General features: G+C 34.3%; 5 protein-coding genes across 15 annotated transcripts; 4 read left to right on the forward strand and 1 right to left on the reverse strand.

Moving 5' to 3' along the window:
• The first annotated feature begins 20,123 nt into the window (after window positions 1-20,123).
• On the forward strand, window positions 20,124-28,530 carry LOC131660195 (probable acyl-CoA dehydrogenase IBR3). Of its 11 annotated transcripts, none has more exons than XR_009300755.1 (11): window positions 20,124-21,458; window positions 23,031-23,700; window positions 23,800-23,874; window positions 23,957-24,067; window positions 25,122-25,230; window positions 25,333-25,472; window positions 25,609-25,706; window positions 25,843-25,967; window positions 26,087-26,142; window positions 26,595-27,385; window positions 27,477-28,529. XR_009300755.1 is itself a non-coding variant. In XM_058929372.1 (3 exons), exons 2-3 carry the CDS (start codon window positions 27,188-27,190, stop codon window positions 27,735-27,737), a joined length of 459 nt encoding a protein of 152 aa, XP_058785355.1. In that variant the 5' UTR covers window positions 25,765-26,142; window positions 26,595-27,187; the 3' UTR covers window positions 27,738-28,506. The 11 variants fall into 11 exon arrangements, 2 of the variants coding, with proteins under 2 accessions (XP_058785355.1, XP_058785356.1); XR_009300756.1 differs by having other exon boundaries at window positions 26,092-26,142; XR_009300759.1 differs by having other exon boundaries at window positions 25,843-26,142; window positions 26,595-26,880; window positions 27,233-27,385; window positions 27,477-28,527.
• A 4,253-nt stretch (window positions 28,531-32,783) lies between these two features.
• LOC131654838 (uncharacterized) lies at window positions 32,784-35,612 on the reverse strand. The gene is made up of 3 exons (XM_058924765.1): window positions 35,474-35,612; window positions 33,666-35,202; window positions 32,784-33,587 (listed from the first exon to the last, which is right to left on the reverse strand). The coding sequence occupies exons 2-3, from the start codon at window positions 35,198-35,200 to the stop codon at window positions 32,978-32,980; spliced, it is 2,145 nt and encodes a 714-aa protein (XP_058780748.1). The 5' UTR covers window positions 35,201-35,202; window positions 35,474-35,612; the 3' UTR covers window positions 32,784-32,977.
• A 185-nt stretch (window positions 35,613-35,797) lies between these two features.
• Window positions 35,798-36,844, forward strand: LOC131657471 (F-box protein CPR1-like). The gene is made up of 2 exons (XM_058926865.1): window positions 35,798-35,829; window positions 36,046-36,844. The coding sequence occupies exons 1-2, from the start codon at window positions 35,798-35,800 to the stop codon at window positions 36,842-36,844; spliced, it is 831 nt and encodes a 276-aa protein (XP_058782848.1).
• A 16,700-nt stretch (window positions 36,845-53,544) lies between these two features.
• On the forward strand, window positions 53,545-55,664 carry LOC131660197 (protein mago nashi homolog). Its single transcript, XM_058929374.1, has 3 exons — window positions 53,545-53,925; window positions 54,022-54,198; window positions 55,429-55,664. Exons 1-3 carry the CDS (start codon window positions 53,707-53,709, stop codon window positions 55,486-55,488), a joined length of 456 nt encoding a protein of 151 aa, XP_058785357.1. The 5' UTR covers window positions 53,545-53,706; the 3' UTR covers window positions 55,489-55,664.
• Window positions 55,665-62,020: 6,356 nt separating this feature from the next.
• On the forward strand, window positions 62,021-71,145 carry LOC131657472 (uncharacterized). Its single transcript, XM_058926866.1, has 14 exons — window positions 62,021-62,543; window positions 62,623-63,281; window positions 68,511-68,583; window positions 68,707-68,778; window positions 68,859-68,905; window positions 68,987-68,996; window positions 69,134-69,217; window positions 69,284-69,321; window positions 69,441-69,497; window positions 69,614-69,719; window positions 69,841-70,024; window positions 70,120-70,209; window positions 70,305-70,401; window positions 70,491-71,145. Exons 1-14 carry the CDS (start codon window positions 62,370-62,372, stop codon window positions 70,627-70,629), a joined length of 1,830 nt encoding a protein of 609 aa, XP_058782849.1. The 5' UTR covers window positions 62,021-62,369; the 3' UTR covers window positions 70,630-71,145.
• Window positions 71,146-72,089: the final 944 nt, after the last annotated feature.

Genomic DNA, 72,089 nt, shown 5'->3' on the forward strand with positions numbered 1-72,089 from the left:
AAATCCGCTTGGAAAGAAGATGCATGAACAAACTTCTTGTCACACTGATAACTGTATCAAACAAATGATCCTTTGAGAATAACTGATAAACTAGGCTTGAGTATTGCTGAAGAAGATTGCCCCTGATTGAGTAATTGTTGCAAGTTAACTGATCATGGCTTCAGTTGAACTATGTTGGGGATGAACTGATCACGGATTCAACTCTTGAAATGAATGCTGGGAAGACTTGCCATAGTATACATCTTGAAGAGGATATTCTGATCAACAAATCTTGATTAAACATCTGAACAACAGGATCTTGAAGGAACGTGCCCCTGATAGGATCATTGATCAAGTTTCTCGACTGTTTGAACTTCCCGAAAGATAAGTACTTACTTTCAAATAAAGTGTTCATTCAAGAATGGTAATTTTAATGCAATGCTCAAAATATATTTTTGAAATCAAAGTCACTTTGTAAAGAAAATGGAATCACTGTTCAAAACATAAAGGTTAAAACAATCAACGTGAAAGATAAAGCAAAGATATGGTATCAACACAAATGATTGGTAAATCTCTTGGGAGTCAGCTTACGCAACCTTGTTGTAGTATGCTTTCAAAATAAACCTTGCTTCAATTAGGGCTTTTGAAGGTTGTAACGTGGTCAGGTTCACGGTTTAAAAAAATAAAAGGTATAAGGCTCAAAATTTTTGTAACCCACCCCATCTTCGTGATGATCTTCATTCCTAAACCCAGTTAATTCAAAATATGCATTCAGGTACCAAGAGACTTTTGGAATTTTACCTGTTGTAATGATGATAGTTCACAAGCCAAGAAAACTTGGAGATGCCAGTCACTTCTTCCTTTTGATAGTCACAACATTTTGTGGTTCAAGAATTTATTGACTTATCTCTCCTTTTTTCTTTTGATATCCCTAACTTTTGCCTGAACTGTTGATTTTGAACTTACAGTCAGCGGGATGCCTTAGTTTTTGCCTAAGTCATTTTTTGATTTTGACTTAGCAGGCTTTTCGTCGATTTTATTTTTCGATACTTTTTCCTGAAAGATAGTGACTACTTTGCTTAATGATTATAATGAACCATTATCAGCTTTTGATTGGCATCTCCAGTACTTCTTTGATGTAAGCGGGGGAAAGCTTGTGATTAAAACACTTGTTAAAAGGTGCATTGAATGATTCTCTTAAAATAGAATGCACAAACAAATTAACTGGGAACTACCCTGCCCCGGGTTAAAATATGGGTTATTTCGTACAGAAAGAAACACCAACTTCTAGGCTCAAAGGGGTTGACGAGGGATTAACTTCCTTATTTCTCCAGTGTTTGGAAATTGAAACAATGCCTGTACATCGTCAGCAAAGTTTTATTTGAAAGCATACATTTCAACAACCTGGGTATTTCGTTGTCATCATCCTCCCTCCAATCTTTGCATAAAACACAAGTTTGATAGAGAAAGCAAAATAGAATTTTTTTTTTTTTTTGTAAAAGAAGCATAAACATAGACATAGTAGATGAAAATGAATTCAAACATACGATGCTCATTTCATTAAAATCACCATTCATAAACCAACAAAGTCTAAAAGTAAACAACACAATTAAGGAAATGCAAACAGTAAAGAAACAAGGCCTAGTGACTAATCAGCAATAGGGATGAGCTATCCCGTCTGAAACACTTGTCCATACATGACGATACCCTCCACCTAATTCTTATGTGTACTTAATCCGGGTTAGGATTTGTCCATAAAGTATCTCAAGTGACAGAACCACAAATATATCAAGAATAGCATGAAATAACAAGTATGTACAAAATAACCAAGTATAAGCAAATATTAAAGTGATCTAAAACTCTAAGGTAACCCCTCTTTTAAAAAAAAATTTCAAGTCCCCAGCAGAGTCGCCAGTTCTGTAAACTCGGTTTTTTGAGGCGAACTGACTCCTTGCTCTCTTTCTTTTTTTTTGATTTTTTTTATATTTTTTTTTGCAAGAGTCGCCACCGACTTTTATTTTATCCAAAAAAGGAAAGGCATAAAAGAACAGAAAAAAGACCTTTTGACAGATTTTGGGTTCGGGGGGTTGGTTATACAAAGGGAAGGTTTTAAGCACCCTTTGTATCCATGGTTATCCATGGGCTCTTAGTTTTGCTTAGATCACTTTTGCTCTTGTTTGATTTTTAAAATAAGCTCGACAAGACATTAAGCCTTGTGCCTACATACCTCCTCGGTGCAATGGAGAAGTCAGAGCTAATGTAGTTCCGCTTAAAAGGGAAAACGGTTTTTAAAAAAACGAATAAACACTTTATCATCGTCGGAGAGAAATACTCGTCCATTGATCTTGAGCATGAGAACAAATGAGTTCTTTGCATCGCTAATGAAAGAAGGGCTCCAACTCGGATAAAATCAACGAGTATACCACTAGCTCTCTCACGCAGAAAAGATCTCATTATATCAATCAATTTCAAAATCGTGGGGTATCGCAACTCACTACAACAATTAATCGTGTCTAAACTTTTACAGAAAAAACCACTAAGGGCAAAAGACATTTTTAAGAAAGGTTTTAAAAAGAGGTTTTACAAACATAAGAAGATTTTGGAAAAAAAGGAAGAAGATTTTGAAAATATAAGAAGTGGAGGAGATGAAGAGGCTAACCTAGTGCATAAAATAAAAGTTTAAGGAGAGAATGATCTGACCAAAATAAGAAACCAACAGTTGACCGACGCATTACCACTTGGGGATCCAGATGAACTTATTATCTTTAGCACCACTTTGCATTAAGCACATTAAAATTTTGATGAAAATCGGGCAGAGTAACGGCTGTTTTCGGGTAAAATCCTTATCTCAATGCCTTGGAATTAACCATCAAGGACTTTCAAGGAAATACCTGCATACGCAAACAGACAACAATCCAATGCCAGACAGAACAACCACAGAGTAATAACAGAATAAGGGTCCAGAGGCACTAAGTCCATAAGTCCGAATCTCCAAAATGCTAGGGATAGTAACCAGTAGTCCAAGAGAGAACCTTAAGCGTTTTTTTTTAGTTTTTTTGTTGTTTATTAGTGTTTTAGCATAAAAGTAAAGTATGGTCCAAGTGGACAAAAAGAAAATAGCGGAAACATAAACATAGCGTCCAAATGGACAAAGAGAAAATAGCGGAATATAAACGTCCAAATGGACAAAGAGAAAATAGCGGAAACATAAATAATATGTCCAAGTGGACAAAGAAAAATAGCAGAAATATAAATAATACGTCCAAATGGACAAAGAAAAAATAGCAGAAATATAAATAATATGTCCAAATGGACAAAGAAAAAATAACAGAAACATAAATAATATGTCCAAATGGACAAAGAAAAAATAACAGAAATATAAATAATATGTCCAAATGGACAAAGGAAAAATAGCAGAAATATAAATAATATGTCCAAATGGACAAAGGAAAAATAGCAGAAATATAAATAATATGTCCAAATGGACAAAGAAAAAATAACAGAAACATAAATAATATGTCCAAATGGACAAAGAAAAAATGACAGAAACATAAATAATATGTCCAAATGGACAAAGAGAAAATAACAGAAACATAAATAATATGTCCAAATGGACAAAGAAAAAATGACAGAAACATAAATAATATGTCCAAATGGACAAAGAAAAAATAACAGAAACATAAATAATAAATAATAAAATAAAGCATGAAGCAAGAAATATAAAGAACAATATAATAAAATGCGGAAATTAAAGTTAATTGTTAGATGTTAAAGATAACCATCTTGAAACTTGTCAAGTATGTTATCAAAGTTAGTAATAAAGATTGATGGTGAGTGAAGGATGTTCTTGGATTTAAATTCAATGGAACTTTATCAGAAGCTTGATAAAATCATAGCGACTACACGATAAAATTCCATAAGTCTTAAATCAACCGCATACAATTCTCTTCCATGTTTGATCTTTTTTTATTCCAATTCAAGACAAAGAAAAAGATAAGAAATAATATCAAATAATATACAAAAATAAATATAAAACAAATTAAGCTTAATATTTTTTGTGATTTTCTTGGAATTGATTTTAAGTTAATTAACAAACTAATTAAACAAATAATTATACAAATAATTAAACTTAACAAGAAAAATATTATTTTATATGTCAAAAATTAGATTATAAAAAATATAAACCTAAATCTAAAAGGAAAATATTTTTGGAGTTTTTTTTATTGGTTAAAAATAATTAAAAAAAGCAATATTTACATAATTACTAATTAATTAAGCAATATAAATTAATTATGAAAAGAAATAAAATATTTTTATGTTAAAAATTAAATAAACATTTTATCAACTTAAAACTAAAATTAAAACATTTTTTTTTGAGAAATTGAAAATATGCATAAATATGGAGTTTTTAATTCATGAACTCCTAACACTACTACATATTAAAAATTACATTGTACTTACTCTATGATGTTCCAAGAGTGGAAAAGAGTGATTGAAATTGATTGAAAGTGGCTATTTGAATGAGCCTTGATTTTTACAAGTTTATTGAAACTTTTGGAAAATATAAAACTTATGCTATGGCTTTGGTGTTTGTTGTTGTGCTCTCCTCTTGTTTCTCCCTCTTTTTTTTTCCTCCTTTAATGAAGAAAATGAAGCTTTATTTATAGGCAAAGAGTTTGATCTAGGAGGCCAAGCAAGTGGAAAAAATAATGATTGATTTTGTGGAAAAAGAATGGAATATTCTTTTATGCTAAGTTAAAAAACTTAACCATGGTTTAATCACTCAATTATTATTCTCTCCAATCTTGCAATCTTATCTTTGATGCTTTGAATATATCATTGCTTGTATCACATGAAGCTTCCTTGCATTATCCTTGAATTATCATTGAATTATCCTTGAATTATCTCACTTTAATTAAACTTTAAATGAATAAAATTTAATTAAAATGAAATAAAAATGTTATGGATCATGGATGGGTCGTGGATTCCCCTTAGACATATGGGAATCAAGATTGAATCACAAAATAATTGGCCTTTTTGAAAAAGAATCAAGTTTTGGTCACTACTTGTTTTATGCATTTTCCCAAAAAAGGTGAACTTCATCAAGGCATATCTCCCTCAATTTTGATCCTATGAAAGTGTTCTTGTACTCTTTGGAAAGCCCAAGATGTCCTCTACAAGCCACTTTGGAAGCGTTTTTGCATTTGGAGAAGTTAACTTGATGATATGGGCGTTGACAAAAAAACTGCTTTTTGTTGACTTTGAAAATGACCTGTAATGTTTTGGCTTATATCTCTTAGGCGGAAGCATTTCTTGACCTTGGTCCCAACATCAAAGTTGTAGAGAATTGAATTTCCTTGAGAATGAGCTTTGGTTGGAATTTTTCTGATAAATTATGAGAGAGTTATGGTCGGTCAAAGTTCAGTTGACTTTTAGGTAAAAAACCCTAATTTTGCAATTTTGAGTTTTGTTGATTTCTGAACTTTTCTTGATGAATTATGATCAATCCTCGATCAAATAGTGAATATTACTTCAAATGATTGATGTTGACCAAAAATCTTGATTTTTGACTGTAGTTGACTTTTTCTCGATGAACTGCAGTTTTGCGATCTTTCAATGAATCAAGGTCTTCTCCTCAATTGAATGACATGAATGGACTATAATGTTGATTTGAAGGCCTTTGAATCATATTTTGAGTCTTGGAATCATCTCCTGATTAAAAGTCAATCCTCTGGTGAAATTAGGTCAAAACCCTAATTTGGCGCTTTTGGCGATCTTGAGAGTTGTCTGCCTTAAACTGAGCCATCCTTGGACTTGAATATTGATTGAAGGAACCTTTGAATCTTGAGAGAATTTTGAACCTCTTGTGGGCCTTAAAACCCTTAATTCTTCAGCTTTCTCTTGATCATTCTCCTGTCTTTTTAACACATAAGCAACAAACTTTTTTTCTTTTTATTTTTTTGTTAGTAAATAAAAATATGCATGATGATAAATGATAATGATAAATGATAATGATAATGATCATAATACTTTAGAAAATGATGGGATCTCAGAGGTCAAAAATTGGGGTGCAACAGATGCCCCTATTTAAGTTTCTTCTATCCGGAGACACGATGATTGTAAATCTTCGTTTCGACGTGATTGAAGAGACTTAAATATATATAAAAACACCATTTTTGAACTTGAGATGCAATGTAATGCTTATGATTATGAATGCATATGATTTCCACGAGATGGAAACAGGACACCACAGGGGAGAAGTAAACAGACTCCGCTAAGGAAAAGGTATACGTCATCTAGGAATAGAATCAGACTTCACACAAGAAAGAAACAGTTGACAAAAGCTTTCAAGATAAAACATGATTGAACTTTTGAGAAGAGAATATCTGAGGCATACATGAATGTGGCTACATAAAATGAATATCAAGGTAAAACATGATTGGACAACATCAAATGACAATCAAGGTAAAACATGATTGGGCAACATCGAATGACAATCAAGGTAAAACATGATTGGGTAATCATCAACGGACAATCAAGGTAAAACATGATCACAGGTCCATCAAGGTAAAACATGATTGGATGTCATTAAGGATAATCAAGGTAAAACATGATTGGATAACATCAAATGACAATCAAGGTAAAACATGATTGAAAAATACCAAATGACAATCAAGGTAAAACATGATTAGAGAATACCAAGTGACAATCAAGGTAAAACATGATTAGAGAATACCAAGTGACAATCAAGGTAAAACATGATTAGAGAACACCAAGGTCAATCATGGTAAAACATGATTTGAACTTTAAGAAGAAAATATCAAAAGCGTTTTAAGATAGACCATGAATGCAGCAGCATCAAACGACAATCAAGATAAAACATGATTGAACTCAGAGACATTCAAGAGTGACATTGAATGAGGTAATAACACTTTATTGGGAATTGGGACATCCATAGAAGCTTTGAATAAAAGGTGACAAAGTTCTGAAAAATTGTCAGAACAAACAAGACATATCATGAAGAATATCAGATAGATACAGACAAAACGAATCAAAAGGATAAATTTGTTTGGGTAGGTGCCAAGTAGTTGGACTTTGATCTCAAGGTAAGATGTTGACAACAACAGGACCTTAGAAGAATGTAAATGAGCATGATTTTGTTTTTATGCATGATGTTAAAGTTTTCTATGCATGATGAATGCTCAATGCAATGTAGTTATTCATGACGACTGGGATTGACTCTTTTGTGAGGCAAGATTGGAGCTTTGATTCCTCAACACAGGAACTCTAAAAAAAAATCCGCTTGGAAAGAAGATGCATGAACAAACTTCTTGTCACACTGATAACTGTATCAAACAAATGATCCTTTGAGAATAACTGATAAACTAGGCTTGAGTATTGCTGAAGAAGATTGCCCCTGATTGAGTAATTGTTGCAAGTTAACTGATCATGGCTTCAGTTGAACTATGTTGGGGATGAACTGATCACGGATTCAACTCTTGAAATGAATGCTGGGAAGACTTGCCATAGTATACATCTTGAAGAGGATATTCTGATCAACAAATCTTGATTAAACATCTGAACAACAGGATCTTGAAGGAACGTGCCCCTGATAGGATCATTGATCAAGTTTCTCGACTGTTTGAACTTCCCGAAAGATAAGTACTTACTTTCAAATAAAGTGTTCATTCAAGAATGGTAATTTTAATGCAATGCTCAAAATATATTTTTGAAATCAAAGTCACTTTGTAAAGAAAATGGAATCACTGTTCAAAACATAAAGGTTAAAACAATCAACGTGAAAGATAAAGCAAAGATATGGTATCAACACAAATGATTGGTAAATCTCTTGGGAGTCAGCTTACGCAACCTTGTTGTAGTATGCTTTCAAAATAAACCTTGCTTCAATTAGGGCTTTTGAAGGTTGTAACGTGGTCAGGTTCACGGTTTAAAAAAATAAAAGGTATAAGGCTCAAAATTTTTGTAACCCACCCCATCTTCGTGATGATCTTCATTCCTAAACCCAGTTAATTCAAAATATGCATTCAGGTACCAAGAGACTTTTGGAATTTTACCTGTTGTAATGATGATAGTTCACAAGCCAAGAAAACTTGGAGATGCCAGTCACTTCTTCCTTTTGATAGTCACAACATTTTGTGGTTCAAGAATTTATTGACTTATCTCTCCTTTTTTCTTTTGATATCCCTAACTTTTGCCTGAACTGTTGATTTTGAACTTACAGTCAGCGGGATGCCTTAGTTTTTGCCTAAGTCATTTTTTGATTTTGACTTAGCAGGCTTTTCGTCGATTTTATTTTTCGATACTTTTTCCTGAAAGATAGTGACTACTTTGCTTAATGATTATAATGAACCATTATCAGCTTTTGATTGGCATCTCCAGTACTTCTTTGATGTAAGCGGGGGAAAGCTTGTGATTAAAACACTTGTTAAAAGGTGCATTGAATGATTCTCTTAAAATAGAATGCACAAACAAATTAACTGGGAACTACCCTGCCCCGGGTTAAAATATGGGTTATTTCGTACAGAAAGAAACACCAACTTCTAGGCTCAAAGGGGTTGACGAGGGATTAACTTCCTTATTTCTCCAGTGTTTGGAAATTGAAACAATGCCTGTACATCGTCAGCAAAGTTTTATTTGAAAGCATACATTTCAACAACCTGGGTATTTCGTTGTCATCATCCTCCCTCCAATCTTTGCATAAAACACAAGTTTGATAGAGAAAGCAAAATAGAATTTTTTTTTTTTTTTGTAAAAGAAGCATAAACATAGACATAGTAGATGAAAATGAATTCAAACATACGATGCTCATTTCATTAAAATCACCATTCATAAACCAACAAAGTCTAAAAGTAAACAACACAATTAAGGAAATGCAAACAGTAAAGAAACAAGGCCTAGTGACTAATCAGCAATAGGGATGAGCTATCCCGTCTGAAACACTTGTCCATACATGACGATACCCTCCACCTAATTCTTATGTGTACTTAATCCGGGTTAGGATTTGTCCATAAAGTATCTCAAGTGACAGAACCACAAATATATCAAGAATAGCATGAAATAACAAGTATGTACAAAATAACCAAGTATAAGCAAATATTAAAGTGATCTAAAACTCTAAGGTAACCCCTCTTTTAAAAAAAAATTTCAAGTCCCCAGCAGAGTCGCCAGTTCTGTAAACTCGGTTTTTTGAGGCGAACTGACTCCTTGCTCTCTTTCTTTTTTTTTGATTTTTTTTATATATTTTTTTGCAAGAGTCGCCACCGACTTTTATTTTATCCAAAAAAGGAAAGGCATAAAAGAACAGAAAAAAGACCTTTTGACAGATTTTGGGTTCGGGGGGTTGGTTATACAAAGGGAAGGTTTTAAGCACCCTTTGTATCCATGGTTATCCATGGGCTCTTAGTTTTGCTTAGATCACTTTTGCTCTTGTTTGATTTTTAAAATAAGCTCGACAAGACATTAAGCCTTGTGCCTACATACCTCCTCGGTGCAATGGAGAAGTCAGAGCTAATGTAGTTCCGCTTAAAAGGGAAAACGGTTTTTAAAAAAACGAATAAACACTTTATCATCGTCGGAGAGAAATACTCGTCCATTGATCTTGAGCATGAGAACAAATGAGTTCTTTGCATCGCTAATGAAAGAAGGGCTCCAACTCGGATAAAATCAACGAGTATACCACTAGCTCTCTCACGCAGAAAAGATCTCATTATATCAATCAATTTCAAAATCGTGGGGTATCGCAACTCACTACAACAATTAATCGTGTCTAAACTTTTACAGAAAAAACCACTAAGGGCAAAAGACATTTTTAAGAAAGGTTTTAAAAAGAGGTTTTACAAACATAAGAAGATTTTGGAAAAAAAGGAAGAAGATTTTGAAAATATAAGAAGTGGAGGAGATGAAGAGGCTAACCTAGTGCATAAAATAAAAGTTTAAGGAGAGAATGATCTGACCAAAATAAGAAACCAACAGTTGACCGACGCATTACCACTTGGGGATCCAGATGAACTTATTATCTTTAGCACCACTTTGCATTAAGCACATTAAAATTTTGATGAAAATCGGGCAGAGTAACGGCTGTTTTCGGGTAAAATCCTTATCTCAATGCCTTGGAATTAACCATCAAGGACTTTCAAGGAAATACCTGCATACGCAAACAGACAACAATCCAATGCCAGACAGAACAACCACAGAGTAATAACAGAATAAGGGTCCAGAGGCACTAAGTCCATAAGTCCGAATCTCCAAAATGCTAGGGATAGTAACCAGTAGTCCAAGAGAGAACCTTAAGCGTTTTTTTTTAGTTTTTTTGTTGTTTATTAGTGTTTTAGCATAAAAGTAAAGTATGGTCCAAGTGGACAAAAAGAAAATAGCGGAAACATAAACATAGCGTCCAAATGGACAAAGAGAAAATAGCGGAATATAAACGTCCAAATGGACAAAGAGAAAATAGCGGAAACATAAATAATATGTCCAAGTGGACAAAGAAAAATAGCAGAAATATAAATAATACGTCCAAATGGACAAAGAAAAAATAGCAGAAATATAAATAATATGTCCAAATGGACAAAGAAAAAATAACATAAACATAAATAATATGTCCAAATGGACAAAGAAAAAATAACAGAAATATAAATAATATGTCCAAATGGACAAAGGAAAAATAGCAGAAATATAAATAATATGTCCAAATGGACAAAGGAAAAATAGCAGAAATATAAATAATATGTCCAAATGGACAAAGGAAAAATAACAGAAACATAAATAATATGTCCAAATGGACAAAGAAAAAATGACAGAAACATAAATAATATGTCCAAATGGACAAAGAGAAAATAACAGAAACATAAATAATATGTCCAAATGGACAAAGAAAAAATGACAGAAACATAAATAATATGTCCAAATGGACAAAGAAAAAATAACAGAAACATAAATAATAAATAATAAAATAAAGCATGAAGCAAGAAATATAAAGAACAATATAATAAAATGCGGAAATTAAAGTTAATTGTTAGATGTTAAAGATAACCATCTTGAAACTTGTCAAGTATGTTATCAAAGTTAGTAATAAAGATTGATGGTGAGTGAAGGATGTTCTTGGATTTAAATTCAATGGAACTTTATCAGAAGCTTGATAAAATCATAGCGACTACACGATAAAATTCCATAAGTCTTAAATCAACCGCATACAATTCTCTTCCATGTTTGATCTTTTTTTATTCCAATTCAAGACAAAGAAAAAGATAAGAAATAATATCAAATAATATACAAAAATAAATATAAAACAAATTAAGCTTAATATTTTTTGTGATTTTCTTGGAATTGATTTTAAGTTAATTAACAAACTAATTAAACAAATAATTATACAAATAATTAAACTTAACAAGAAAAATATTATTTTATATGTCAAAAATTAGATTATAAAAAATATAAACCTAAATCTAAAAGGAAAATATTTTTGGAGTTTTTTTTTATTGGTTAAAAATAATTAAAAAAAGAAATATTTACATAATTACTAATTAATTAAGCAATATAAATTAATTATGAAAAGAAATAAAATATTTTTATGTTAAAAATTAAATAAACATTTTATCAACTTAAAACTAAAATTAAAACATTTTTTTTTGAGAAATTGAAAATATGCATAAATATGGAGTTTTTAATTCATGAACTCCTAACACTACTACATATTAAAAATTACATTGTACTTACTCTATGATGTTCCAAGAGTGGAAAAGAGTGATTGAAATTGATTGAAAGTGGCTATTTGAATGAGCCTTGATTTTTACAAGTTTATTGAAACTTTTGGAAAATATAAAACTTATGCTATGGCTTTGGTGTTTGTTGTTGTGCTCTCCTCTTGTTTCTCCCTCTTTTTTTTTCCTCCTTTAATGAAGAAAATGAAGCTTTATTTATAGGCAAAGAGTTTGATCTAGGAGGCCAAGCAAGTGGAAAAAATAATGATTGATTTTGTGGAAAAAGAATGGAATATTCTTTTATGCTAAGTTAAAAAACTTAACCATGGTTTAATCACTCAATTATTATTCTCTCCAATCTTGCAATCTTATCTTTGATGCTTTGAATATATCATTGCTTGTATCACATGAAGCTTCCTTGCATTATCCTTGAATTATCATTGAATTATCCTTGAATTATCTCACTTTAATTAAATTTTAAATGAATAAAATTTAATTAAAATGAAATAAAAATGTTATGGATCATGGATGGGTCGTGGATTCCCCTTAGACATATGGGAATCAAGATTGAATCACAAAATAATTGGCCTTTTTGAAAAAGAATCAAGTTTTGGTCACTACTTGTTTTATGCATTTTCCCAAAAAAGGTGAACTTCATCAAGGCATATCTCCCTCAATTTTGATCCTATGAAAGTGTTCTTGTACTCTTTGGAAAGCCCAAGATGTCCTCTACAAGCCACTTTGGAAGCGTTTTTGCATTTGGAGAAGTTAACTTGATGATATGGGCGTTGACAAAAAACTGCTTTTTGTTGACTTTGAAAATGACCTGTAATGTTTTGGCTTATATCTCTTAGGCGGAAGCATTTCTTGACCTTGGTCCCAACATCAAAGTTGTAGAGAATTGAATTTCCTTGAGAATGAGCTTTGGTTGGAATTTTTCTGATAAATTATGAGAGAGTTATGGTCGGTCAAAGTTCAGTTGACTTTTAGGTAAAAAACCCTAATTTTGCAATTTTGAGTTTTGTTGATTTCTGAACTTTTCTTGATGAATTATGATCAATCCTCGATCAAATAGTGAATATTACTTCAAATTATTGATGTTGATCAAAAATCTTGATTTTTGACTGTAGTTGACTTTTTCTCGATGAACTGCAGTTTTGCGATCTTTCAATGAATCAAGGTCTTCTCCTCAATTGAATGACATGAATGGACTATAATGTTGATTTGAAGGCCTTTGAATCATATTTTGAGTCTTGGAATCATCTCCTGATTAAAAGTCAATCCTCTGGTGAAATTAGGTCAAAACCCTAATTTGGCGCTTTTGGCGATCTTGAGAGTTGTCTGCCTTAAACTGAGCCATCCTTGAACTTGAATATTGATTGAAGGAACCTTTGAATCTTGAGAGAATTTTGAACCTCTTGTGGGCCTCAAAACCCTTAATTCTTCAGCTTTCTCTTGATCATTCTCCTGTCTTTTTAACACATAAGCAACAAACTTTTTTTCTTTTTATTTTTTTGTTAGTAAATAAAAATATGCATGATGATAAATGATAATGATAAATGATAATGATAATGATCATAATACTTTAGAAAATGATGGGATCTCAGAGGTCAAAAATTGGGGTGCAACAATGTGGTTAACCAATTAATCAACAAGGCGAATTTTAAAAACACGATGTTTCACTAAAGCTCTTGATAGGTTCCCAATTTAAATAAAACTTAAGCTTACCAAATAAATTGCTATTACCAAATTTAAACTTAAGCATGCATGTTCTACGAAATTCAAATTCAAGAGTAAGGGATAGAGAGATGACAACAGTATTTATAGGGGTTCGACTATGTTGTCCTCGCGTGAGTCTACGTCCACTTTAATAGTTGTTCCTTTTATTTTAACATATATCTTGAGAGTATATACAACCACCAATCCACAATAATGTTGAAGAAAAAAATAACAAATCAACTCTTCAATTTGTATTTTGACCTGTATATGGCCAAATGCAAAACTCGTATGTGCACTCTTTACTCGATCAACGCTTCCAATATTCAAATATCACCAATTTTACTTCAAGCCTTCGTGTGTAACAATCAAGCCATTGATCCTATTGATTCCTTGAGCAGTGAATTGTCTGAAGATGTAAAAATAACTTTGCCTTATCCGTGGCCTTCCAATGTGTAACGCCCATTTTATTTTAATTAATTATTTTATGGTGTGTATTGTGAATTATTTGATAATTATGGAATTATTTAGTATTATGCCATTTTATTAAGTAATTAGTGTAATAATATAACGAGGTTATTAGCATTGGGCCTAACATAGAGTTAGTAATAACATTTGGAGGATGTAGGATTAAGCCCATTAGTAACATTAGAAGTTAGTGAGAATAACAAAACAAAAGAAAAATGGGAAAAAGGAATTAGAGTTGGCATTTGTGATAGAAGGAAGAATAGAGGAGGAAAGAAAGCTATGGCAAACCCCATTGGGAGCTTAAAGTTTTCTTCAATTCAAACCAGGTAAGGGTGAGATTCTTGCATTATAAGAGTTTGTATGATGATAGGTTATGGTGGGGATTTGATTCTATGCTTTAATATCCTTGTTTGTATAACAATTGCAATTTTGATGTTGTTAATGAATGTTGAAATTGATGAATGATTTGTTGAGCAATTGATGCAATTGATATGCGTATTAGAATATATATATTTGATACTAATGTTAGACCTGAAAAATTATGATTTAAAATGATGTTTTGATATGTGAGAGTGGAGTTTTTGGGGTTTTGGGTGAGGAATCTCGTAGCGGAAAATTTGAGGTTTTTGGGGTTCTGCTACAGGGAACCGATTCTCAGTTTGGAGGAAACGAGTTCCCGGACCCTCTGAAGCGTGAAAATTAGAATTTTGAGGATGGGAACCCGTTTCCAGTTTGGAGGAACCGAGTTCCCAGAACCTCTGTTGCGTAAAAACCTTGTTTTTTTTTGGATGGGAACTGATTCCCAGTTTGGAGGAACTGGGTTCCACTGAGTAAAACTGACATATTTTGTTTGAAACTTCAAAGAACCATAAACTTTGACTCGGGTGTCTATTTGATGCACCGTTTGAACTTCCGAAAAGCTGAAATTAATTCCTATCCAATGAAATTAATTTAGATAATTTTTGGGAACTTTTCTTGAGTCGTATTTTCCCGATATCGTGAAATAGTGTAAAGTTGAATATTATTGTATGTTGGTATATCCTCTTGATGTGATTGAGAGGTTGTGAATTACTATAATAGTAATGACATTGTTGTTGCCGTTGAATATTGGCATCTAAGTTGGAGGTTATTCCTCGTTGATATTAGTTGATGTTGTTGTATATTGCATCATTGAGTCGCATTCATTGCATTATTAAGTTGGTCTGGATTGACAAATATGTTTGTCTGGATTGGCAAATTAAGTTGGCCTGGATTGAAAAACTTTTAAGTTGGAGCTAATGCTCACCACGTTGGCCTGGATTGGCAATTTTTAAGTTGAAGTTCTGCACCGTTTCTAAGTTGTGAGTTCTGCTGCAACGGTACCACATGCATATGCATAATATTGAGTCGCATATTATGCTGCATTTTTGAGTTGTTGTGATGATGAAGTGGTTGTCATACTGTGATGATGAAGTCCAACTGAATCTATAATAGTCATCAACAATCACAAATTTGTAATATTTGCCTCCTAAATTTCTTGTCCTTGAAGGGCCAAATAAGTCTAAATGGAGAAGCTCGAGAGATTTTGATGTCGTAATAAATTTGTTGATTTAAATGACACTCTCATTTGCTTTCCCATTTAGTAAGCATCACACAAATTTTCTTCTAAAAATTTTATTTTAGAAAGACCAATTTCTAGATTCTTGGATGTTATTTTATTTAGTAAGTCAAATTAGTATATAGATGTTATCAATTCTATAACCCTTAAACACAATTTGTCGCATAGTTGGCTAACGCTAAGAAGGTTGTGTTTAAGCCCTTTAACTAAAAGCACACTTTCAATGGTAATTATGGACGAATTTCCCACAATATCTTATCATAGTATGTTACTGATAAATGCTAAAATGTCGATATTTTCTATGGTAATTATGGAAGCATAATTGTTGTTGCGCACACCCTCCATGTCGTGGACTTGTTCCTTAAATCATCCGTTACGCGAGCAATCGAATCTCCATATGTAAAACTTCAAATCGAAAACATGTTGAATGGAACCAAAAAAAAATTCATAATAATTCATATTTAAAAAACGATGAAATAACACTGTGATTTAAGATAATGGTAGATAAGTAAAGAGCATGGTTTGATGAAAAGAGATTTTTGAGTAAGATGAAGAAGAGGAAAAGAATGTTCTATTTCAGATCTAAGGCGATGGACCAAGAATAAGATGAAGAAGTCTGTTTGAATTTTTTCCAAGCTAAACATAAATAAATCATGTGAGGCGATGGACCAAATGGAAGGGTTTATGGGAAGTTGGAGAAGTAATTCAATTCCAAGGTGGATTTTCATATCTCAAAACACTGCACATACAAATTCCTATACCAACCAAATAAATAAGGTGGTTGCATTGTTTGCCACATTATTAGAGAGAGATGAAACGTTTAGTGTATACTGTGCATTATTATATGCATTCAATTCAAAGAAAATCTATTATACATCGGATAAAAAATAAAAAATATAAGAAAAAATAGAGTATTGACAACTCAACAACATCTACTTTAATATATAAAAGTTGATTACCACCAAAATTCCGAAATTACCCTAATCACAGTCAATTTAAGATGGTTTTACATACCCCTGAGAGTAATTACACAACTAATCATAATTAATTCCAACAACTCATTTAATTCAAATCTTTTTTTATTGGAATATGAAAAATATACACTACCTTCTATGCCACTCATTGCATTTGAACATTCATTTTTTTCAACCCTAATCATTATTAATTCTAAATAACTGCATTTAGTTGATTTTATTTAATTATTTAAAAAATTATTTAATTTTCATTGGCTCATGGTTTTCTCCATACAATCTTTCGCTTTTGAATTTGATAACCTAATATTAATTACAAATCCTATTTACAAATCCTATTTTACTATATATTCTTTTTATCAACCGTCATTTACACCAATCACCTCTTTTACCGTCATTTACACAAATCACCTCTTTTACCGTAAAAATATTTATATCCTAAACCTATTAAATTGCAGCAGCCCAATTATTTTAAATATTTTATTGGAGTAATGCAGCAGCCAATATAATTATTTCATTGGAATATGAAAAAAACTTACAACACGCTTTACTCTGCAGAATGCATTTGAACATTGAGTTTTTCAAAACCCTAAACCCTTTCAATTTCCTCCATACATCTATAAAGTTGTACACTAAAAGCAACATTTATTTTCTCTCTTATTTTCTCCACCTTCCTCATACTCTCTCTTTCTCCTCCGAAAAAAATCCCAAATCTCTCATTTTTCCTCCATCATCATTCAACACTGCACCATCCTTCATTCTTTTTAATTTTATTTTTGAAAACACTGTTTCTCTCTACAGTTTTCCTTCATCTTCATCCCTTTCATCTTTGTTGCTTTCATTTTGTTGATGCTTTAATTTATTCGTCTATGTTGTTTTTAACCAGATAATAAGCCAAAATTTTTTCTCCGTTAAGAACATTAACGACACAAAGGAAATGGAGACTGTATCTGCAAGAGAAGAAGAAAATCAATGACCACGAGAAGGGTTCGAAATTGGAACCCTAGAAAACAACCACTAAAACAAAAGAACATCTGGACCCAACGTCGAACAAATTAACCAATTGGGTAAGAACGTATTTGCCATCATTTTTGACCTTGATGTTCTTGATTGCTTCATTTGTTCAGAGCCATTTGGCAATTACTTTTTTCCAAGTCAGTTCCCAATTTTAGCCCTTTTTTTTTCTTAATCTCTGGCCATTTTGTTTGGACTATGAAGTTTTCATTTTTCTTCTTAAGATTGTTATTTGTGTATGAATTTTATGATTTAGATTTAAAAGCTTAAAAATTCAGCTGGGTTTCTGCTTTTTTGAAATTTGGAACCATAAAAAGTGGTTTTTAGCTTAGCAATTTAGGTTAGGTTAGTAATTCTGTTATGAGTTAATGTGTAGGTGAAGAAGTTCCCTTTTGAAAAGGAATTAAGAAATTACACATCCATTGTAACTCATTTGTAAGAAGCTCTACCTGATTTATCAGTCCATAACCCAAACTCATTGCTTTTAAGATTTCAGGGTTAATTGTTATGGCAGGTTCATTGGTGGTGTAATTTTACAGTAAAAAGTTCATTGATGTAGGAAGTTACTTTTAAAATTATATGGGTTGCTTATGAGCTTTGGTGTAAAAATAAAGAAGACAATGAGGAGTATGAAGATTGTGGTAAATGAATTATTTTCCAATATAGGATATAATTTCTATTTCTGTTTGTCACAATTATTTGATGGATCTAATATTTTTCTGTTTTTAATGTGTTTGACATGCTTATAACTTGAAGATGATGAATATTCTCAGAAGATTTATTATGGAAGCAGTAATGTTTAAGAGAATATTAATTTTTGGGATGCTCAACTTTTGCTTTTGCAGGTAATTTGGTAATTCATGATCTACATGTATTAATTGTTAGATTTGTGAATTTAAATTATAATGAAAAATGTTAAATAGTTTTTGTTTTAATTTGGTGCAGATAAAATAAGTGCGATGGAATTAAGCATAAGGAATGTGTCAAAAGAAGCGATGAAGAAAATAGATAGATCAGAAATAAAGTGCGGTTGTAGTAATAGACAGATCAAAATTTCATTAGCAAAAATTTCATCAAGGTTTCCAGCAAAAACATGATTATTTTTCTACCTTTTTTGTAGATCGATTCTTAGTTGTATTAATAATATTTTATTAGATATAACATATGAGTTAAAACGGTTGCCACATTTAACTCATAGGTTGGAGAATGTGAAGAGAAGAGTGCTTTTAATACACTGTTTCATTATTTCCATTTGTAAGAGGAAAACAAAGAATAATTATTTTTTTTCTAAGCTTTTTTTAATATTTGTACTGCATTTAATAGCTAATAGCTAATAGGTTTGAGAATGTGAAAAGGAGCAATTGAGTTAACTACATTATTCTGTTATTTCTTTTGGTTTATAAATTAATTGAATCAGCACTTTTATATCAACAATTTCAATTATATAATAATATTTTAATAGTTTAGTAATTATACTTTCTTATTTTACAAAACGGGATTGCACTCTTTATTTTTATATAATTATCATATTTAACTTTGATCATTAACTTTATCTAATTATATAAATTATATAAGTATATTGATATTATTGACATAAATTTAAACGAATTCTAATATATGTTTGAAAATAACTAATATTAATCTTTGTCATTTAAATAAGTTGAATTATAATTGAAAATGAAATTAAATATTAAAGTAGAAAATGAGATGAAATTTATAATATTCTTTTTTTTTTTTTGTTAAGAGTTTGTTTCCTCTTTTGTATAAATTATTTATTCTAATTTAAGACTTTTTTTTTTTCAAAACTCTTTATAGGTACTTAGAAAAAAAATTGGAAGACTATGAAGAAAATCACATATATAAAGTTAATATACGTATTTAATTGTTTCTCAAATCAAATAATTATAATGTATATTAAGATTCGACATTACGAAGGCTATGAAGAAAATGACATATATAAAGTTATAAGTCATGAGTATATAAATCCAATCCCAAATTTACAACAGAGTCGATAATACAATACAGAAGAATTTAAAAATTATAGGCATGTCCGACGGGCATGTCCAACGATCCGAGCCATTTAAAAATTATAAGCATGCCCGACGATCCGAACCTATTTTTCTGACGGACCGACAAAATATTTACTTAAATTGAATAGATATTAGAGATCATATGTACTTCTGAATCACTATAGCATATAACTTCTAAATTACTATTTAAAGTTAACAAACATAATATTATTCAAATCATTAAATCCAAGCAAATTATTAAACCAATATATTTTTTTGGTGTATAATATGTTTATTTTATAATAATTTTTAATAGAAATTATAAAATTAAAATTATAAACAATTATAAAAATTATAGGCATGTCCGACGAGTCAGTCCTATTTTTCCACCATATATTTGGTTTAATAACAATTACAATTTACAAAACATATGTATATAAATTAATCTTTGTATGAGAATAACATTGAATTTTTTTTGTGTTAATTCGTATAAATTAGTATACATTTTTTAACCATAACTATATAATATTTATTTAATTGTTAAAATATTATGGTGATACCATTTGTTTAAAAAGAAAAAGGTGCCCTCCGAATCAGTTAAAATGAGAGCCATATAAGTGAGGATATACTTGGTGGTTTAGATAGTACTAGATTTTTAATAGATCGATGTATAATATAGATTAGTAGAAAATAAGAACAAACAGTTTTATTTACCGTCATTTCAAGCGCATTGACATTACCGGCTAGTGGCTACTCCATTTGATTTCCGAGAAGAAGAAGAAGCCGCTAGTTCTTCGCGCTTTTAAAAAAAAGACATTACCAGCCGTCACTTCACGTCACGCATTACCTTTACCAGCTCTTCCGTAAAAAAAAAAACCCAAAAATGGATGAGACAGCCGCAACCGCCGTCACCGAAACCCCAACAACTTTGTCACTTCAGACATCGCCATTACCATCTCTCCCGTTTGAACTTGTAGTAGAAATTCTGTGTCGTTTGCCGGTGAAGCTTCTCCTTCAGCTTCGATGTCTATGTAAGTCCTTCAACGCCCTAATTTCTGATCCCAAATTCATTCGGAAACATCTTCGCATCTCAACCGCATGCCATCGCCACCGCCTCCTTTTAATCTCTCTCGTTTACTCCCGTGTACTGTCTTATCCACTTCACTCCAGTTTCATCACTGTCACCGATAACCCCACCCGACACCAATACCCCGTCTCTCTCAAAGATCAAGGGTACTATAATTTCGGCTCTTGCGACGGAATGTTTTGTTTCGAGGTCAACAGCTCTGTTTTTATATGGAATCCTTCCATTCAAAAATTCAAAACATTGCCTTCTTTAGGTTTAGCTGGTTTTCCTGCATATGGTTTTGGATTTGATACTTCAATACATAATTATAAGGTGGTTTGTGTTCTTTGCTATTTGGATAATCAAGGACTTTTTGAATCTACTAACATAATGGTTCATACATTGGGTAGTGATTCTTGGAGAATGATTCCAGGTGAATTTCCTGTCCCAATAAGTAGGTCCCTAACATTAGCTAGCGGCACACTCAACTGGTTTGAATACAATGATTATAGCGTTGTTTCTTTTGATTTGGTGAATGAGTCGTATCGGAAATTTTCGACTCCCAAGTACGGAGGGGAGGATGTGGTGAGGGTTGTCTTGGATGTTTTGAGGGATTGTTTGTGTATCTTAGCTCATAGTCGCACGTTTTGTAGCGTTTGGATGATGAAGGAATTTGGAAATGAAGAGTCGTGGACTCAGTTGTGGACTCAGTTGTTTCACGTATCTTTCTATGATATATGTACCAGGCCAATATGGATTTTTGAGGATGACCAAGTGCTGATGAAGAAGAACATGGATTTGACCCTCTGTGATTTCAAAAACGGTGCTTTTAAGATTAAAAAGACTCAAAACATCAATCATTTTAACCCTAAAGTCTACATTGAGAGTTTGGTATCACCTTGTTTCTAATGTGAGGAGGTACTATGTGACTTTAACTTTAGACTCAATTGCAACTTATTTGTTATGTTACTTATTTTATACTTGTTACTTACTACTGACTTTATTGATCAGTGTTAATTAGTGTTTAGATAGTTAGTTTCCTTGATTCTCTGTTCTGCATTACCTTTTATTTCACAACTATAGGTTTCTTTGGATGATTTGTGATTCAATTTTCTAAAATTAGAATTTAAACTTAGCTATTAAACCAAGGCACTAGTATGTCTGAAAAAGATCATTGTGTGAGTTGAAAATGATTTGTAAATTTTTTTATGTTATTTAATTTGTTAAAGTCACGGGTTCCTTCATAAACGAGTTTGTATGTGCATTTGGGATTGAAGTACTTATGCATCAACTGCTTTGTACTGACGTGAGAACATAATCTTTATGTAGATTAGTTAATTAGTTAATATAATATTGCTATAGTCCATTTTTTTCAGTTCATCTTATTCGCTCATGTTCTGTTTGATATTCGTTTCAATAAACTGTCAATAGTTTGAAGTGAGCTTCTACTATTATACAGAAGCCTAGCTTTGATTCCAAACTTTTGAATGAAGACTTAATACTCTATCTACTACTTGCAAATGATATGGTCAGAGTAACTAATGAAATCAAACATTTAGATATCTAAAGCCAAACACCTCATGATGGTGGTATACCTTATTACTTTAATAAATTACGCTAAATATCTTTTGATGTTTTTAATTTAGGATTATGTTTAAGCACTTATTGTTCCCTTAGTTTTAATTTGTTTTGTAATATGGTTTGGGCTTTCAATTGGTATAGCTCTGATTGATGAAAGGTGATGATATCACTAATTAAAGATGCTTAAGATTCAAGACTCAAGCTAATCAAGGATGTGTTTTGTTGCAATTTCTCCGAAAGCATAATTGTGTCAATGTGTCATTATTACTGTTTTAAAATGAATTTATGTACCTCTTGTGAACTTCGGCATGTCTATGATTTGTATTGTCTTGCTTCCTTACGATATTGGGGAGAGATTTGATAAGAAAAAGCTGTGTTTATGTTTTTCTACATGTATGCTGACTAAGGAGATAAAAAAACATGCAAAATTTGATAAATGAAGTTGATGTTTACTTGCAGTCACTGACTGTACTGGAACATTGGAAGTGTTGACTTTAAATTGAGATTTACCTGAACTTTTTAGTATATTTTAATTCTCCTATAATGCTTTGTAGTAAATGTACAAGAACCATTTGATGTAATGGCTTCGGAAACAAGCTGACCTTAAATCTAGAAGAACTCAAATTATTTAGAAGAATTAGCCTTTAAGACTGCCCTCATAAGCCTCGTTATTTGGGATGCGAATCTTGTTTTTTTTTTGTCTTTCTAATTTTCATTCCCAAGAGACCAAACATATTCTGAGCATCTCTATATCTCAGACTTTCATAGACGTTTCTGTTTTTCTGGTTTTAGTTTGTTAAGATGAGTCAGTTTTTGGTAATTAGTTAATTATGTCAACTTGCTTAGTGGCTTATGCTTTGAGCTGTCGCATCTATAAAGCCTTCATTAATACTTTGACATTTTTTGCAGGAATTGAATGGAGCTACATAGAGCCAAAAAGAATGGAAACTAAGCAATGTCAACAGAACCAAGAGCCTTTTGAAATGGAAGCTAACAAAGCTTCGGTTCATTCTGGCTATTTTGTATAGGTTCAACAGCCTGAGGTTTCAACTATCAACTATCTATCCTTTACTAAGAAATTGCCCAAACTACCTAAACTACCCTTCCCTCAAAAATATTTTACACTACACTTTGGACATTTTGGTAACTAACAAAATAACACTTAACTTTTTCAACTATTCTGATTTCATGCACCAATTGTCAACCTCTCATTGGTCCAAATTGAAAAACTCTTTTTCCCACCATAAACTACTTTCTCTTTTCTCTTTCTCTTTTCTGACTCCCTTTTCTCTCTGTCTTCTCCTCTGAGAGAAACCCTAATTTCTCTCCGGCTACCCGAGCCCTTCTCTTTCTCACTCTTTCTCATTTCAATCGCTCCATTTCTCTCTTTGAAACCAACTTACACTTCTATCGTTTATTCTAAATCTTGGTGCTCCTATTGCTCTGAGGTGAAATAATTGTTCAAGAAGCTGGGTGTTCAACCACTGGTCTTTGAAATGGATGCAATGGGTATTTCAACTTCAAACCCTAACTATTGCTTGCGAATTCGTCACACTCTATCGTCACCTGCATTTACCGGGTAATAATCTCTCTTTCCTTTTTCCTAGATCCAGCTTCCGGATCCGAATTCGTGTATGCAATTTATGTCTATCTTAATTGATTTTGTATTTCATGTTAGGTCCACAAGGTCGACAATTGCAGAAGTTTCTGAAAAGACTCACTGGCCAATACATAGATCGAAATGTATTTGTTGGTAAGCAATCACTCGAAAAAACGCAGATTCAGTGGTGAACGTTTGTCCATTTCATTTCTCTTATTCAATTGTCTTTTTTCAGATCCAGTTTTTTGGTGTCAGGGTGTGAAGATGTTCATGTTTATTTCCTTCTTCCAGATCCAGTTTTTCCCTTTTGATCTATAATCTGAGACTGCAAAAGTTACATTTTCTGGTGAGCCTTCAAGTGTTACAAATGAGTTTATGAGTTTATCAGTTAAAATGAGTTTATGGGGTAAAATGAGTTTATGAGGTAAATCACTTTCTACATAAATTCAAAAAGTTTGGATTAGCCATTAACTTGCATGAGGTTTCTAATTAAAATGAATTTATGGATTTCTTCTAATTGAAAATTGCAATATTCTTTTTTTGGTTGATATTTTCTGTTGGATGCTTACTAGAGTTTTAGATAACTAGATTTGTTTTTATGTATTTTCTATCCCAACTGATACTCTACTGGAACTTTTTGAATTGTTGGCATTTGGACCTCCTCCATGTTTATACAATTACTACTATTAACTGATACTCTACTATTAACTTTTTGAATTGTTGGCATTTACACACGTAACTATTAAGTATTAGGCTACTGCACTGGTATATATCGTTTTAGTTACAATTACTACTATTCCTGTATAAATACCGTGTAACAAACTTGAGTGACTTCTGATTTTTTTGAATAGATACATTAGTGCACACTTTTAGTCAATGCTTTCTGATTCTATGCCTTCTAATCTAATCAATCCTTTTCTGTCACTTTCTCTCTGGTTAACTGATTCACAAATTCTTTTGGCTTAGAAGCACACACTTCATGTCTTCACCACTTGCTAGCATCCATTTTGTTTGATTGGGTTATGTATTAGAATTTTTCAAAGAACTTAAAATCACATGTGCAATGGTGTTCTGTAGTTGTAGATTCAGATTATACAGGTTCTTAGTTTCCAAATGTGTTTTCATATATTTATAAGTACTGTTTGTTTTTCAGTCTTTGATAGAAGACTATATAATTTAAGTTGTGTGGTTTTATGCATTTCAGCCATGAAAAAATTCTACCTATGGGAGTTTGTGAATGCTTTTCTTTATGAAGTCATTCATTCATTGTTTTTTAAAAATTCTACCTGATATTTCTTAATTTAGGATTGCATATGCTTACAATGTAATTTTATGTAACTTTCATACCATCTTTGAGTCTGTTTGACAATTAGTTTAATTATTGATGCATTAACTTTCAGATTAAAGCTGCTGATATATACTCAAAATTTACAAGCACGAGTTTTGAGTTTTTAACAATTTAAAGACATGAAGCGGCTCCGAATGTGCAGACAGATGGTGAAAACCAAGGTGAAACATTAAATAGTTCACTTTTCCTTTAAGTTGAGTCAAATTGTTTTGGATATCTCCATTACATTAGTTTCAATTAAAATGTATGGATTATTATTTCAGTTACATGGCTATTATAATATGCTAACATTTTGGGCAATTGAAATCATCATCAAATATTCAGCAACATGCCCAACAGCAAACTTTGCAGCCTGTTTTACAAGAAATGAAGTTAATGACAAATGCATTAAGAAGATTTGAAGGTAATTGGGTGTTTTTATTTGATATATTGGCCTGATTTAAACTTTATCACCTAAGAAATTTATCACCAGTAATAGTCTTAAGGTCACAATACTAAGTACTTTATACACTCTTATCTTATTATATATGTTTTTGTAGGGCCAAGAGGAGCTTGGTGCTGCAAGTTTGCAAGAACATGAAGAGATCACAAAGTTGAAAAATATAGCTGTTATTAAGCTTGAAGATATGAGATTGAGGTATATTGTATAACCCTATGTCAACTCACATGAGTTATATTGTTATAATAGTATAGCTCTCTGTATAGCTCACATGTGTTTGAGTTATATTGTTATTCATTTTGCACCCATTATTAGGATTGTTTATATATTGCAGGGTCTCAATATTCTAAAAGCTTCTTTGACATCAACTTCTTCTTTAACAAGAGGTCTCAATAATGTTTTTAGTTTGCGGATGCTGTCGTAGATACAACTGTGGGGGCAATGTTTTGATTGTGTTAGGTGCATTTTAACTTATGCTTCTTATGCTTCTTATATGGTCTTAGATCTCTCTATTAACTTAACTTTGCAGTAGATATACTGATTCAAATAGACTACTTTGACGGTTTATTCTTAAATAGACTAGGCCATTTTGAATCGACCCATCTAGCTTATCAACAAATGAATAAAATAACAGGTACATATTCTCTACAGAATAGTTTGAAATATATATAAAGCTATGGGTTTGTCTTTTCAGTTGCTTTTAAGTCCAACTTCTTATCTTAATGAATTACATATGTCTGATGAAATTTGGATCCTTCATGGATTTGAAGCTTCTCTAATATTATTGCATACAATATTTATTCTGAATTGATCTTTGTAGATGTTATCATCTAATGATGAAACTATTAAACTTATATCTGAATTCCAAAATGATCTATATCCATCTTTTTCACTTGAGTATGTCCTGTGTATTTTTTTATTATATGCCCTTTAATTGATGCAAAAGATCATTGTTTGGTTGTAGGTTAAGTGTATTATTTTATACATGATTATGGGTAAATTTATGATTTCATAATTACTTAAGTTGTAGTCTGCATAGAAAATAATTTCTCATTGTTACTTGTGCTCTTTTGACATGTGAAACAGTATCCGGTAAGAACGATCAGCAAGATGATGTGGATAGTAACGCTGAAGGCTTGACAGAAGGTGACGAAGATCAGTCTGATCTGGATTTCTTACGGACAGCAGGGACATTAGAAAGAAGAAGTGAGTTCATTCCTGGTAGAGTTGTTATGGCTAGAAGAACAAGCTAAACAAGAAGGCCTTGGTCGTTGGAGCAAAGTTTCTCTGGCTGGTGTCCCTATTGAGTTTGACATTTTGTCTATCAGCAGAGTTTGGTATTTGAAAAGTTGTAGTTGTATTTCAATTTTAGGTTTGTTCAAGTTAAATATCATGGATTTGATGGAAGTCATTTTCTACTGCTATTGGAATGAAGTCATTTTTTAAATTCATTCTGCCTTAGTTTTTCAATCTGCCTCAATATTTTAATCTGTCTCATGATAACCCTTTTTGTACTACCCTGCCTCATATAACTTCAATATGCCTTACTTTAATCAAATATCCGATTAAAAATAGCCCAAAGAATTAACATCTTTCATTTATGCCTATATTTATCAAACACGTTTTTGGTTGACAGTTTCCAAAACATTAACAGCCCAAAGAATTAACATCTTTCATGTATGAAAAAGCATATTTTTCCTCGGTTAGTGATGCGCATCTTGCAGGCTAGGCTAGGTCCTGGAAGGCTGCACCATTGTATGAGATTGATAGGCGCTGCTGAGCGAGGCATGCAACTGATGGCTCACAGAGCTCTTGGTAGGAAAGCTTCTGGGAAAATGATTTCTCAACATGGCTCATTTATTTCAGATTTGGCCAAGGTATTATTGTGAGAAAGCCAAAAACAAAACTCTCTTTCCGTTTCACTTTTTACCCTATATTGCTAACTTATATCTAACTGTTGTTGTTCAGTGCCGAGTCGAGCTAGAGAAAACTAGATTACTTGTGTTGGAAGCCGTAGACCAGCTTGATCGATATGGAAACAAAAAAGCTCGAGGGATAATTGCAATGGCTAAGGTAGCTGCACCACAAATGGGATTAATGGTACTTGACATGGCAATCCAAGTGCATGGAGCGGCTGGTGTATCGTCTGACACTGTCCTATCACATCTGTGGGCAACCGCAAGGACATTGAGAATCGCGGTCCATACGAAGTTCACTTGGGTACCATAGGCAAGTTAGAATTAGAAATACAAAGAGCCAAGCTTTGAAAACAAAAAGAAAGTCGCCCGTGCCTGTTTGGAATCGCGGTGAATTTGTTCAAGCTCCGAAGTAAAGCTTTTACCATGCGGCGGCTCGCCATGATTTCAAACACTACAAATAAAAACTTATATGAATGAAGATGTCACAATCCCACTTAATAAAGTGTTCCAAGGAAAAAAACATATATTTACACTAGCAGTGTTCTGATGTACTAAATATGATAAATATTTGTTTTGCTGCAGATAAAATTTGAGCCGATGTTGAAACAGTTGCTGAGTTTTGATCCAGATGAATGGACTGGAAGTTTAATTGAATGCTTTTTAAAAGATAAAAAGAATGTCTTGCTTGGAGAATTGTTGTCTATGTGCTATGTGCTATGATTGTTAGTCCTTTTTTTTTTGGATGTGTGTTGTTGCATTTACATGCCTAAGGTCTTGAACATTATCAGTTTCGTAATAAATCAATTATTATCATTTTGGCAGGAGGAGATATAACTCACTCTGTGTGACAATAGATTTTGAAAGAAAAATTTGTCTCTGGTGGTTAGTTTGTAACTATATTGTAGATTGTTGATGTTGTTTATGCTTTTTGTAAGTTGGTGTTTAATCATTATTCTTTGGCTTTTAGTGTAGATGAAGAATTAATCATATCCTAATAACATAACATGTTTGATCATAGGCCAACCATGAACTACTGCTTTGAGACTATATTTCTGGATTCTGTTATATATTTAGTGAGCTAAAGTGTGTATCTTTTACATTATACTAATGAACATTTTGTATGTTACTTCTCAACTCCTGAATATACACATTTGCTATGGGTTATAAGTATAGCTTCTCAGATTAATAACTTTTCTCTCCTAAGAATGTGTTCAATTTATAATTATAATTAGTTACAACAGGCCATTATAATTAGTTGCAAAACATTAATAAATTATTTTGTTTTAAAAAATTATTAATAAAAATTGAGAATACTTAAAAAAATTAATAATGTTTTGTTTAAAAAAATTAACAAATATCTTAATATTATTTAATATTATTTTGATACTTTTGAATATTTAACACATTAACACAATTTGTTAATTGTTATTTTACACATTAACACAATTGTTTGATAACTCTCTTAATGATTAATGGATATTACACACAAAATTAGCACATAAATACAATAATAAAATATTTAATTTTACGGGTCACTATCAACACAATGCATATTTTATTTTAATCAACAATGACTTTTATTTGAAAAGTAAAATCTTTATTTTCAAATATCACATTTTTTTTTTCTTTCTCTATCTCATTGGACCATTTTTTCAAAATTTTCCTTTTTTAATATTTTATTAGTAAAACTTTTTTAGATGGTTAATTTCCATTTTATGTATGCAATTTGGTCAAACTTCTTTACTTAACATTTTTCGTATCATTTATAAAATACTACACCACAAATAATGCACCCGGACGACAACACGGGTCTCCGACTAGTTATGTTTTACGACACTATTGCTGATCCAGTGCTTCTTTTCTATTACTTGCAACCCTTATTGTTTTGACAAGAGTCAGTTTGGATAATGTTTTTAACAACTTTGAGAGTGGAGCACAGCCTCAAGACTCAAGCTTTCACCACTAAGCCACACACGCACACAACATTAATATTAAGTGACAGTGACAAATATTTTTTTTAAATGTGACATTTATTTTGGGATAAAGGGGGTATATTTATTTTATACTGCCATCTTAATGGATATAATTTTTTGCTTTCAGTTTGAAATAGTTTAGTTGGTTTTACTTCTATTTTATCGGTTCATTATCCCTTTGAAAATCTATTTTGTGAAGTTATAATTTTCTTTAAATGAATTTTACTCTATTTTAATATAAATTGGCCACTTCATATTCTTTATGAATTTTTTCATATGCAAGACTGCTCCACTTCATGATTCCAAAAAATTAAAACATTATTCTCCTTAAATTTTTTTTCCATGGGTAGCAAGGAGAACTGAAAATTTAAGAAATTAAAGCAATAAATAGTCGCAGATTGGCTTTAGGTTACTGTTATTATAAACGTTCATGCGTGGCCAATTTTATCACCTCATGACATTCTATCTAATTCATATTTCTAAAATGGTGACCACTTCATTAACCTATTAATTTAGTTAGGCAATTTTATCCTATTGAATTGTCAAAATAAAAATGGTTGAAAAATATGTTACCTGTATGTTGGAATTATTAATTAACGAAAAGATTAATTAAATACATAACCATTATTTTCTAATAAATACAAGACACCTTACAAATGAGTAAGAGAGCATTTAATGTGAATGACCATCGGAGGATGACGATCCAAAAGAAGCAATGATTCGCTCAAAATTACTCGTAGCCCAGAGAAGTTATACTATATAAGAGTGTAGGAGAACCAAATGCGCGCGAAGAACTTTAGGTAATAAATGTCAAATTTCCTCCACTCTTCTCCTTTACATAGCCACTTAAGTGTTAATCTTGTTGGTCAACCCATTCTCCTTCGCATATGAGACTTAAGTTCATCGCTGTCCATCACAACCATCAATTTTTCGATCAATTCTAGTTCCATAACATAACATTGGTGCTATCACTGCTACAAAGTACCTTTCGTAACGTCATTCTCATCGGTCAAAGGATCCACCGTGATAGAATCTATTCAATTAGGCGCTTTTCTCCTATTTTTATTTTAAAGCCACTTTTCACCACGTTGGAACTTCCAACCGTGGTGAAAAGTTGTGTCTGGTCATGAGTTCGAATTCTAGCACCTACAATTTTGTTTTTTAATTTATTTTTAAGCCACTTTTTACCACTGTTGAAACTTCCATCCGTGGTGAAAAGTGACGCATGACCATGCGTTCGAATCTTGCTATTGTTGTTGTTCTACTGTTGCATTTTATTTTATTAAAAGACATACAACAACGATTGTTTGATACAACCGTGATTGTATGTAGCATGTTATCCACAATTTTATTTTTCCAATATATATATATACTCTTTGTTCACTTTTTTTGCCCTAGACAAAGTTAGACGAACTTCATCTTCTATCTCCCAACGTCGTCTTCTATATACGAGACTCATTTCTCTACTAAACCAAGCTCGAAAACATCATTTCTTCCATAAACAAGACTCAAAAACATCATTTCTTTCATTAACAAATTTCAAAACTTTGTCATCTCTTCTCCAACTTGAATGAGGCACACTGAAAACATGAACTTAAGTTAGCAATGTTAGTTGTTTTTGTGTAAAGTAAAATATTTAATGTTGTTGTTAAGATATAGTAATGTTTAACAATTCAATTTGAATGAGACAATGAAAGCATGGATTCAAATTAGCAATTTCATTTAGGTAAGAATTTAATTGTTTAATAAATTATGTTGTAATATTTTAAAGATTAGGGTGTGTTTGGTTCGAGGTAAATGGAGGGGAGGGAATGTTTATAATAAAATGTGTTTGGTTCAATTTTTAGGAGGGGAGAGGAGGAGAGGGGAGGGGAGGGGAGCAAAATCCCTCCAAATCACACTTTCTACGTCCCCCGAATCAGGGGATTCGGAGGGGAGGGGAGGGAAAGTGACTGTTGATATTTAGTAAATTAATATATTTACTAAAATACCCTCAATTTTATTTTATTATTTCAAAATTATTATTTTATTTCGTCTCCTTCTTCTTTTTTTTTCTCTATTGTTTATATCAATTTATTATAATTATTTTTTACATTTAAATTATTATTTTTATTTAATATAAATTATAATCACTACAATTTTTAATTTTTTATTATAGTTATAATTTTTATGTTTATTTATATTTATTGTTTTTCTAATTTTGTTATATATTCTATTATATATATATATATATATATATATATATATATATATATATATATATATATATATATATATAACGATAAGTTATTTTATGTATTCAAATGTTGTTATCAACAGATAGATAATTTTGCGCCGAAAGTTATAATACGTATCAAGTGTATTTAATTTTTTTAACGTTATGTGGTAAGTTATAAATTTTTAATCACTCAATATTACAAATATTATTTCCAAAAAATTATTTATGAAATTTTCACCTTTGAATATCATATCAGTTATATAAAATCATAGGGATAAAAATGTAAACTATTAATAAAACCCCTCCCCTCCCCTCGTGAACCAAACATACTTTTAACCAAAATCCCTCCCCTCCCCTCCCATCGTTTGAACCAAACATACATATAATTAATAAAAATCCCGCCTTTTCCCTCCCCTCCCCTTCCCTCCATTAAAATCCATCCCCTCCCCTCCCTCTTATTTGAACCAAACAGACCCTAGTTTTAAAATCCTCCCTTCCCCATGAACAACCCATTAAAAATTCTCCCTCCCTCTCTTTTAAACCATATACACATTTAATTACAATAAAATCCCGTTTCCCTCCTCAATTAAGAAACCGTCATTGAACCAGAGAAACCTACATTCTCTTGTTCCGTTGCAGCGATGCTATTTTGCTGATTCAACCCAACCTCGTCGTTGGAGATGGATCCATCGCTGTCTCCCTCAGAAATTCATGTATCAATCATATACCCAATGATATTGTCTTATTCATTCTCTCCAAACTTCCTCTCAAATCTTTGAAGCGATTTCAATGTGTATGCAAACCATGGTCTCTATTATTTCATAACCCTAATTTCATGACTATGTATCGCAACTATTTCATATCGAAAGACCATTCTTTTTATGGTGATATATCTCTTCTCATACATTTGAAAAACCAAGATGCATTGTACTCTCTTTCCGGTGACAGTTTTGAGAATATAGTTAAATTAGATTGGCCAGAGATTCCAGTTCTACCTCAACTTCCAGTGAGAAACTATGAAGCCCCGATACCCGACACGATACCGATACGATACGATACCGATACGACGATACGGAAAAATTTGTAAAATTCCCGATACGATACGGCTGGGATACGTTTAAAATATTAAATTTAAAATTAAATATATAAATGCACAGTATATAAATATTTCTAAAATTGATGATTAATTACCATTCAAATTACTCAAAATGAGCAAACAAGTGACATTTACATATCTTAAGTTAAGTACTGTTATAAAAGGACATCATTAGTACTATCCAAAAAAATCATCATCAGCACTACCCAAAAAGGACATAGTTTAGCTATTCATAAAGAACATCATAGTCCAACAATCACTACTTAAGAAGAAACACGGATTGTATCAGTCTCCTCTCCTCCGTTTCCATCATCAAAGAACATTGTAGCCTCCAACTCCGGTTCATCTAAAGATAACTCAGCTAATTCAATTCCAACACCATCAAGCGGGTCATGCGCATCTCCACTAATGTCCCACAACTTTGTCTCTCCTTTCTTATACCCTTCTTCGTTCCTTGACAAGAGTCGAAGATTAGTATGCACATAAACTAAATCTTCAGCCCTTTTTGGATCCATTTTATTTCTTTTCAAAGAATGAATAAAAGAGTAAGTACTCCAATTTCTCTCAGAACATGATGAAGAACAAGGCTGCACAAGAAGCTTTAAAGCAATTTTTTGGAGACAAGGTGTGGAAGATCCATGCGTCACCCACCAAGTTTTTGCATCTAATATATACCTACCTTCAATAGAGTCAAAAGAAGCAAAGGGACCACTACAAGATGAAAATCGGCCGTATTCTTCATACACCTTATTTCTCTCAACAGATGATGGAAAATATCTTTTCAAACACTTGTTCCTCTCATTAGAAACTTCTGAATCTTGATGAGGAGGAATCCTATTTGGAGCTTCCCTAAGCCACACATCACTATAATACCTATTATTTATTAAAAAAAATCCATTAATATTCAAAGTATAAACATTTCATTCAAAGACAACAAGTAACAAGAATTACCTTGGATTCATTGAATGTGCCAAACAATGAAGTGGAGTGCAACTCTTACCCCATCTAGAATTGAGTATGGTATAAACAACATCATAAAAAGGGCAAACATTGGACGTTTCCGTTGTTTCTATTCCCTCATGCCTATAAATAATTGCCCTTACATTTTCAATCATAGAATCCCACATTTCATATACTTTATGAAGGGTAGAAGCATCAGTGTCACATATTCGAAGCATGTCATATATGGGATTTGTGAAAGAAAGGATGTAATCTATTTTGTCCCACCATACATCATTTAAAAGAAGGTCCTTCACATGTGCAGCTCTTGGTTGATTATCTTCCTTGTAAGTACTCCACTGATCACTAATAACCATCCTTTGCAAAGCGGTTTTGAGCAGCTTGATTCTTTTTAGCATCACTATCATTGACGCAAAACGCGTCTCACCAATAGAAAGCAATTTCAAAGTAGAAAATTCATTAAAAATAGCCAATGCCATAGAGTGAGTCATAATGAAAGTCTTGATAAAAGATACATCATCAACCACTTCAGTGATCCAATTGCATTCATTATAAACATTTTCATTTCCAACAATGTTCTTAGCTGCACAAATATTTTTCAAAGCTAAATTCAATGTATGAACCACACAAGGTGTCCAAAATATATGATTGAATTCAGCTTCAATTAACATTCCTGCAGCCTTGCAAACAGGAGCATTATCAGTTATGATTTGCACAACATTTTGTGGCCCTACCTCCTTGATAACATCTATAAATATGCTGGCCATATAATGTTTGTCTTTATATTCATTGGAGCCATCTACAGCTTTTAAAAATATAGGTCCTCCTTCACAAATGCCAATGAAATTTATCAAAGGTCTCCTTTGCACATCAGTCCAGCCATCAGAAACCAATGTAACTCCCTTCAATGCCCACAGAGATTTTATAGGTTGAAGCAACCTTTCAATATTAGCTCTCTCTTGCTTCAAAAGAGTGGTTCTTAGGGCATTATAACTAGGAGGAAGGAAGCCACTGAGGTTGTGATTAGCAGCAAAAGAATAAGAACTAACATAGTAAGGATTTCTAGCAAGATGGAAAGATAAGCCACCAGAATAAAACATCCTTGCTATAGTTTCTCTAAGCTGATTCCTATCATCAACATTAAAGGCATTTTCTATACTACTCTTTCTTCTCTTTTGTGGCACTACTGGTGGGATTTGAGATGGTTTAGAGGAAGGCAATGGAACATGTTTTGGCTTTAATCTATTCTCAGCCTCTCCACATATTCTATTCAAATCAGTCAACAATATATCAGTAACCTTAGGACATACCTGAACTCCTTCACCAGCAATTTTCAATAAGTGAAATCTCACTCTAGAGTATGAACTCCTCACCTCTTTTTGACAAAAGTTGCACCTCCAAAGCTTGTTTCCACCTGCAGAATCATTATTCTGCACCACAGTGACAAATCTCCATAGTGGTTTACTATCATCTTGGGGTTCTTTTGAAGCAAACGAACTAGTAGCACTCTCTTCTATTGGAGACATAACTATTAACAAAACAAACAATAATAAAACATTAACAAGAGGTTGGTATTATAAATAAAAAGAAAAAATAAATCTAGGGTTTATTGTCTACATATGTTAAAGACAATCATTAATACAAACAATCTTATTAAGAAGAAAGTAAACATTTTTTGTGAAACAAAAGAGAAGATTAAAGAGAAAAGAAGATATTCAAAGGAGAAGAACAAAACATTAGAGAGAATAGAAGTAAATTGAAACTAGAGCAGTAGAAAGAAGAGAATCAGAGTAGAGAACCTGAAGATGTTGATGGAGGTTTTGTTGTTGATGTTGAGATGGAGCAATCGGCAGGTTAGAAGGACGGGAGGAGAATCGCCGCTGACGGGAGGAGAATCGCCGCTGACGGGAGGAGATGGACCAATTCCTTGTTTTTTTTTTTTAATGAGAGAGTGGTGCACTTCCACCACTTATTTATGTATTTATATTATTATATTTATTTTTTATTGTTTATTTTATTATTATTCTTCTTATAAAATGAAGTAGGTTAAGTAAAAGCTAAAATAATAATAAAAAATATTCTCCACGTATCGAATGAAGTATCAGTTAGTTTAGCCGTATCGGATGTATAAGTTAGCCGTATCGGATACGTATCGGTAATTTAAATGTTTTGAAAAATAAGTTAATTACCCGATACTTCTCTGATACGCGTATCGGGACGTATCGGGACGTATCGGTATCAGATACGTATCGGATACGATTCTTCGCGATTTTTGGAGTATCGGGGCTTTACAGGTGAGAAATAGAGACTCAGCAAGACGGAGAAGAATAATAAACCACGACTTTTCTTTTGAAATTTTGCGCCCGATTAGTTGTAATGGCACTCTTTGTCTCGAATATCATAACATCTATGGCGATCTTAAACTTATGCTGTGGAATCCGACTACCGCGGAAGTCAAGTTAATTCCCGATAAATCTAATAGTTTTTCCAATGTTTGGGCTCATCATTATCAAGTTGGTTATGATCGTGTTAAAGATGACTATAAGATGATTCGGTGTACACATTCTCCAAAATCTCACCGTCGTTGCAGTCTCCAGGTTTCTTCCTTTTGGGAGATATTTAGCCTAAAGACTAACTCTTGGAGGAAAATTCACGACGATATGCCTCATTCAGATAGATGTGTCAGAGAAGTGTATTTGGATGGAGTGTCTCATTGGTGGGATCAATGTTGGTTGGTATCATTTGACTTCATCAAGGAATCTTTCATTACAACAACCATACCCTCTTACGAGCGTGATGTTTTTTATTTTAATCCACCATTGGCGGTATTAAATGGATCTATTGCTTTTATGAGAAATTATGAAGAGACAAGTACATTTCATATTTCAATTTTGGGTGAACTCGGTGTAGGGAAATCTTGGACTAAATTCTTCATTGTTGGGCCTTTACCTTGCCTTATGTGTCCGATTGGCATAGGGAAGAAGGGGAATATATTGATCAGAAAGAAAGACGACGGACTAGCTTGGTTTGATTTAAGTACCGGGACGATTTATGATATCGGTGTTACAGCGGGATCTGATTGCAAACTGTTATACCAAAAAGAAAGCCTTCTTCCAATTGGAGGAATATATAGTAAATTTTCTTCTTGTTTTCATCCAGAAGCTATATGATTATATATGGCTGTTTGAGTTTTACCTTGTTTATGCCAAATTGAGAAATAATTTGATGATAAGTATTTTGCTTTATCAATTTTATTTTGAAGCCTTACTCTTAGTCAATCTAAATGCAAATTGACATGCTTTTTATTTCAATTTCAATTGTAATAATGGTCTTCTGCCTTTACTCAATTGCCTCTGATTTGATGTAGAAATAGCTTATATTTGTGAAGCTTGATATTCTAGAGCATCTTTGTTTGAGTTTCATTACATTCTACTTGAAATATCTATGCCACTATGCTTAGTTTTTTCTTTTATGTTCTAAATTAGCTGATAAAATTAAAGCACACCAGAACAAAAGGTAGAATTTGAAATGCAGGAAAAGTTTTGGGCAAGTATTTAAAGTCAAATAACAATAGTCTATACATGGAGCTTTTCTAGTGAGCTGCTGATCAATGATTGTTAACACTTTCTCTAAAAGGTTTTGCTAAACAAGAGTGTGTTTATTTTTTCTATATGCATGCAAATATGGTACCTGATTTATTTTAGATAACAAGATGCTTACTTCTATTGCGGTTCAGATGCAAAACTGAAGTGACTGTTCCATTGATCCTTTAATGTTTCAAACACTTTCTCATATTGTATCCATTGACATGATGCTACACAAGGTGTGCTGCGCTCTTGCTATCATGCCAATGCTTTTTACTTATAAATATATTTTGAGGAAGTGGCTTAAACTTCAAATTTTACATTCCTGTGGAATATTCTCACCGTCCATGTACTGTACAAGATAGAGATAGAGAGAAAACTATCACAATTAACTCTCATCGTTTCAGGAAGGAAGCATCATTCATGGTGGATGGCCCTCAAGTTAGTGAAATCATTTTGAGGTTACCATGACACGACCCAAGGCACCCACCAAGAAGCAAATTGAACCGTGGGCAACATCTCTAATAAGGCCATGACACAAGCCCCTCCAATATTATTAACTTATAAACAAATAAAATCCACCAAGAAAAAAATAAATTGGTGAGAGTTCTATACCAGTTACCTCAGACCTTCAACAATGGCATGATGTCACTCATGATCATGAATACCTAATGTTAACTTCATCGTTAGACAAAGTGGAACTCAATCTTTTAAATTTTAATCTAGTGCTTTGTCGGCCATATCATGACTTTCTATACTATATATAACACTAATTCAGCATGATTATTGCACACCTAAGAAGCAGTAGAATCAATATGCTTTCCCAATTGGTTAAGGAACATTCTTATATGTGTTACTATGTTGGTCTCTTATTGTTGTTTTTATCATGTTTTAAAATGTTGGTACTTTGGTGCAAAAACAACAAATCCAATAGTGTTGGTATTCCTCCGGGAAATAGAGGATTACCCTTCATATGAGAGATCACTGCATTTCATGGCTGCCATCAATAGTACTAAAGGAGTCTACGAATTTGTTTGACTTCGCCGCCGCCTACGGTAATGAGATCCACTCTTTCTTTTCAAAACAAATCACAAGACAGGACACTACTTTTTTCTTGTAAAGTTTGATTTCAAAAAAACATCTTCAACATGTTTTCTTTAAGTATTCGGAGGATATATTTGTAGGTTAACTATAGTTTAAATGTGACAAATCAAATATGGATTTTAATTTGTCATGGTTTAATTGTGAAAATTCTTTTATGAGACTCTTTTTAGCTACGGTTTAAATGTGTCAAATTTTGGGTCACATGTGATAACCCGTTATGTATGCCCTCAAAGACGGCTCTGATCTTTAGTTATTATTTATGTTTCCACTTGTTTTGATATTCAGATATGAAAATTGCTTCAAGACCAAGTTATTTGGGGAAATCCATGTTTTTATTTCAAGCAGGGAGTCAGCGAAATTGATTCTAAGAAATGAAGGAGGGAAATTCTCAAAGAAGTACATAAAGTCAATCTCTAAGCTCTTGGGTCCTGATAGTTTGTTATACACAGCTGAGGAGCATCACAAGTTTTGACGTGATATTCAATTCACAAGTTTGCCACGTGAATATCACATTGCAACTCCAATTAAATTATTTTCAGTACTATTAAATGTTGCGACATGATTTTCACTTCACAACTTTGCCACGTTAAAATCACGTCACAACTCACTGTCACATGTCTGCTATGCTCTGCCCACTGTGCGCCAATTGAAAGTACTAGTCAAAGTGTTGCAGCGTGATTTTCACGTGGCAAAGTTGTGAAGTGAAAATCAGATCGCAACTTAGTTGCCACACATCCCTCTGCCGTGTGAATAAGCGTGTTGCAAATAACGTGTTGTGACGTGAATATCACGTCACTGGAAACCATTTTTTTGTAGTGATTGGTCTCCCCTCATTATGGTCCATTGTCTCCTGTACACTGAATCAACCTTTAATTCGGTTGAACATTGTAATACTATGTGTGTTATCTTTTCCAGTTTCCTCATGAATAAATTTCATCGAGCTTTCACTAAACAATTGATCCGATTGTAACAATGACCTCCATTTTGAACACCTAGTCTCGAACAGTGACCTCATCCTAAAATAGGTTGCTCTCACCAAAGCGGTTATCGATAGGTTTATGATACATTTGAAAATAGATTTCATTGATTCCACAAGATTTGTTGTCATGTGGCCCCATTGTTGACCATTGTCAAATGTATGGGTCCACTTCCCGACTAGAATGTTATCGATCCACCTTAACGCATCCGCATTTGTCAATCAGATCTTTTCGCGGCACTGTTGGAATGATTGCTCTGCTAAGGCATACGCCACATTCACAACTTTTTTGAAGCAACTTGTCTTTGATCTCCAACACGAAGTATTGTGAAATATGTCTAATGCAATATACATGCGTAGAAGGAGGATCTTGCTAACCTTTATTAGAGTTATTGTAAGCACCCTCAATAGATGGATATCTATCCGAAATCAAACATAGGTTGGGTTAAGGAGCAATTTGTAATAAGGGATGCTTGAGAAAGAAACTCCATCCACCAGCAGTCTCACCTTCAACCAAAGCGAAGGAAATTAGAAAAATATTACTGTTTCAATCTTGTGCCACTTCCTTGAGTAACGTTCCTTTATATTTCCCGTACAACCATGTTCCATCAATTTGTTTAATAGGTTTGGAGAATGCAAAACCTTTGATGCATGGTTCATACGCCCTGAATAGTCGTTGAAACATTCTATTTTCACTAACACAAGTTCTGTTTGGGGTAAATGCTGGGAGTATCTCAAAAATTGCAACAATTCTTGGAGCATAATATTAGAATGCCACCAAAATCTAGGAAGTTCTTTGTACGAATCTTCACAATTGTCATATACTAGTTCAACGACTTTAGTCCTTGCGATCCGTGCAATTCAGTAGACTGGACCAAACTATAATTTTGCCTCTAGTCTCTCTTTGAAATATGCAAAACCTGATCTTCTATTTATTCTAAACCGAGTAAGATCGGTATTACGAAAATTAAACCCAAACTGGTCACAGTCGAACGTCTCATCGTTTGTATGAGCATTGACTGTATACTATTGTGTATAATTCATTTTGTGTAAGATTGGTTCAATTGGAGAGTGTTTTAGATAGATAATAGTGTGAATTATATTAGAAACGTATGCATGCACTTAAATAGACTGCATAAAGCATGGTCCATAATGAACACATGTGCCACCTTATATGCGCCTCCTTTGTAATTTGCATAAAGGCGTTGGGGCTGGAAATGAGTCGAGTCGAGTCGAACTCGCCCCATCTCAGTTCGACTCGTTAAGAATTGGCCGAGTTCGAGTTCATTACGAACTTTTTTTCCAACTCAAACTCGACTCGTTAAGAATTGGCCGAGTTTGAGTTTGTGTTCGAGCTCATTGCGAACTTTTTTTCAGCTTAAACTCGACTTGTTAGAAGTTCAAGAACATCTCGATTCAACTCGTTAGGTTTATCTTGTTAGGTTCAACTCGCTTATTTTCCAGACTTAAAAGTAATTTTTTAAAGTCTATATATTTTTGACATTTTAAATTAATATTTTTTAGAATAAAAAATATTAAAATAAAATAAAATTTATAAGATTGAAAATTATACGATGTTGATTCTATTTGTATAACTTTTTTAGAAATAATTTGCTCTCTAGAGAATATAAATTATCAATTAAAATGGTTAGATTAAAAAAATGATAGGGTTAAGATTTGGAGAAAATATTTAAACTTACTCTTAAACAATATAATTCATCTCATATATAATCGATTTGACTCATGAAATTAACGAGTCGAACTATGTATAGTTCAAGTTTGGCTCATTTAGCTAACGAACTTCATTTTTAACTCATATTCGGCTCATTTGGTTCCTGAACCTAATTCAACGATTTGATTGTCGAACCTAAAAGGCGCCATTCTCATTGGCTTGTCACGTTATCTTTCATGTTGCATACATGCCATGTGAAACTTATCCTCCCTAGCCTCCCATTATAGGCATGCATTAAGGACATGCCACTTTGAATGGTGCATGTGAGTAAAAAGAAGAGCATGAACCATAGTCTTAGGCACATGTGTGTTGTCTTGCATGCAGAAATTGCTTCACGTGAATTCCTTTTCCTCCTATAAATACCAATAACACTCATCAGAATTTCTTCATCAACAATCATAACATACACATTATTTGTTTGTTATCATCAACAACCACATAAGAACACTCCAAAGAAAAATAATTCTCTTGACCATGGGTGAACAATATAAAGGAACCGTCAACAACATTGCTTCCTTTGTAAGTTTTATTTTTCTTTACGATAAGGATAGATTTATAAATTTCATTTCCTTAATTATTTCATCTTATATTACGTTTTGCTCATTAATTTTTTAGAGGAAGTTAAGAGATTTCGTTGTTGTGTACAAAAATACGTCTCTGACGAAGAACATATAAAATCGTATTTACGACAATCTCGTTTTGGTCATGTACTCAACATAGTCAATTATCATGTTGATTATAAATTTATTCTCACCTTGGTGTAAAGATGAAGGAGACCCGAAACACACACATTTCATCTTCCATGCAGTGAATGTACCGCCACCCTAGAGGACGTGTACATGTTATTGGGTCTACCTATCAATGGTAAGACTGTTAATGGTCGAGTCGAGTTAATCAAGACAACGCAATATGCGAGGAACTTTTGGATGCCCCTTTGTTTGAAAACACATCAAGGGGCCAAGGTATTAATCTCAAGTACCTTAAACAACATTATTCATCTATGATATTAACAAAAAATTCTACCTAGCAAGAAAGAATAATGAAAGCTCGGTGTTATATTATGATATTATCGGGTCACTTTTTATTTTTTGAAACAACCAATAACACTGTAAATATTATGTATTTACCTTTGTTAAGAAATTTCGAAAAAATAAGCACATATAGTCACTACTACAAATAAGACATTTGGTTAAAAGATTTTACATCAGGTATTTATTTCCAATGATGTGAAAAATATGTGTGTGCATTCTAGCTATTTGGTGCAATGAAATTATCATTCACTGGATAGAAAAATATTAAAATAGCGACCTAAATGTGGTCTGTGTGATGTTGGAAAATTATGAAAAATTAGGTACCAAAAAGAGTTACAGGAAAAACACCTTGAATTCGTTAAAAAGTAACAAACATATTACATCGGGCCATTGAGTAAATAGATGTAAAAACCTATATATTACATCGGGGAATTGGTGAAACCGATGTTAAAAACAATATATTACATCGGTCCGTTGAAGCCACCGATGTAAAATGTAGCATATATATATATATATATATATATATATATATATATATATATATATATATATATATATATATATATATATATATAAAATATTTTTTTTCACATCAGACATAACATTCAACCGATGTGGTATGTTTATTTTTCACATCGGGCTGTGGCCCGATGTAAAATGTCTCTGATTTATTACATCGCTTGGATTTACATCGGACTTAGACCCGATGTAAAATGTACTTTTGGCCCGATGTAAAAAGTATTTTCTGCACTAGTGAGTTGAGTTTCAGCTGTTTTGTCCCATCTATATAGTTTTTTGTGTAAAAATGCATGGAATAATACTTGTTCGTTTTATTCCCGCACATTTTTGCTCCAAATATGGGGTTGGTTGAGAATGCCGACACTCACCCCCGTCAACGAGAAGCCATTCAGATTTCCCTACATGACAAAGTAAGTTTATATCATTATTCAATTTACTTACTTTATAGTATAAACAACAATAATTAATTTATTTTTACTATTTTCGGTACAGATGGTCCGTTCCAGAGATGAACTACAACAAAACTCCTAGAAATGCTATAGTAGTCTATCGAAATCTTCTCGATCATATTGGACCCAACAAGGTATTACAACTACACATCTCGTTAATTTAGTTTAATATTACCATGATATTAATGTATTTTTCCTCTACAGTTTGTTTGGAGGCCGTATCTGGGTCTCGACCATGAGGTTAATCTCGAGGATGCTGCAGTTTGGACTGCAAAGACAATAGTCCCGAGGTTCACTATTGTGGAGATGCACTAGAGTGACCGTGAGAAACTGCATTTCACACGCAATAAGGTATCCCGAATCCAGCGGCGTGTTTGGGAGAATGACATCAATTAAGAGTTGATGATCAATGGAGACTTAGAGATTTGAAATATTTCGCTAGGGATATGTTTTCTCAATGGAGGCACCGACGTGAATTGACCATAAGTGAACCAATCACGCAGGAGGATGTTAGACCAATTCGCCATTATATGAATTGCTATACATCGGTTTCCACAAATTTGTTAATGTCTCAGTCAACATATATGATCGACCCACACCAAAGAGCTTCATCATACGCCAACAACCAACCCCACAGCAACACCAAACCCAACAACATTGTAACCCCGCCCAAACACAACAACCTAACAAAACTACATCCACCCAAATCCGCAACCAATTCATGCCACACACCAAAACACAAAATCAAAAGCATGATCCATACCATGCTGCCATCACATCTTCCCACAATACCGATGACACATATGATACTACCACATCCTACCATAGTATCCAACCAATGTACAACCAAACATCACACCGCCAAAACACCAAACCAACACGTGTCTTTCAAACACCATAAGAACTATTGATTCGTTTCTAAAACAATTCAACGTCCCAACTCAACCAACCATCCCGCCCATCCGTAAGCCTATCCAATATAACCCAACTATGACAACATGAGCACCAAACTCTTTGGTACCCAAGACTGGGGAGAAATGATCGACGAGTTATGTGATAATTTAGGACCATCACACCAACCACGTCGACCTCAAAAGAATACTAGGAGACCCCAAACACTTTAGAGAAATCCTCAAGAAAATCAATTGAGACCTCAAAGACAAATACGAAGACGAAACTGTGGAACCGGCCGGCATTTGGGTTTTAATATTAATAAATATTAATCTTTTTATTTAATATTTGTGTTAAATAAAAAATATAAATTTTTTATTTAATATTTGTATTTATTAATATACATCAATTTCGACAAATTTATTTCTGTCTTAGAAGTGCATGTGCCATGTCTCAGAAGTGCATGTGCCATGCAATGTTGTATTTTTTTTACCGTGCATGCGTCTTGTGTGGCGAATTTTTTTTATTTGAAAAATAATTACTTTGATATTTAGAATTTTTTTTTTAATAACCAATTTTTTAAAAAAAATTTCTGAAATAACAAACTTTTCAAAATAATTCCCCAAATGTCCATTTTTTGCTATTTAATACACGTTGTCGCCAGGGGGGGTGGCGACAACAATGGGCTTTAAGAGGTGTCGCCACTGGGCCTGGCGCCTATGTACATTTTTTAGGTGTTGTCGCCACCCCCCCTGGCGACAACACCCCCCCTTATTTTTTTTTTCTTTTTTTTTTTTGTAATTTTTTTTCTTTAACATTAATTTCTCTTAAATTTTTTCAGTATTTTTTTTTTAATAACTACAATTTTGTAATAATTTTTTGTAGTAATTTTCAATATTTTTCAATCTTAGTTTCATTATTTCCACCTAATTTTTTTCATTATTTCCTCTTAATTTTATTCATTGTTTCCTCATAATTATTTCTTTCAATATTAATGTAATTTTTTTCATTATTTCCTCTTAATTTTTTTTCAATATTAATGTAATTTTTTTCATTATTTCCTCTTAATTTTTTTATGGTATTATATTTTAGGTAATTTTTTAGTTTCAAAATTAATGTTTTCGGTACTATTTTCTCTTAAATCTTTGTAAATTTTGTTGGTTCCAAATATGTTCTCCATGGTAATATTTGGTAATTTCTTTCAATATGTACCATGAACTTTTTTTTATTTAGTAATTTTTTTTTTGTGTTGTAACCCATAAAATTTAAAAAAAAAAAAGTTCATTTCATTGAAAAAGTAAATTACATACATCAAGGAAACTAATAACTATGTTGTGGAACTAGATCCACGATTGGGACATTTGGTCCTATTATGTCCTACCTCACGACATATACTACACTTCCTCTGCATTTTTTCAGTTACGTCCATCTCGGTTCTAATACGCCTGCTGTTTGGTCGACCGCTTTTATTCCGACGCATTAAATCGTTATGCCAAACTGTTTCCCCCTCGTACACAGGCCAATATGCTTCCATTGCTACCACCGGGAAGTAATTGTCGTATACGTTGAGCAACGTTGAAACCTTGTAAATTTCTGATACCAAAGATAATGCATCAAAGTGAGTATGTGAACATGCTGCAAGGACATGGGAGCAAGGCATGCGAAATGCTTGAAATTGGCCACAGTCGCACCAACGATCTGGGATATTGACGCGATACTGTTGTCGTGGAAGTCCCTGATTGTGGTCAATTGTTTCCTTTACACTGAAGGTGTGGCCATGACGGTCGAACTCGGTCACCCGATGAGTGTTACCCTTGGCAGATTCCTGTTGTATATATTTCATGCAGACGTCACTATATACCTGTTGTGTTTGTAACACTGAATTCCACCTCTTGCCTCGTGTGGCGAACAAAGTTGCCATCCGAAAATACGTAGCACTAACAATGGCAGTTACAGGTAGGTTTCGTATGCCTTTGAAAACCCCGTTCATTGATTCCACAAGATTTGTAGTCATGTGGCCCCACCTAGCCCCATCGTCGTATGACCTAGTCCATCTTGCTCTATCAATGCTGTCAATCCACCTCCCTGCATCTGGATTTGTCAACGCTATTTCTCGGCGGTAGTATTGAAATCCAGGTTGGTTTAAGGCATACCCCGCGTTCACCAAGTGGTTCTTCAAAAATTTATCCTTGATCTCTCTCATAAAATTCTGTGCTATGTGCCTAATACAGTAGACATGCTTAGACGGAGGGTTGTGCCAACCATTTGCCGGATTGTTGTATGCGCTTTCAATAGAAGCGTGCCTGTCAGAAATCAAACAAAGATTAGGTTGTGGAGCGACTCTAGCTCGGAGATTCTTCAGAAAGAAACCCCAAGCAGCAGCTGTTTCGCCTTCTACCAAAGCAAATGCTATTGGAAAAATGTTGCTATTTCCATCCTGCGCGACCGCCATCAACAAAGTTCCCTTGTATTTCCCATACAGCCACGTTCCATCAATTTGAATAATCGGCTTGCAAAAACCAAAACCGACGATGCATGGTTGAAACGCCCAGAATAGTCTATGGAAGATTCCATTACCTTCGAGAGGGGTTCCGTCCTGGGACTGTGCCGGCAGTGTCTCCAATATACTAACAGTCCCAGGTGAATACAATTGCAGTGCAGCCAGGTAGCGAGGAAGTTGTTGGTACGATTCCTCCCAGTTGCCGTAGACTCTTTCAATTGCTTTCTGTTTCGCCAACCAAGCCTTTCTGTACGAAGGTCTGTATTTGAACACAGAAACGCAATGAGAAATAATTGTCTTCACCTTCAGGGATGGGTCAGTTTCGACCAGAGGAATGATGGTATGGCATATCATGTCATGACTGAGTTTTCGATGATCTTGCGCCATGTTAGTGGTGACGCAGGTGTGGGCTTGAGATATCGAACGTATCACCCACGCGTTAAACTTCTTTCTGAATGATGCCTTCAGCATGTATCCACATTCCGGGTTTTTGCATGCAATAGTGACTCTCTCTGGATTTGATCGATCGGCTTTAAAATCAACATAATTTGCTAAGTGCCAATTTTTTATAGCCAACAGACAATCATCCTTCGAACGAAACGTGTCACCCTCTTTCAACTCCTCGCTTGACCTCATGTATGGATTGTAGAACATATCGGACGATGGCTCGTCCTCTCCTAAATTAAGCGTTGTGAAATGTGCCGGAGGTGAATATGCACGTGTATCCGGTACTGGATCCGGTACTGGAACTTCTTCGTCACCTTCATCTTCGGATTCACGATTCACCAACTCATCAACAACATCTTCTATATCAGTTTCTTCGTCAATGACATGCTCGGGTTGTTGTTCGTCATCAACAACAGGATCAATAACTTGTGACTGAATATTTTGCGAAGGAGCATTTTGTTCAACCACTACGTACAGTTCCAGATAATCATAACCAAAATACTCATGGGTGAGGAGCATGTTTTGGACCTCTAAGTCAGTTGTTATCTCTGATTGACAAAACATGACTGAGTTGTTAGGTTGAAGAAGGGGTTGTCGGTAAAATATCTGAGACACTGGTTCTCTTATTTTGGATTCGATTTTCCTTTTTAGATAAGAGAAATCTGATTGTCTATTTAGAGCAAAACGTGTTGAGTTTGTGTTTCTAAATAGAAAACCGTTTGTGTCGCAGTGGTATGTCTCACCATTCATATGAACACGAACTTTGAACTGCGAGGTGGATGCCATAATTTTGAAATGTGTTTGTGAAAGAAGAAATGTGAGAATTGTGTTGTGTTGCAAAAGGAAGAAATGTTTGGGAAAGTTGTGATGGTTGTAAAAAATAGTATGTGAAGTAGTTCCTATATATCATGCAAGAAATCTTACACAAGGGTAATGCATGCAAGAAATGAAGCAATAATTCTGCACAAGATAGTAACTTTGACATGACTAATGCATGCCACAAGAGAATCTCGTCCCCACCTCTTACACAAGGGTAATGCATGCAAGAAATGAAGCAATAATTCTGCACAAGATAGTAACTTTGACATGACTAATGCATGCCACAAGAGAATCTCGTCCCCACCTCTTACACAAGGGTAATGCATGCAAGAAATGAAGCAATAATTCTGCACAAGATAGTAACTTTGACATGACTAATGCATGCCATAAAAGATAGGGCTGCATGCATGAAGATAGGGGGAATCGTTGCAGGAATCTATCAGGAATCGCTTCAGGAATCATTACAGGCGCATGCTAGGGTACAGGAACTCGTTTCGGACGCATGCGAAGGACAAAAAACAGATGGGGACCATGTGGGGCCCTAATTTGTATTCTTCAAAATTATTGTTTATGTTTTTCCCTTGTAAATGAAACCCTAATTGTCCCTCTATAAATTAGGGTTTCTTGTGTGCATCAGTACACACACGAAAAAATGAGATCTCGAATAAGGCCAGATAGCACGCACCGGACTACTGAGCCTCCACCACCTGTAAGGCGTTTGGACTATCAACCTCCCATAGTTCGAAGGAACGGATACGTTATTTTCTCTGCCGTCAAACCTCCCATGCAGGTAATGTTTTGGAACATTCAATCCATGGACCAGCTTAAGAGAACCCTTCTCAGGTTTTTGGAGGGAGAGTGGAGTCAAGGCGAACAAATCAGATCTATCAAGAGACTTAGAACAAGGGGAGGTGCTTTTCTTGAAAGACAGCGTTGGTGGGAGACAATGGAGGACGACATTCAATGCACTCGAATGATGGAGGACAGAGAAGACATTGTCCTAACCGTTGTAATATCCTAGATGTTGCAGTTTCTTTATCATTTCAGCTACTTCTGTACCGTCCAATTAAATGCTCTGAGCATATATTAATGAAATGGTTTTTTTAACATTACAAAGTTTCCAATTGATATTGAAGTTATTAATAATTAGCAAAATTATGTTCCGCGGTATTTCACCCACTATAAATAAAGGTGTGTGTGTGTGGAGTTGAAGTACCAACTCTTTCTTCATTCTTACTACAAACACTAAAAATGAACTCAGTTTGGGCTGTCGTTTTTTTTTAGGAAGGTAGTCACATGCGTGTCTGCCTTAACCCCCATTGGAATTTCCAGAGAATTGTTAGAGCCATCAACACTGGGTTTCGTCAACTAGATGGTCCGACCAGAAAAGTTAAACAGATAGATTACCGTTGTCCATACATTACGTTGACGGATAATAATCCAGAAGGCACCTACATGTATTATTGGGACCGTGTGAAAGACGATGTGGACGTGGATCTAATGTTTTGGACACACAGTGGAGAGGTTAACCGAGGCGTTGAAAATCCACTTGTTCTTGCAGTGATACTCGAGTAGTTTAGATTAAGTGTTGTTGTGTTTGTTGCAATGATCGAGCGTGTACTACAAGTTGTTATGTGTTATTTTCTTAGATGTTTTGGTTTCTGTGTTGGTTATTGTCAATGTACCTTTTTAATGAATGAATGAATTAATGTTTTCCATAATATATATATCTGCGCTAGTTTAATATAAAAGTCTCAAAATCTATTATAATTGTATGTTGTAAATGAATTAAAAATTATTGTAATGCATGTCACAAATTATGATAATGAATTAAAATCTATTATAATATAAAATTCTCAAAATCTAACATAAACATGACAAGACCAGACTAATGCATGACACAAAAGATTCTCGTCCCCACCTCTTACACAAGGCTAATGCATGCAAGAAATGAAGCAATAATTCTGCACAAGATTCAAATAAGTATATGTGTTAAATGAATTAAAATAAAAATAAAAACATCTAAATAAAAAATAAAAGTATATGATAAATCGGTGCATGCAATGGTTTAACATAATTTAGCATGACAAGAATGCATGCCTCTATAGCAATCTAGTCCCCCCACCACATACATGACAAGACAAGACACTGCAGGGAATCTCGTCCCCACCACAGACATGACGGGACAAGACACTGCAGGGAATCTCGTCCCCACCACACAGACATGACGGGACAAGACACTGCAGGGAATCTCGTCCCCACCACAGACATGACGGGACAAGACACTGCAGGGAATCTCGTCCCCACCACAGACATGACGGGACAAGACACTGCAGGGAATCTCGTCCCCACCACAGACATGACGGGACAAGACACTGCAGGGAATCTCGTCCCCACCACACAGACTTGACGGGACAAGACACTGCAGGGAATCTCGTCCCCACCACAGACTTGACGGGACAAGACACTGCAGGGAATCTCGTAATAACCTATGCATTTTGGCTATAAATATGTTCCCAAACTTGTTCATTTTCTTCATCACATCTTATACTTTCATCAGAGCAACTTATCATCAGAGCAACTTTGTGTTTCATCATCAACAAAAATGTCTCTCCTAACTATGGGTCAAGAGCATCGAGGCACCATTGCAAACATTGCCACTTATGTAAGTTTTAGTAAACACTTAATTTTTTTTACTTAAATTTACTAATTTCAAATACTTATGGGAGGTGTTTTTTTTATAGGATGTCACGAGATTTAGGACCCGTGCTGGTAAGATGATTGCTCCTGACCCTTTGATTGTGGACTACGTTAAACGTGCGGGATTTGGTGAGGTAATGAACTTAACACATACCTCAGTTGATATGAAGTTTATATTAGCATTGTGTGAGCGTTGGAGGCCTGAGACTCATACTTTTCACCTTCCAATGGGTGAATGTACCGTCACTCTAGAGGACGTGTACATGTTGTTGGGTCTCAGAACAAATGGAAAGGCAGTGTATGGAAATGTCCAACAACCAAACGCCCTATGCGTCGAATTGTTGGGTGTGGATTTAATAGAGGGTGAGGGGCAACAAAGGGGTAGGGGCCAAGGTATAAAGCTTGCTGGCCTTCAGGAAGCTTATGTTGGGATTCAATTGGATCAGTTTTCTGACGAAGAAACTATACTGCGGAAAACTAGGATGTATATTATGTTGTTGTTTGGTAGGTTTCTATTTCCCGAAGGCACGGGAAATAGTGTTAATTTTATGTACTTGTGTTTACTTGGGGACATTGATGCAATAAAGACATATAGCTGGGGTTCGGCTGTGTTGGCATACCTATATAGTTCCTTATGCAAATGTGCAAAAAAGGATGTTTGTACATTTAGTGGATGTGCATTCTTGCTACAAACATGGGCATGGTGGAGGATGCCGATATTGGCCCCTGCAAATCCAAACAGTTACGCCTTCCCTTACGCTTCAAGGTAACGTTTGGATCTTATTTTAATTATTGCTTTTTATTCCATCATCATTGTAACTATATTGATTTATATCTTTTAATGTGTTTAGGTTCAATGCACTCGGAATGGATTGGTCCAAAACGCCTGATTCCAAAATCATTTTCTACCGCCAGCTATTAGATCGACTAGGACCCCAAGAAGTAATACCTCTAAAAATGTCCATTTTCTAAATATATTTTTAAAAATAACTATCTTCTATATTCTGAAATTAATATTATTTGCTTTGCAGTTTATTTGGCGTCCTTACTTGGAATTGGACCACGTACCCGACCTTGACGAGGCGGCTATTTGGACAGCAAAATCACCCATCATACGGTTCACCACTGTGGAGATGCACCCGAGTGACCGTGTGAAGCTCCAATTCGGCATGCATCAAGGTATCCCTGACCCACCTGAGCCTGACTGTTTGGGACGTTGGCATCTTGCGAAGGTTAGCGAACAGTGGTACGTACAAAATTACAAGTCCTTTGCCATAGAGCAGCGTAAAATATGGGCTCGTCGATCAAAAACGGTTCTAGAATTTCCTGTGGCGCCGGGAGAAATGAAGCCAACTGTTGAGTATGTAAACTGGTACAGGACCGTCACAAATCCAGAAATGATTGTGTCTGCCCCTTTCTATTTAGCTGACCCGCGAGCACAACCTCCATATTTTGGAGGACAACAACAACCACCACCAAATTACCACCAACAACAACAACACCCACCGCCACCAAATTACCAACAACAACAACAACCACCACCAAATTACCAACAACAACATTACCCACAACAACACCAACAACAACAACAACAACAAAGTTACCACCAACAACCAATGCAACCACAAACACCTTTTTACCAACAACATTCCCAACAACTCCACCCGTTTTTTTCATCCCAAACTCAACCACAAAATCAAGAATTCCATGCAGGGAGCTCTTCTAGATCACATTTTCAGGAATTCCATGCGGGGGGCTCTTCAAGATCACCACCAATGACCCCCGACATGGGCATAGAAGAAGAATACCCGCAATACACCACATTCGACCAACACACATCACAGTACCCCAGCCAACAATTTGACTTCAACACACCGCCACAACCATTGTATTTTAACCAAACCGGATCCACCACCGACTTCCAAAACTTCCAGGCTGCACCCACTAGGAGAAATTTTAACCCGCCTAGACACAGCTTCGACAGCGCCGCGGGCACCCGCCTATCATATGGAGGGAATTCTATAGGTCAAGATGCTGAAGACCCAGGTTTCATTCAGGGACCGTCGACTATGGCACAAGACGTACCAAATAGAGGGGGGCGTCGTCGCGGGAATAGGGGGGCATTACCAACTCGTGACCCATCTACACGACCCATTCGACAACCTCAGTGTGGATCGTACCATGGTCCACGTGGCGCGCAATAAGATTTTTATTTGTATCTTGAATGTATTTTGTAATGTTTTTAATTATAATGTATTTGTATCGTTAATGTTTTTTGAAATGTCTTTAATTTTAATGTATTTCTATCGTCAATGTATCGTTATTGTATCTTAATATATAATTATTTTAACGAATGTCCAACTTATATTTTAATGTATTTAATATTTTTTAAAATAATATTATTTTTTTTCAATATTATATAATCTTAAAATTTATTTTATAATATAAATATAACATTGTTTTACTAACCAACTTCACAACTATATTAACCACAAAAATATAAGTTATTGATTAATTATTTTACTTATAATTCATTAACTACTTCCACTACTTCATTGACCAATAAAATATATATTATTAACCATGTTCAGAAACTAAATTATAAATAAGTTAATTAACATTTATATTCCAAAAATAATTTTAACAAGATAGATAAAAAAAACAATATAAAAAATTTATTGAAAAATTGTTGTTAAAAAAAAAACTAAAAAAAAAACTAACAAAAATTATTAAAACATTGTAGTTATTAAAAAAAAAATACTGAAAAAAATTAGGAGGACAATATGTTAAAGAAAAAAAAATTACAAAAAAAAAAAGAAAAAAAAAATAAAGGGGGGGTGTTGTCGCCAGGGGGGTGGCGACAACACCTAAAAAATACACATGGGCGCCAGGCCCACTGGCGAATACCCTTAAAGCCCAGTGTTGTCGCCACCCCCCTGGCGACAACGTGTATTAAATAGCAAAAAATGAACATTTGGGGAATTTTTTTGAAAAGTTGGATATTTCAGAAATTTTTTTTAAAAAATTGGTTATTCAAAAAAAAAATTCTGATATTTATTGTGAAAATATATTTAGGAATTATTTTTAAAAAAAATATGGTTATGTGAATTTTTTTGTTTCTTTCAAATTTATACTATCAAAGAGAGTATAACCATTCTTTGGTTGTTGCAGTAGCGGCGCCGGCAAACAATCTCCGATTACTGCACTCATTCACTCCTCAAGGTAACGCTTCTTCTTCCTCCTCCGTTCGTTTTTCAATCTCTTCAGTTCTGTTTGAGTAATGGCGACCGAAGAAGAGAACACAGAGTTCTACTTGAGATACTATGTTGGACATAAGGGCAAATTCGGTCACGAATTCTTGGAGTTCGAGTTCAGACCCGATGGCAAGCTTCGATATGCTAACAACTCCAATTACAAAAACGATACCATCATTCGCAAGGAGGTTTACCTCACTCCCGCCGTTCTTCGCGAGTGTCGCCGCATCATTTCCGATAGCGAGGTTACAAACCCTAACCCTAATTTCATTTTATTTTCAATTCCGTTAATTCCTTTACTGTAGTTTTTTTGATTGGTTTGTATTGGTGACAAAATTCAGATTATGAAGGAAGATGATAACAACTGGCCGGAGCCGGACCGGGTGGGGCGTCAGGAGCTTGAGATTGTGATGGGGAATGAGCATATCTCCTTCACAACGTCCAAGATTGGGTCTCTTGTCGACGTTCAAAGCAGCGCAGATCCTGAAGGGCTTCGCATCTTTTACTATCTTGTTCAGGTGATTCTGCTCTTTGATTGTTTTCATGGTTTTTTTTTTTTAGTGTGGTTAGTTTTGCATATTGTCTGTCAAATGCAGCTTGAACATGATGATAAGTATGAGTCATTACAAAATCATTTTGGTTGAATCCTGAAGATCATCAAACTGAATAGGACAAACTCTCATATTTAATATGTGGATGGTTTACATAATTTTAACATCAACAGTAGTTAGACTTTTGAGATTTGGTATAATTCCATAGAAGAGATTAACAACCAAAACCAAGCTCATATTTTTCAGAGGGATATTGTTACTGGGGTTTCCCCATAAATGAAACTTGAATCTTTGCTAGTAAAGAATCCCACAACACTGTCCCTTGTACGCCAATGGCAACACCATCAAGTTTGTAAATTCGTCATGATGGTAAAGAAATAATCAGTAGAAAAACTTTTTTGAACTAGTTAAATTGTAATTCCAAAAGCTGCTTATAGACTGCTCTTGTTTCCTGCGATAATTAATTTTGTCACATGACCATTTAAGCAAACTAGCTTGAGGGAAATGGAGTGAGGAAGCATAAGTTGATCCCTGTCCATCCTTGAAGAACATGTGGATATTTAAGAAGTATCTGAATTTGAAAAGAATTGAATTCACTGACTCAGTGTTAGGTGTGCAAATGAATTAGAGGACTAAGCAGCACAAGGATGATTTAGGTAACAAATAACAGAAACAAAGCCACTTTTTCTTCATATTCTAAGGCTAAAATAAGTAGTATGATAGAAAATTAATTAATTAGGTACATGACTCTGTATTTCAGATTTTTCTTTGAAATTTAAGCATATTAAAACTGCTTAACAACTAAACAGAAGTAATTGCCTTGATCGGGGACTGAGGATTAGTCAAAGCGCACATAACTCAATGAAGACAACTGAAAATAAACTGACCTAGCAACTTAAATAAATCATTACTATGCAACATAAAAATCACCAATATAGTGGATATTGATGTTGGGATTTCAATATAGTTGCTGTAATGGTTTCAATGCTTTGACTGATACTTTAGAATTCCATTGTTGTGATTTCTTGACTGTATTTCATCAGTGTTTTAGAGAGTGATTTATACATCCCCTGTTATATGATATTATCTTGTTTTGCTTATATATTGTTGCCTCCCCATTAGTTACCCAGTTCTAGATTTGTTTGATGTCAGCTAGCGTCCTTGGTTTATTCTTGCTAATTATACATATTTTTGCAGGATTTGAAGTGCTTTGTCTTCTCTCTTATTTCACTTCACTTCAAGATCAAGCCTATATAAATACGTTTCAAGTATTTATAAGTTTGTCCTCTTTGGAATGTGCCTCTTTTAACAACCTTTCACTTTTAGCTAATGAAGTTTGACATTTGTATTGGTGATGAACAGGAAAACCTGATTTGAATGGATTACTTTTGTACAAAATATTAGTTTTTTGTATGTTTGATCTTTTGGATATTTGGATATTCTTTCTCCTTGACTTGCTTCCGTGGTTGTCCTCTTTCATCTAGTTACAACTTACAACTGTGTACTTGTCAAATACAAAACTAAAGTGATAGTTCCATTGAGCCTTTAATGTTTCAAAAACTTGAGGTATTCATTGACATGATTTTTACTTATAATTATCATTTTGAAGCAGTGGCTTAAACTTCAACTTTACATGTGGAATATTCTCACCGTCTACACTATACACGATAGAGATAGAGAGAAAACTTGAACATGATATCAGGAATAGTTCTAGATTCTTGAAGCTTTTCTATTCATGGAGCTGGATATTTGAACTGAACATTTTGTTTCACATACCAAATAAATAAAAATGACTCTACCCTCTAGTATGTGTTATTATTACCTTGCTTCTGCGACATTTATTTCATGCAACAATAAATTGTATAGCCATAGTGGAGGATGACTCTGTTAGACTTTAAGAATTATTAGAAATCAAATAGAATGTGGATCTTCTATTCTGTGAAGTGTCGGGCATATGAACTGCCTTGTAGCAATTAAAGAGTCTAAGAGCAACCATTAGTATTATTAGAGGAACAATTATTATTAGGAGGAACAATTATTATTAGGCGCAATTACAAAACTAGGTAGAATAAAAAGGGAACCAGAACCATGTTCAGGGCATGCTGAAAATTAGGAAGAGGTTATATTCGGAAGGGAGAGACCAAGCTCTCAAATTCTTGGAAAGGAGAGAACCAAGACTCTCGAATTTGTTGGAAAACTCATTGTAATTACTATTAAATTTTATCATTTAGTATCAGTTTCTTTCAACTGGAATTAGAGCAGTTTCCTTCTGGGACTGCTTTATGGTATCTACACGAGGGTAAATGAACGTGGATTTGAAGCATTGTTAGCAATGAAAGAAACAATGGAGAAACAAAACGGAGAGGACCATGTGGAGGAAATGGAGGTTAGACGACAAATGACGGAATTAGTCGAAACTGTTCGTCACATGAGGCACCAAATTCCAGCAGGTTCTCGACAGTGAGGACCAAATGGATGAAGATGATGTGTCTGTGAATCACCGACATCCACAGTCCTGCAAAGAAAGATGGCGAAAATTGGAAGCTCCAAAATTTGAAAGTACTGATGCTTATGGTTGGTTGAACAGGGTGGAACGTTACTTTGACTTGAAGAAGATGAGTGAGAACGAGAAATTATAAGCTGTGATGGTGGCTATGGACGGCAAGGCAGTGGCGTGGTATCAATGGTGGGAATTCTCAATTCAGAATCCTGCTTGGGAAGATTTTAGAACTGCCATACTAAGAAGGTTCCAACCATCAATGATTCAATTGTATGTTTGCCCTCTAAAATGCACAGAGCCATCATATTTGAAAGGTATTTTCTTGAATGGACTTAAAAGATATTATTAGAGCAGAGTTGAAACTGCGAATTTTTTTTTTGAATAACCATTTTTTTTAAAAAAATTTCAGAAATAACCAAGATTTCAAAAAAATTACACAAATGTCATTTTTTTTTTAAAAAACACACGTTGTCGCCAGGGGGGGTGGCGACAACACTGGGCCTGCAATGCAGTCGCCAGTGGGCCTGGCGCCCATGTGTTGATTTTAGGTGTTGTCGCCACCCCCCCTGGCGACAACACCCCCCCTTATTTTTTTTTTCTTTTTTTTTTTTGTATTGTTTTTTCTTTTACATTATTTTCTCCTAAATTTTTTTATGTTATGCTTTTCCATTATTATTTCAAAATGGATTTTATAAATAATTTTTTTTTCCATGGTATAATGTTTTCGGTAATTTTTTTACCGACAAAATTAATGTTTTCGGTACTATTTTTTCTTAAATCTTTGTAAATTTTAGTGGTTCCAAATATTTTTCCCATAGTAATATTTGGTAATTTATTTTAATATGTATCATGAACTATTTTTTATTTAGTAATTTTTTTTGTGACCCATAAAATTTATTTAGTGTTGTAACCCATAAAATTTATAATAAAAAAGTTCATTTCATTGAAAGAGTAAATTACAAACATCATCGAAACTAATAACTATGTTGTGGAACTAGATCCACGATTGGGACATTTGGTCCTATTATGTCCTACCTCACGACATATACTACACTTCCTCTGCATTTTTTCAGTTACGTCCATCTCGGTTCTAATACGCCTGCTGTTTGGTCGACCGCTTTTATTCCGACGCATTAAATCGTTATGCCAAACTGTTTCCCCCTCGTACACAGGCCAATATGCCTCCATTGCTACCACCGGAAAGTAGTTGTCGTATACGCTGAGCAACGTTGATACCTTGTAAATTTCTGATACCAAAGATAATGCATCAAAGTGAGTATGTGAACATGCTGCAAGGACATGGGAGCAAGGCATGCGATATGCTTGAAATTGGCCACAGTCGCACCAACGATCTGGGATATTGACGCGATACTCTTGTCGTGGAAGCCCCTGGTTATGGTCAATTGTTTCCTTGACACTAAAGGTGTGGCCATGACGGTCGAACTCGGTCACTCGATGAGTGTTAGCCTTGGCAGATTCCTGTTGTATATATTTCATGCAGACATCGCTATATACCTGTTGTGTTTGCAACACTGAATTCCACCTCTTACCTCGTGTGGCGAACAAAGTTGCCATCCGAAAATACGTAGCACTAACAATGGCAGTTACAGGTAGGTTTCGTATGCCTTTGAATACCCCGTTCATTGATTCCACAAGATTTGTTGTCATGTGGCCCCACCTAGCCCCATCGTCATATGACCTAGTCCATCTTGCTCTATCAATGCTGTCAATCCACCTCCCTGCATCTGGATTTGTCAACGCTATTTCTCGGCGGTAGTATTGAAATCCAGGTTGGTTTAAGGCATACCCCGCGTTCACCAAGTGGTTCTTCAAAAATTTATCCTTGATCTCTCTCATAAAATTCTGTGCTATGTGCCTAATACAGTAGACATGCTTAGACGGAGTGTTGTGCCAACCATTTGCCGGATTGTTGTATGCGCTCTCAATAGAAGCGTGCCTGTCAGAAATCAAACAAAGATTGGGTTGTGGTGCGACTCTAGCTCGGAGATTCTTCAGAAAGAAACCCCAAGCAGCAGCTGTTTCTCCTTCTACCAAAGCAAAGGCTATTGGAAAAATGTTGCTATTTCCATCCTGCGCGACTGCCATCAACAAAGTTCCCTTGTATTTCCCATACAGCCACGTTCCATCAATTTGAATAATCGGCTTGCAAAAACCAAAACCGACGATGCATGGTCGAAACGCCCAGAATAGCCTATGGAAGATTCCATTATCTTCGAGAGGGGTTCCGTCCTGGGACTGTGCCGGCAGTGTCTCCAATATACTAACAGTCCCAGGTGAATACAATTGCAGTGCAGCCAGGTATCGAGGAAGTTGTTGGTACGATTCCTCCCAGTTGCCGTAGACTTTTTCAATTGCTTTCTGTTTCGCCAACCAAGCCTTTCTGTAAGAAGGTCTGTATTTGAACACAAAAACGCAATGAGAAATAATTGTCTTAACCTTCAGGGATGGGTCAGTTTCGACCAGAGGAATGATGGTATGACAGATCATGTCATGACTTAGTTTTCGATGATCTTGCGCCATGTTAGTGGTGACGCATGTATGGGCTTGAGATATCGAACGTATCACCCACGCGTTAAACTTCTTTCTGAACGATGCCTTCAGCCTGTATCCACATTCCGGGTTTTTGCATGCAATAGTCACTCTCTCTGGATTTGATCGATCGGCTTTAAAATCAACACAATTTGCTAAGTGCCAATTTTTTATGGCCAGCAGACAATCATCCTTCGAACGAAACGTGTCACCTTCTTTTAACTCCTCGCTTGACCTCATATATGGATTGTAGAACATATCGGACGATGGCTCGTCCTCTCCTAAATTAAGCATTGTGAAATGTGCCGGAGGTGAATATGCATGTGTTTCCGGTACTCGTTCCGGTACTGGAACTTGTTCGTCACCTTCATCTTCGGATTCACGATTCACCAACTCATCAACAACATCTTCTATATCAGTTTCTTCGTCAATGACATGCTCGGGTTGTTGTTCGTCATCAACAACAGGATCAATAACTTGTGACTGAATATTTTGCGAAGGTACATTTTGTTCAACCACTATGTACAGTTCCAGATAATCATAACCAAAATGCTCATGGGTGAGGAACATGTTTTGAACTTCTAAGTCAGTTGATATTTGTGATTGACAAAATATGACCGAGTTGTTAGGTTGAAGAAGGGGTTGTCGGTAATATATCTGAGACACATGTTCTCTTATTTTGGATTCGATTTTCCTTTTTAGATACGAGAAATCAGATTGTCTATTTAGAGCAAAACGTGTTGAGTTTGTGTTTCTAAATAGATAACCGTTTGTGTCTCACCATTCATATGAACACGAACTTTGTACTGCGAGGTGGATGCCATAATTTTGCTATGTGTTTGTGAAAGAAGAAATGTGAAAGGAAGAAATGTTTGGGAGGATTGTGTTGTGTTGCAGAAGTGAGAAATGGTTGGGATAGTTTGTGTTTGTAGTAAAAAATAGTATGTGAGGTAGTTCCTATATATCATGCAAGAAATCCTACACAAGGGTAATGCATGCAATAATTCTGCAGAAGATAGTAACTTTGACATGACTAATGCATGTCACAAGAGATTCTCGTCCCCACCTCTTACACAAGGGTCATGCATGCAATGAATGAGGCAATAATTCTGCACAAGATAGTAACTTTGACATGACTAATGCATGCCACAAGAGATTCTCGTCCCCACCTCTTACACAGGGGTCATGCATGCAATGAATGAGGCAATAATTCTGCACAAGATAGTAACTTTGACATGACTAATGCATGCCACAAAAGATAGGGCTGCATGCATAAAGATAGGGGGAATCGTTGCAGGAATCTATCAGGAATCGTTTCAGGAATCATTACAGGCGCATGCTAGTGTACAGGAACTCGTTTCGGACGCATGCGAAGGACAGAAAACAGATGGGGACCATGTGGGGCCCTGAATTTTATTCTACAAAATTATTGTTTATGTTTTTCCCTTGTAAATGAAACCCTAATTGTCCCTCTATAAATTAGGGTTTCTTGTGTGCATCAGTACAGACACGAAAAAATGCGATCTCGAATAAGGCCAGATGGCACGCACCGGACTACTGATCCTCCGCCACCTGTAAGGCGTTTGGACTATCAACCTCCCATTGTCCGAAGGAACGGTTACGTTATTTTCTCTGCCGTCAAACCTCCCATGCAGGTAATGTTTTGGAACATTCATTCCATGGATCAGCTTAAGAGAACTCTTCTCAGGTTTTTGGAGGGAGAGTGGAGTCCAGGCGAACAAATCAGATCTATCAAGAGACTTAGAACAAGGGGAGGTGTTTTTCTTGAAAGACAGCGTTGGTGGGAGACAATGGAGGACGACATTCAATGCACTCGAATGATGGAGGACAGAGAAGACATTGTCCTAACCGTTGTAATATCCTAGACGTTACAGTTTCTTTATTATTTCAGCTACTTCTGTACCGTCCAATTAAATGCTCTGAGCATATATTAATAAAATGTTTTTTTAAGATTACAAAGTTTCCAATTAGTATTTAAGTTATTAAAAATTAGTATTTAAGTTATTAAAAATTAGCAAAATAAAGGTGTTTCACCGATTATAAATAAAGGTGTGTGTGTGTGTGTGGAGTTGAAGTACCAACTCTTTCTTCATTCTTACTGCAAACACTGAAAATGAACTCAGTTTGGGCTGTCGTTTTTTTTGAGGAAGGTAGTCACATGCGTGTCTGCCTTAACCCCCATTGGAATTTCCAGAGAATTGTTAGAGCCATCAACACCGGGTTTCGTCAACTAGATGGTCCGACCAGAAAAGTTAAACAGATAGATTACCGTTGTCCATACATTACGTTGACGGATAATAATCCAGAAGGCACCTACATGTATTATTGGGACCGCGTGAAAGACGATGTGGACGTGGATCTAATGTTTTGGACACATAGTGGAGAGGTTAACCGAGGCGTTGAAGATCCACTTGTTCTTGCAGTGATACTCGAGTAGTTTAGATTAAGTGTTGTTGTGTTTGTTGCAATGATCGAGCGTGTACTACAAGTTGTTATGTGTTATTTTCTTAGATGTTTTTAGTTTCTGTGCTGGTTATTGTCAATGTACCTTTTTAATTAATGAATGAATTAATGTTTTCCATAACATATATATATCTGCGCTATTTTAATATAAAAGTCTCAAAAGCTATTATAGTTGTATGTTTTAAATGAATTCACACTAATGATAATGCATGTCACAAATTATGATATGGAATTAAAATCTATTATAACATAACATTTTCAAAATGTAACATAAATATGAAGAGACCAGACTAATGCACGCCATAAGAGAACCTCGTCCCCACCTATTACACAAGGCTAATGCATGCAAGAAATGAACCAATAATTCTGCACAAGTCACTGTATATGACGTGACAAGACTCTGCAGGGAATCTCGTCCCCACCACCGACATGAAGTGACAAGACTCTGCAGGGAATCTGGTCCCCACCACAGACTTGACGGGACAAGGCTCTGCAGGGAATCTCGTCCCCACCACAGACATAAAGTGACAAGACTCTGCAGGGAATCTCGTCCCCACCACCGACATGAAGTGACAAGACTCTGCAGGGAATCTCGTAATAACCTATGCATTTTGGCTATAAATATGTTCCCAAACTTGTTCATTTTCTTCATCACCTCTTATACTATCATCAGAGCAACTTAGCATCAGAGCAACTTTGTGTTTCATCATCAACAAACATGTCTCTCCTAACTATGGGTCAAGAGCACCGAGGCACCATTGCAAACATTGCGACCTATGTAAGTTTTAGTAAACACTTAATTTTTTTTACTTAAATTTACTAATTTCAAATACTTATGGGAGGTGTTTTTTTTATAGGATGTCACGAGATTTAGGACCCGTGCTGGTAAGATGATTGCTCCTGACCCTTTGATTGTGGACTACGTTAAACGTGCGGGATTTGGTGAGGTAATGAACTTAACACATACCTCAGTTGATATGAAGTTTATATTAGCATTGTGTGAGCGTTGGAGGCCTGAGACTCATACTTTTCACCTTCCAATGGGTGAATGTACCGTCACTCTAGAGGACGTGTACATGTTGTTGGGTCTCAGAACAAATGGAAAGGCAGTGTATGGAAATGTCCAACAACCAAACGCCCTATGCGTCGAATTGTTGGGTGTGGATTTAATAGAGGGTGAGGGGCAACAAAGGGGTAGGGGCCAAGGTATAAAGCTTGCTGGCCTTCAGGAAGCTTATGTTGGGATTCAATTGGATCAGTTTTCTGACGAAGAAACTATACTGCGGAAAACTAGGATGTATATTATGTTGTTGTTTGGTAGGTTTCTATTTCCCGAAGGCACGGGAAATAGTGTTAATTTTATGTACTTGTGTTTACTTGGGGACATTGATGCAATAAAGACATATAGCTGGGGTTCGGCTGTGTTGGCATACCTATATAGTTCCTTATGCAAATGTGCAAAAAAGGATGTTTGTACATTTAGTGGATGTGCATTCTTGCTACAAACATGGGCATGGTGGAGGATGCCGATATTGGCCCCTGCAAATCCAAACAGTTACGCCTTCCCTTACGCTTCAAGGTAACGTTTGGATCTTATTTTAATTATTGCTTTTTATTCCATCATCATTGTAACTATATTGATTTATATCTTTTAATGTGTTTAGGTTCAATGCACTCGGAATGGATTGGTCCAAAACGCCTGATTCCAAAATCATTTTCTACCGCCAGCTATTAGATCGACTAGGACCCCAAGAAGTAATACCTCTAAAAATGTCCATTTTCTAAATATATTTTTAAAAATAACTATCTTCTATATTCTGAAATTAATATTATTTGCTTTGCAGTTTATTTGGCGTCCTTACTTGGAATTGGACCACGTACCCGACCTTGACGAGGCGGCTATTTGGACAGCAAAATCACCCATCATACGGTTCACCACTGTGGAGATGCACCCGAGTGACCGTGTGAAGCTCCAATTCGGCATGCATCAAGGTATCCCTGACCCACCTGAGCCTGACTGTTTGGGACGTTGGCATCTTGCGAAGGTTAGCGAACAGTGGTACGTACAAAATTACAAGTCCTTTGCCATAGAGCAGCGTAAAATATGGGCTCGTCGATCAAAAACGGTTCTAGAATTTCCTGTGGCGCCGGGAGAAATGAAGCCAACTGTTGAGTATGTAAACTGGTACAGGACCGTCACAAATCCAGAAATGATTGTGTCTGCCCCTTTCTATTTAGCTGACCCGCGAGCACAACCTCCATATTTTGGAGGACAACAACAACCACCACCAAATTACCACCAACAACAACAACACCCACCGCCACCAAATTACCAACAACAACAACAACCACCACCAAATTACCAACAACAACATTACCCACAACAACACCAACAACAACAACAACAACAAAGTTACCACCAACAACCAATGCAACCACAAACACCTTTTTACCAACAACATTCCCAACAACTCCACCCGTTTTTTTCATCCCAAACTCAACCACAAAATCAAGAATTCCATGCAGGGAGCTCTTCTAGATCACATTTTCAGGAATTCCATGCGGGGGGCTCTTCAAGATCACCACCAATGACCCCCGACATGGGCATAGAAGAAGAATACCCGCAATACACCACATTCGACCAACACACATCACAGTACCCCAGCCAACAATTTGACTTCAACACACCGCCACAACCATTGTATTTTAACCAAACCGGATCCACCACCGACTTCCAAAACTTCCAGGCTGCACCCACTAGGAGAAATTTTAACCCGCCTAGACACAGCTTCGACAGCGCCGCGGGCACCCGCCTATCATATGGAGGGAATTCTATAGGTCAAGATGCTGAAGACCCAGGTTTCATTCAGGGACCGTCGACTATGGCACAAGACGTACCAAATAGAGGGGGGCGTCGTCGCGGGAATAGGGGGGCATTACCAACTCGTGACCCATCTACACGACCCATTCGACAACCTCAGTGTGGATCGTACCATGGTCCACGTGGCGCGCAATAAGATTTTTATTTGTATCTTGAATGTATTTTGTAATGTTTTTAATTATAATGTATTTGTATCGTTAATGTTTTTTGAAATGTCTTTAATTTTAATGTATTTCTATCGTCAATGTATCGTTATTGTATCTTAATATATAATTATTTTAACGAATGTCCAACTTATATTTTAATGTATTTAATATTTTTTAAAATAATATTATTTTTTTTCAATATTATATAATCTTAAAATTTATTTTATAATATAAATATAACATTGTTTTACTAACCAACTTCACAACTATATTAACCACAAAAATATAAGTTATTGATTAATTATTTTACTTATAATTCATTAACTACTTCCACTACTTCATTGACCAATAAAATATATATTATTAACCATGTTCAGAAACTAAATTATAAATAAGTTAATTAACATTTATATTCCAAAAATAATTTTAACAAGATAGATAAAAAAAACAATATAAAAAATTTATTGAAAAATTGTTGTTAAAAAAAAAACTAAAAAAAAAAACTAACAAAAATTATTAAAACATTGTAGTTATTAAAAAAAAATACTGAAAAAATTTAGGAGAAAATAATGTAAAAGAAAAAAAAATACAAAAAAAAAAAAGAAAAAAAAAATAAGGGGGGGTGTTGTCGCCGGGGGGGTGGCGACAACACCTAAAATCAACACATGGGCGCCAGGCCCACTGGCGACTGCATTGCAGGCCCAGTGTTGTCGCCACCCCCCCTGGCGACAACGTGTGTTTTTTAAAAAAAAAATGACATTTGTGTAATTTTTTTGAAATCTTGGTTATTTCTGAAATTTTTTTTAAAAAAATGGTTATTCAAAAAAAAAATTCTTGAAACTGCATCCAGTGGAGACATTATCATAATTAATGGACTATGCTCAAAGGGTGGATGAGAAAAACAGCTTGTTGAATAAAGGGAATGGTGAAACAAATTCAGGTGGCGAACCAACCTTCAAAAACCATGACAATAGCAGGGCTGTGACAGGGGATCCTGGAAATAAAAGTCATCCACAAACTGTTTTTAGTGCTGCAAGTTCATCATGTGAGGAAAATCAGTCACAGCCAAATTTTTTCGAAGGCAAAGGGTTTAGAAGGTTGCAAGATGCAGAATTGCAAGATAAATCACTTAAAGGATTATGTTTCCGATCTGATGAAAAATTTAGCCCCTGGACATGTATGTGCAAATAAACTATTTCAAATCTTGCTATTGGGAGAAAATGTTGAAGATGAGAACTATGGTAAGAAACCCAAAGAAGTCGGGTGTGAATTCAAGTTCTGGGGACCCCGGTGGATACTTGGGTACTCCTTCACCTTGAGTTGAGGACAAGGTGAATCTTTAGGGGGAAGTGTTGTTAGATTTCTTATTCAATATGAGTATAAGATGAAAGTACAAAACTGGTTAGAGAATTTCTTTTTAAATTTCTTTATCTTCTTAGGGTGTGTTTGGTTGGAGGTAGATGGAGGGGAGGGGAGGAGATATTTATAACAAAATGTGTTTGGTTCAATTTTTAGGAGGGGAGAGGAGGGGAGGGGAGGCCGGGAGGGGAGCAAAATTCCTCCAAATCACACTTTTTGCGTTCCCCCGAATTGGGGGGAATCGGAGGGGAGGGGAGGGGAGGGAATGTCACTTTTAATACTTAATAAATTGATATATTTACTAAAATATCCTCAATTATATTTTATTATTTTAAAACTATTGTTTTCTTTTGTGTTTCTGCTTTTCTTTTTTGTGATTTTTCTCTATTGTTTTTATCAATTTATTATAATTATTGTTCAACTTCAAATTAAATTTTTATTTAATAAAAATTATAATCACTGCAATATTTTAGTAATAAGTTATTTTATGTAATTAAAAATTGTTATCAAACATAGTTTAATTTATGTAAAAAGTTATAATATGAATCAAGTGTACTGAATTTTTAACGTTATGTGGTAAGTTATGAATTTTTAATCACTTAATATTATAAATATTATTTTCAGAAAAATATTTATGAAATTTCCACCTTTGAATATCATATCATTTATATAAAATTATAAGGATAGATAAGTAAATTATTAATAAAATCCCTCCCCTCCCCTCGTGAACCAAACATATTTTTAACCAAAATCCCTCCCCTTCCCTCCCCTCCCCTCGTTTGAACCAAACATATATATAATTAAAAAAAATCCCTCCCCTTCCCCTCCCTTCATTAAAATCCATCCCCTCCCCCTCATTTGAACCAAACAGACGCTTAGAGTCTTGGCGAAATTACCTTTTTTTATCTTTAGAATTGAGAGATATCTCCAAAATAACCCAATATTTTAAAACTTTACTTTTAATACTACATTAAACTAATTTATTAACGCTATAAATGTTGTTATTCTAAAAAAAAATTTATGAGATAGTTTTTAAGACCAAAAAGTATTTAATTTCAAAATATATTTTATGATATATTTTTTAAAATTAAATATTTATGATCTTATTTTTTATGATACACCAAATAATATACGAAAAAGTATATGTGATATCAAATAATATTTACTTAATTTATGATAATTAATTATTCAATTAATAATATAAATATTATATTTAAAATAATAACATTTAAAGTTTTAATAAATTAGTTTAATGTAGTATTAAAAGTAAAGTTTTAAAATACCCTCTAAATATGCAACGTGCCATAATAAAAAGTAACTAAAAAGGATAAGTCAGCAAGTTTAGTGGTAATTTGATTTCTCAAAAGTCTATAGGAGATTTAATACTTAATATACTTGCGGTATTTAGTTTTTATTATACTTTCAGTTTTAATTTTATACTTATTTATTTGTGTATTCAATATTTATATATTCATATATTTTTTTTAAGAGTAATCTATAATATAAGAAAGAAAGTTGTTCTGGAAAAAATATTTTTGCCCTTTTCTCTTTGGCTGCCACCTAATGAAAATAAGGGTATTTTGTGTCCAAAAAATACTTTTTCCAACTACTGATTTCATATAATTCTATTTCAATTACATGGTTGGTGTTTTTTGTCTTTGATAAATAGGTTGGAATGGATTGATGATGTCACTTGGTCCAAATTCACTTTCTTTTCAAATTTTGTTTTCTTTCAATGTTACTTTAATTTGAATTTCAAAAAATATTGACTTTCTCTCACTCTCTCTTTGTCTTTCTCTTTCCCTCTATTATCTTTCTTCTGCATTCCTCTTTCTCTTTCCCTCTATTCTCTTTCTTTCGTCTTCCGTATTCGTCCTCCTCCTCTCTCATTTTCTGTCTTCTTTCTTCCTCTTCTCAAAATTTGTTTTAATGTTGATGAATTAAGATTTTAGGGTTTTTATGTTCCACGTTCATATTTTGCCACCAACGTCTCTATCTTTTTCTTCCTCTTTCTCAAAATTTGTTTTTGAGTATCATCGGAGGAATACCATCACCATAACTGACCGAAAACAAATTTTAAATTGCTGGCCATGAAAGTTTTTTGTAACCGCGGGAATCGGTTTTACGGTGGTGCATCGGTTGGATAGAGAGAGTCGGTTTTAGTATCTCTTTTAGGGTTTGATACAGTGCGGCTCGGTTTAAATATGATTTCAGGCCAATTATGAGACCATCCTTCTTGCTTTTTCACCTCTATTTTGTTTTGAATCCTGCTATGTTGTTGTGAACTTTGGCTTCACTGCTCCTTGGGTTGTTGTTTTCAGTTAGTTCATTAATACTTTTAAGTAATTTTATTTGTTAGTACGGTTGATCCGTTGAAAGAACCTCCGATGTCGCAGCAGCAAGTTCCCTGGTCGGTGCATCAAATGTTATTGGTTAGTAATTTTATTTCTTAAACATTTCCATTGCACTTTCAATTAAAAAAATTTTACTTCTACATATTGCAAAATTATGGTATTGGGTATATCTTTCTCATTTATGTTTTTTCTTTGTTGTAGGAACTGTTATTGCTTCCTTTGATGGACAAGCAAGGGAGGAAAAGTCTCCCTATCACGAGTTTTACGGGGATGGTAATGCCCATTTTGAGTTCACATTTGTCTTAGACCTATTTTGAATACACCATGACATCTTTGCTTTATATCTTTTCCAGGTTGCTTCTATGTTGCTTCTTTCTCTCACTTTTGATGATACGATTCGGCATATATAGTTGGATAACACCCTTTTCTTTTTACTGTCTTTCACAATGTTTTAAATTGTTTTTCCTACTTGAAATTATAGATTGATTCAGGTAAGTCGGCAGGCGAAAGTGGTTATAGGTTTTTCTGATTATGTTAGAATTCTGTTTTCATTTTGAGCTCCACTGCAGAATTGTTATGCTAGAATTCTGTTTTCATTTTGATTTCTACCCTTTTTTAGCTGATGCAGGACTCTCCGTTAGCCGTTTCGGCTTTTTTTATTGGGGGTGTTAGTCTGAACATTTTTATGTGCAGGTTTCAGTTTTCTTGGAATGTATTGGCTCGGCAGATTTGTATAGGATGCAGATTGTTTCATTGATAAGTTTTAATTTGGTTGCAGGGTCGGTGCATCAAATGGAATATCTCTTTCCTGCTCAGGTATGGAATGTAACATTTTTGTTCTTGCTTAGTATAATTGATTCAGTGCTATTCAAGGCAATTATGAGTTATTCATTGAAAGTAAATTATGTTATATGCTTATGTTATTAATGTTTAAGGTGCAAATCTGAACTCAATTGCATTGTCAGCCATTGTGCAAAGATAAATTTAGAACTGTAATTGCTGAAATAGGTCCATAACAACTCTGAAATAAACAGGTATTGCTGAAATAGATTTGGAAGGATAAAGTTGATGTTAATCTCCTTGATTGGCATCTTTGCTTCACTTGTAGTATTAAGTGTTACATTCAACCAGTTTCAACCCCTAAAGATAATGGTCTAAGCTGGAGTAAACGGGGAGAATGTGCCAATTATGACGTTGACTCTGTGATTACAATTGTATATTCCTTTTTAGATGATTATATTCTTCCATGGTTCTATATTTCCTTTTATTCCTCCCTTCCATTCAGCCTTAAATGTTCTGTAGAATAACTTTTTGTTCTCCAATTTCTAATGATAGGCTGCTGCATTTTTGAGTTGTATGAACTCTACAGAAGCTGATGATCCATGCCCTCTGGCTGCAGTTCGTTGCTTACGTACTATTAGCACAATCCTTGAAACAGTGAGCAGGTTGCCTCACTTTTTTGTTCAACTTATCTCTGATTGTTCCGTGCATTTGTTTCCTCCCGCAACTCATCTGAAATGTAAGATTTCAATTAATCCATATGCAATTCATCTTTCAATGGAGCATGCATTTCATTTCAAGTTACTTCATTGCTTACAATTTTGTTTGTTGCAGCACATGCTGGATTCATGTCAGGATGCTCAGGACTAGAAGTCGTTCCTGGTCCTCATCTTCCTCAGATTGACTTCCTCAACAGAATAAATGGTTCAAACTCTCATAACATAATATGATTTTATAATTTTTAGTGTGATGAACTGATGATGAAACAAAAATATATGTGTTCATTCTATTTTTCACAGAAGAAAACCAGAAGAGATATGATGAAAATGATGCAAGAATCAAAGAGTCTCTGTTGGTGAAGAAGTTGCTTGAGCAATCTAAATTGAATAAAGAGAAGTAATTCTTTAGCTTTTTTTAGGATTGTGATTGAATCTGTGTATATTTTTTGTTATCTGCAATATCATTTATTGTGTTTTATTTCACAGGAATAGTAAAGAAATAGAGAACAAGTACTGCTTACGTGGTGCAGAATGGGGAGTTTGTGATTGTTCAGCAGAAGGAATGACAATAGATGAGAGGGATAAATTCATAGCAATGTTGAAAGATAAGGTTGGAGAAAAGTAATATGGTGCTGCTAGATCATAGAAAAGATACAAGGTTTCTAATATATTGTTATCAAAAGGTCGACTGACATCAAGGGAAGAAACAATTTTAGGTCTCTTGAAGAGTTTCAAAATTTTGTTTTTGAATCTTATTTGTTATAATAGTATTGTAATTTCTTTACTAGCTGGGGATTCTATTATTCATTTTGAGTACTGGCTTAGTCATTTAGTTGTTGTAAGTTTCAGTTTCAATAGGTTAGTAATGAGTTAATAGGTTATTAGTAAGTTTCAGTTTCAATAGGTTAGTAATGAGTTAATAGGTTAGTAGTAAGTTTCAGTTTCAATTGTAATCTCCATTTTTGTCTTCCTGTTTGGTTTAATAGGTTAGTAATGGTTTATTAGGTTATTTATTTCATGAACTTCATTTGTATTTGATTTTGAGCATCATTGTAGTTTCTACATTGCCCACATGGGAGGCTGTGCTGTAATAGAGTATTATCTTTATTTGTTGTTTCATGTGAGCATTATCTTGCTCATTTTTTCCCAGGTTGTCAATATAATTAGTTCAAGAATTCAAAAAAAGGACTTGCCTCAGAGAATAAGTTGTTGATATCTTGAAGTGAAATTTCACTTGTGGTCCCATATACATTACACAAATTAATTGAAATGTTTACCAGCACGGCAGTACTATTAATTGAAAAGTTAAACAAACTTTTTGAATATATAAATAAATTATTTGAGTTCAATAGTTGCAAATTAAAAAAAATATCTATTATTTTTAATTTCTGATTTCAACTTGACAATTGCATGACATAATTGTATTGGGTTAGGGGTTAAAAATAATATCTATTGAATTTAAATAAACAAATACTAACAAAAAAAACTTAGAGAAAATATGATGGAGAGTATGTATTTATATTTGCATATTGAATACAAATAGGTACCGATTTCAAATAGTATGGAAATAGATTAAACTAGTGTCTTACCCGTGCGTTCGCACGGGTACCCGTCGTTTTCGCGCATTGTGATTGAGAAAAATAAAAGATATTAGTAAAAGATTAAGTTTTGGGTAAAATTGAAAAAGTTATAAAAATATTAATATTTTATTTAACAAATTATAATGAAGGAAAAGTTTTAAAATCGCAAATTCACGAATTAGAATGAAGAAATATTCAATCAAATTATATAATTCAATTAGTGATAACTATTAGCCCAATCTCAAACTATCAGCTAAGGAGAATCGATTATTTTTTGCTAGCTAAGGAGAATTAATTATTTTGGCTCAATTATAACTACAGACTATCAGCCCAATCTCAAACTATCAGCTCTGTCTTGTAGGCTAATGAGAAACCACTACAAACTCCATTTATAATAATGATTCATTTAAAATGCATAATTAATAGAAAAATACTTTGACCAGTTACTTCATGTTCCCGTTAATATTCATTATTTTGATAAGTAACTTCGTATTCCCATTAATAT

Source organism: Vicia villosa, linkage group LG3, assembly GCF_029867415.1.
Source record: "Vicia villosa cultivar HV-30 ecotype Madison, WI linkage group LG3, Vvil1.0, whole genome shotgun sequence".
Classification (NCBI taxonomy): Eukaryota; Viridiplantae; Streptophyta; class Magnoliopsida; order Fabales; family Fabaceae; genus Vicia; species Vicia villosa.

Bases quoted from the DNA above. Each gene is read 5' to 3' on its own strand.
- LOC131657471 (XM_058926865.1), top strand. From the start codon at position 35,798: ATGTATAAGTTAGCCGTATCGGATACGTATCG. The intron at 35,830-36,045 runs GTAATTTAAATG...GCGCCCGATTAG, and splicing joins GCCGTATCGGATACGTATCG to TTGTAATGGCACTCTTTGTC.
- LOC131657472 (XM_058926866.1), top strand. From the start codon at position 62,370: ATGCATTTTGGCTATAAATATGTTCCCAAACTTGTTCATTTTCTTCAT. The intron at 62,544-62,622 runs GTAAGTTTTAGT...TTTTTTTTATAG, and splicing joins TTGCAAACATTGCGACCTAT to GATGTCACGAGATTTAGGAC. The intron at 69,218-69,283 runs GTATTGGCTCGG...ATTTGGTTGCAG, and splicing joins GGTTTCAGTTTTCTTGGAAT to GGTCGGTGCATCAAATGGAA.
- LOC131660195 (XM_058929372.1), top strand. From the start codon at position 27,188: ATGAAAAAGCATATTTTTCCTCGGTTAGTGATGCGCATCTTGCAGGCT. The intron at 27,386-27,476 runs GTATTATTGTGA...GTTGTTGTTCAG, and splicing joins TTATTTCAGATTTGGCCAAG to TGCCGAGTCGAGCTAGAGAA.
- LOC131654838 (XM_058924765.1), bottom strand. From the start codon at position 35,200: ATGTCTCCAATAGAAGAGAGTGCTACTAGTTCGTTTGCTTCAAAAGAA. The intron at 33,588-33,665 runs GTAATTCTTGTT...AATAAATAATAG, and splicing joins GCACATTCAATGAATCCAAG to GTATTATAGTGATGTGTGGC.
- LOC131660197 (XM_058929374.1), top strand. From the start codon at position 53,707: ATGGCGACCGAAGAAGAGAACACAGAGTTCTACTTGAGATACTATGTT. The intron at 53,926-54,021 runs GTTACAAACCCT...GACAAAATTCAG, and splicing joins GCATCATTTCCGATAGCGAG to ATTATGAAGGAAGATGATAA. The intron at 54,199-55,428 runs GTGATTCTGCTC...ATATTTTTGCAG, and splicing joins TCTTTTACTATCTTGTTCAG to GATTTGAAGTGCTTTGTCTT.